A 65,161-nucleotide genomic window follows, 5' to 3' on the forward strand; every position below is an offset into this window, starting at 1 on the left:
CTTTGCACAGATACTAGTCTGTTAGATCTGCAGAGAGAAGGTTGAGAGGGGATTTTGGGGGGCTGACAAACCCTTTCCCCTGCTGCTTTGCCACCTGAGAGATTATTTCAGTACTGATTTCTATTCAGCCCTTCATGCTGATCCACAGTGCCCCGTAATCAACCTTATTTCAGTTCAGAGCAACACAAAGGGAGAAAAAAAAAAAGAAAAAAAAAAAAGAAGAAAGAAAAAAGAAAAGAAGGAGGTGACGTGCTACCAGTGCAAGCAGTTACAGAAATGGGAATGACCTAACAGATTTAATGGGAGGAGCACTGGCTCCTACACGTAGGGATTTTTCCTGTGACGAAGAACTTTGGGATAAGCCATGTGGGGGATTTCCCTCTCTACCTCCAGAAATACCACTCTAGAAGCTGTAGCACTTTCACTTTGCTTTCACAGTCCACCGGGTGCAGAGGCACGTTGTTGCTGCTTTCTGTTTTGAAGCAGTAAAAGCCATGTCTTTGGTATTCTACACTCTACCCATCATTCTGAGCAATGGTAAGTGAGAAGCCCTGCATTTTTGTTTCTGATCTTTCACATTTGTTTTGTGGGGATATGTTTTGGGAAGACAGGAAGGATTACCTAAGCAATCTGTTTTAAAAACAATGTGTACCTGTGCTTTGCAGTTTGGTGCTTAATCTGTGGGGCTTCTGTGCCTGTCTCAGACATTGCTGTGAGATGTGCTGAAGAAGCGCTGCTGCCCTGTGAAGCTCTTCGGGACACCTCAATCACCTACCAGAGAGTGGCTTGGTATAAAGTAAGAAAAAAACATATTAGCATAAGAGCAGTCTGCTTTGCTTTCCTACCTGATGCTGGCATGTCTCATATTAAATGTGTTATTTTATGAAGAGGCATCCTCCTGCCAGTACAGCAGAGATAAGGCAGCAACCAAAGCATTTGAGCTGATCTTGGAGAACATGCATTTTCCGTGTAATTGTAGATAGACTATTCAAGTGTGACCTTTCAATTGCTGTTGGCCTGTTGTGCTAACTATTGCTGGCTTCCAGGGATCAGAATTCAGGTGATGTCCCACACACAGCCTGTCAAATACCATTCCAAAGAGGAGTCTTGCCAACATTTTTCTTCAGAACAAAAATTGGTACTTAAACCCTTGCAACATCAATGATGTTGTTCCATGGTTAATCTCCGCTGAAAACAGGAGCTGATTTTTAATTTGAAATAGAAGAACTAAACAAGTACTTGTTATTTCCTAGGAAGATTTGGCTGGTGGGGGTGAGCATAAAGGCAGGGTATGCAGAAAGCAAGTGGAGAGCTAGAAATTTTGAGTTAGCTTTTAGCAATCCTGAAGTAAAAGTTACACCTTGACTGCCCATTTCCAAAGGAGGGCCCTGCTGATTCTGTTATAGGAGGGACTACAAGGATCAATTGGCTAATAAGCAGAAAAGTCCTGCTCAACATTTTCAAGATAAAATACCTTATAGAGAGAGAGGCACAGTTGCCTACTGGTTGAAGAGGTGGCTGTTGACTTGCTGTATGGCACCATATTGTATCTCAGTGCATAGTTTCAGCTTATGGGATGAGCCAAATTAACAGGAAAAAAAGTAGAGTTTTATTCTCCCCCATTCCTCAGTCCCAGCCATGCACTCCTGTTGCTTACCATGGGCCGATCCTGGTGGTCCTGTGGTTGCCTGTGAAGTCAACTCTGTTGCTTGTTATAATAGTGGAAACTCAATGCACAAATAAAGATTTTGTTACAGAGTTGAATTACTTTCCCATGTGATGGGAGAACAGTGGAAGGGAAAAATACCTATTTTTTCTGGGTGAAAACTGTTCCATTTATCTCCGTCAGAACATAAAGACACAGCCTCTGCTTCCCCAGCAGTTTGGTCAGATATAGTTTTAAAATTATTCCCTACAGTAAACTGACAAACAGTGTTATTAGATAGGGCTTCTGTGGTTGAAACTTGCAATATATCTCAGTTTCAGTGCTGGTACAACAATGGGCATCTGCCTACTGACTAGATAACAACTGCAACCAAAAATATCGAAGTCTGAAAGAGCTGTTTTGAACATCTGGCTACCAGCCCATCATCAAGTGTAGCATCTATAGTCTCCCTTTTCCAAAATGCTGAAATAGGCATGGGAGGGAGATAGAGAGGAGAGGATAATGCATTTGGTTGATCATTACTATGGGAGCTGGGATACATATAGCTTACTCTTTTTTGCTTTTTCTGCTTTAAAAGCTGCATAAGGACATGTGTTTTCCCCACAGACACATGCTAATTATTTAAGGCCCCATGTTCCCCCCAGAGTTTAGGCAAAGCAGGGAGCTCATTGCTGGCAAACCATGTGTCTGGTGAACCTGGAGGAATTGAGCAGAAGTGGTAACGGATGGGGGAGGAATAAACAGTGAGATTGATTTGATCTCTGAAAGTTCTAACCCCAAAGCAATGTCAGAATTCAACAAAAAAGAAGACAGTTCCAGCAGGCTGAAGCTGTAGGGATCCTCCAGAATCATGTCCTTCTCTGAGTTCAGTGGCAGCTGGAATGGCCAGGCAGCTAACAGGAGCCAGAAACCATTGTCTTGATGAAAAAGTGTAAGAAAACCCTGTAAACCCAATTCTGTGTTGTCTCGTAGCTGTTTACCGTTCCACGTGGGCACAAAATGACTGCACATGCAGGAGAGGTGGATGATGCCTTCTGCGTGTGCGCCTTGACAGCTCCTTGCTGCTTCCCTTTGCAGCAGTCAGACTGTCACAGTCCAGACTGTTACTGCGCATTCCCCGCCCCATCCCCTCAATCTCCTCTCTCTCAATGGTCTCCTCAGTTTTCCTACTTCATCCGTTTCACTTAGGAAATGACTGTCACTGCCCAGCGTAACAGGAACTCATGCCTTTTTTCTTTTCCCTCTGATGGCATTGCCAAAAGTACAAGAAGAAAAATCTACCTATATGCAGCTCTTGCCACCATACTCAGGGGATGATGGCACCAACCATAGTACCATAGTTCTCTGGTTACTCATCCCAGGAAAGAGGTGGGAAGTGGGGACAGCCAGAACACCACTTCTGGTCATGCTAGCCCAAGCCACAGCCATATTAGGAAAAGCACAGCACCAAAGCTAAAGAGCCTGACTCTTGACAGGAAAAAGTAATTTAAGTTCACTCTTTTGTGCTGAAGAAGTAGTACTTCTACTTGTGAGGTTATCCAAATAGGCCCCAGCTTGAAGCCTCACCTCCTCTCCTGATTTTGGCTGTGTGCTGCTGTCCCCATCCAACCCTGCAGAGGAAATGTAGGGGAATGGTGCAGCGTGACTGGGCTACCCAACACAGAGAATTAATCTGTTATTTAAAAATCAGCTTCTGAAGGATTAATCAATAAACACCACATATAACCCCAAAGGGCTAATTAAAAGGTAATTCCAACAAATGGTATGAAATTTCAGACTGTAAAGTTCAAGCAGCTGTTAGGCTAAATCTTTTGTATGAGGTCACTTTGAACTATGCAGTAAATGCAAACAATTAACCTTTGCTTCTGATGCTTTAAAAAAATGATGGTGACAATGTTATGGAGCTGCACGTGTAGCTGCTTGTGCAGGGTGAAAGCTTGGTGAACAAACCCCTTCTTTCCACTGGCACCTCTGCATGCTCTGACCAGTTAAGGGGTACTTTTAATAGTTTGTTATAATCCACTTTAAAAAAGAAAGTTACTGTTTAAAAGTACTTGCTTTTTCAGTTCTGTATGGAGAAGTAATTGTTTAAAGGAGCTAATATTCTGGTGTCAAAATCCCACTAGATTGCATTCATCAGTTCCTTCACTTTTGCTAATGTCTTGTACTGCAAAAAGGTGTGCATTTATTTAACCCCTTATCCTTTGATAAAGCACCCATTATCCTTGGAGCTAATTAGATTATTTGCATACATAATGTATGCAAACGCATGAGTTATGAGTGTAAGTAGTTCTGTTCAGAATCATGACCACATTCAGTGAGCTCAGACAAAATAATTTTTACTTAGAAATACTTTTGAAGTAGGCAGGTCTAGCATACTAGGGAGAAGAGAGAGCACAAAGTCCTCTTCCAGCCTGGTTCAGCTATCATCCTATTCACTATATGACCATAAGAAAGTTAAGAAGTTCATAATGTTGATGCCTTTTAAGTGTGATTCATTTTTTAGGAGTTCTGGGCTTCCTTACATGCTATAAAACCATATATGAGCAGTGTGGAAGTTTGGCAACGGAGACCTGAAAACTAGGTAATTTTTGAATGCACCCAGGCACTGGGAATTGCATAGAGAAATGCTGGTTTGAATCAGTACTGCCCACCTAAGAAACAAGAATCAGGGTATTGAAACCTTACTTACCTTTCTGCCTTATAGGGCCACTGAAAACTGAACAGTTTCTATTTGTGTAGCACATTGAAAATGTGGACCACTTCATAAACCCTCATAATTATCACTTTATATTCAGTTTGAAAACCAAGTTTAAACACACACAAATGAAGTGCCAGTGGATATTTCCCTATTTTGTTCATGTGATAGCCAGAAAAGTCTTAACCTAAAACAAATCTTGGGGAAGAGGAAAGAAGGCTGCACTTCAGTGAAGTCCGTTAACTTTATAACACTTCCCTGAAAAATATAGAATTCTGGCAGAATTAGAGGGGGAAGTCATATTACAAAGTAAGAATAAACCTTTTAGGCATTTAATTTTAATCGCACCTTCCTTCAAAGGAAATTACTTTTGCTAAATGTTCATAGCTATTTTCTATTAGCATAGATAAATAGTTGCCGAGTTGCTTCAGTCTAATTTCCAGCATACCTAAAGAAACGCAGTCAAGTTCCTCAGACATGTATTCAGCTCCAAGTAGCTCCAAACATTGATGATTTAGACAGGAAGGGAGCTGTGGAAATGATTTCCTGACCAAAACTATTCTTTTGCCTGACATGCTCTAGCACTGGATGCTCTTAGCTAAAAAAACCCCAACAAAACAGCAGAAGCTGTGTGACTGAGTCAGAGGGCTTTTCCAGCTGGCTCACATGTAATGCAGTTTGCTTGGTGTTGGTTTGGGTTTTGGTTTCTCTTTTCTTCTCCCTGCCCATTTCCTTCCTCCGCCCCCACCAAGAAAAGTCAAAGTTCACGCACATGAGCTCACAATATATGTTGGATTTTTTCAAATTTAACATTGGTATCCCTACATGACACTGTATAGAGACCATATGATGCACCTTCAACACTAATCAAATGTAAAATTGCTTTTGTGCTGAAAAATACACCTCTTAAGTGGTGTCAGCTCAGTTGTAATTCATTATATGTTGGCTGTCAGGCATTGCCAGAATTCTAGATATTTTGCTTCAGGAAATACATTCCTCCTGGCTCTATGTAGTTTTTCAATCTCTAGCAGTCAGAAATTTCAGCTTGGTCATTATTCCTGGTATAATTTTAAACAAAGGACTTCTACAATCATCCCACCCTCAAAAGAAAATTAATCAATGTTAATTCATTCCACTCTTAAACTTACATCAGTTTTGGACTTGAACCATTTCTGTTTTGAAATTAAAATTTGCTTTATGGGAAAAGTGGACTATATTGGTACTTTGGGAACCAACTTATCACCCCGATCTGGGAAAAGTTCGATGAGAAAAGGTATTTAATGGGAGGAGAGAAGTTAACCACTGCTTGCTCTCACATGCATATGATAACATTAAGTTTTAATTGATTAGTTGAGTGTAAGTACTACAGAATGGGTGAATTGCCTTTGCCTAGTGGCACTATCATGTAATGCTGTAGCAGTTTTCAAAACTGCAGCTAAAACCCAGCCAGCTAGGAATGAGAAAAGTGTTCCTCCTCCTTCTTCCACCTTGTTTTTAGTTCTCTGAAGAAGAAATACTTTCTTAAGATCACTTAAATTTTGGAGGCCTAATTATTCTACCTATATCTCGTAATGCATCCAGTCAGAGAACAGAATGTATCAGCTGAGTGGTATTTTCAAACAAACTTACGTAATGTTAATATCCACTCTATCACCACCACTATTCTTACAAAAAAGCTCCAGGCTATAAAAAACTTGACAGGAATTGGTGTGTTGACTAGAGAATACATGTTGGAAAATTGCAACCTCTTTAGATCAAGTGTTTCCAAGCATTCGGGAACTAGAATAACTTTTAGTTAAACCCACAAAAATAAGCCAACTAGAGCTGGTTGCCCAAGGCTGTGTGCAGTTGGGTTTTGAATATCTTCAAGGATATAGACTACTCACCTTCTCTGGGCAGCCCATTCCAGTATTCAATCACCCCTGCAGTAAAAAAGGTTTTTCTTACATTTAAATGGAATTTCCCGAATTTCAGTTTGTGCTCATTATCTCTTATTTTGCCCCTGGAGGTCACTGAGAAGAGTCTGGCTTCAGCTTCTTTATCCCACTGGCAATTGGGCACATATTAAGATGCCATGTCTGGTCTCTTCCAGGCTGAACAGTCCCAGCTCTCTCAGCCCTTCCTCATATGTCAGATGCTTCAAATCTTTAATCATCTCTGTGGCCCATCATTGGATTCTCTCCAGTATGTCTCTGTCTCTCTTGTACTCAGAAGCCCAGTGCTGGATCCAGCACTTCAGGTGTGTTTCACCAGAGCTGAGCAGAGGAGAAGCATCACCTGCTGGAGATGCTCTGTTGAGTGAAGCCCAGGAAGCTTTGCACAGGGGCTCATCACTGGCTCATGGTCCACTTGATGTCCACCAGGACACCAGGGCCTTTCTAACAGGTTGGCCCAACCTATCCTGGTGCATGGATTTGTTCCTCCCTAGGGGCGGGACTTGGCATTTCCATATTCTGAACTTTATGAAGCTCCCCTCAGCCCATTTCCCCAGCCTGTTGAGATCCCTTTGGATAGCAACACAACCCTCTGGTGTAACAGCCACTCCTCCCAGCTTTGTATTACCTGTAAACTTGCTGAACACATGCTCTATGGCAGTGTCCAAGTTGTTAAGGAAGGTGTTGGAACAGTATCAGCCCCTTGGGGTAGCATTTACTCTCATTGCTATGGAGGTGATGGAAAACAACAGACTTAGCCCCATAGCTGATTTCTACAGAAACCTGTCACAGACATTGCTGCTGGCCAACGTATATGTGACAATAAACATACACTCACATTTCTTTTGTTGTTTAATTTTCTTAATGGGTAGCTTTATGTGGATAGGCTGAAGGATTCTGCCAGGCTGCAGGTCCCTGTTTCCCTGTAAAATTCTTGCTTCAGTAACCTCCAGCACCCAGCATGGCAATAAGAGTCTTTTAATGCAGATGGATTCAGTAGCATTTCTACTGGTCCTGCACAGTAATCACTTGCCTTTTGAATTTTGGTAAAACCATTACTGCAAGTATGGGAGCAGGAAAAGACCAACTCCTTTTGGAGGTGGGGAGGAGAGGGAGCCAGCATGCTGCTGCTTGCTCACCAGCAGGGTAAAAGGGAAATGAACACAAAGGAAATGCAGGCAGAAAATATTTTTTTGCTGCTTCAAGATGGTCCCTACACAAGCGCTGCTACTGACAGTGCTCACTTCGATCCCTCTAAGCTTGTGTGGAATTAATTAGGTAAAACCCCTAGCATTTACCTTGGGCTGTGGTATCACCTGGAGGACACTTGGCATGAATTAGTGCTGGATTATCATAGGAGTTTGAGCTGCAAAATGATCTGTCTAGTGAGAGACTGCCAAGTAATTCACAGGAGGTGGCAAACAAAGTGGCATTTTTTGTAATTTTAATTAGGTTTTGGAGGAAAAGAGGTTAGCCTGAATAGAGCAAGAGGCAGGATGATGACCTTATTGAATGTCTCATGGACTTCCTTTTACACAGCTGGGGTATGGGGACATGCTCTGCAAATTTGCTCAGATGATTCCTCACTACTTAGAGAATTTAAAACGGGAGGAGTTTTTTTTTTTAGTAAGATGATAGGAGAGAAAGTTGCAGTGGAAAAAGGCTTGGATCAGGCATCAGAGTTGCTGTCACCTGAGTAGGGATGGATGCACTGCGTGGAGAGGCTGGAAAAATGCCACCAGATGTCTCTGTAGCCTAAAAAAAGGCTACAGCAGCACCGCCATGGACTGCCTTGCCTGCTTTGCTCTTCAGTAAGGGGCAGATTTAATGGAGGAGAGGCATGCAAACCCCGAATTAAACCCACGCTTATGAACCGTTCCTCCACCTTCCCAAATAAAGAGGTTTGACACCCTCCAGACTGCGCTGGTTTCCACACAGGTGATCAGATTACAAAGTAACATTTTCTGCTATTTTGGGGAAAGGCATGTTAGTGCAGCTTTACCCACGCTGCTTTGCCTTACATGGAGCGGGTCTGTGTAAGGCAAAGTTCTGACTTGCAAGCATCTCCAAGGTCACCATCATTATACTTGTGACAGCAATTGAACACCTCCACCTTTGGAGGAAATAACCCTATCCCTCAGTGTCCCCCATAAAATTAGGAAATCATTTACCAAAATTCTCACTGGGAATAAGCACATGGTCAGCCATAGGATGCATGGGCTTAATTGACTTCTCCCTTATACTAGCAGTGTTGATTGCAATTGCATACAGAAAGATCAAAGTGTTTTCTCATTCCCAGGTCTCAGCCACAAGAGTCAGAGCACCATTTACCAACCAAGCCAGCAATTATTATGCTACCAGTGAATTAGAAAAAAATCAACCCAAACAAGGAAACAAATGAAAACGAGTTTTCTATGTATAGCTTGGACATCCTACCTGTAGTTTAGGGAAAACCAAAGGGCAGCCAGGCTGGTTCTCTTTAATGCCCTGTAGGAGTTTTAAATTTCACTGAGAAAGGGGGTGGTAAGGGAAGGGAGAATGGCAAAAATTAGATCTGAGGGAGGTCAACTCTATTCACTTAACTGCTATTGACCCACTTGTAACCAGAGCTGAGCCCAGCCTGGGTACTGGAATTCCTCCTGCCACATCTCTGGCTCATTGCAGGGCCTGAATATATCTAAACCATTGAGCACAGTGAAGTCACTACAGCCTGAAAACCACCTTAGAGGCTCTTTGTTTTATAGCTGCTTGATGATGAGTGTAATAAGGAGAAGCTGGGGCAAATTTACTGGGGAATTAAGAGGAAGAAGGTACTTCCTTCCCTCTTGTTGGGTGAAACGTGGAAAGCCCCAGGAAATTACTGCTCTGTGTTTCAGTTAATACATTAAAAAAACCCAAACCTTTCTGAGAAAAGATCTTTACAATTATGAAAATCTTGTCCTTTAGTCTGATTTCCCAGTTCCTGAAAAGCTCCCCAACTTGCAGCTTGTTTTACACTATGTTAGGTCTGCATAAGTAGTGAAGTATAATGGACCATCAGGCCTGTATTTCTCTGTGGACTCCAAATACGCTTTCCTCATGCAAATACATGACAGGGAAACCAGATACTCCTAGCCTCAGTATGAGAAAATTGTGTTAATGTTAATAGCTTACAGTGTAATTTATACCCTCGGTTCAGTAGCTATACCAATAGAAAGTAAGTACTAACATGCAACCTAAAAATGTGTCTATTAAAATAAAACAATAATAATAAAAAAGCCTTGGCTTACGTTAGTTATAGGTTTGGCTAAAAAGCTGAGCCTTGGACTGTATGAGCTTGCTCTGGCTCTGCTAGTCCACAGAAAGACTGAATTCATTACTTGGGAAACCTTCATGGAGGGCACACTGCCTCAAATCCCAGGGAACAACGTCAACGAATAAGAATGGACATGGCTTAATTCAAACCCTTCTCCCATCTTTCAAATCAAGTTAGTGATTTCTCTCTTCTTTGTGGTTCCCAGTCAATTGTCATTTTCAGCGCATCCTATCACCCTGCAGTACAAACTGTTCTGGGAATACACTTCATTCCTCCAGCAGCCTCTCAGCAATGCCAAGGAATGTAGCTCTTCTGGTTATAATTAAGAAATTCAACATACAAATGCTCCCAAAGTGCACCAGAACCTGCTTGTGACCTTCACGCAACCAAATCTCAAGGAGTTGAAGCAATTTTTTGTTCATTGGTTCCAATAAAGCATGGAGGGGAGGGGAAGGGGGAAAACCTCCATTTCCCCAGAGAGGCACTGTGGTTTCAGGGGTCAGCTATACAGAAACTGGCACAGGGAAGCGCAGTTTCCAGGGCTGCATTCCCACAAGGAACCCAGGGCTGTGGGGTCGCTGGGTGGATGCCAGCCTGTGCTGGCAGAGCTGCTGCACTGCCGCATGCCTGCTGGGTAGTCAGGTTTAGTTCCCACCACCACATGGCAGAAAGTGTGCTGGCAGGGCAAGTGCAGGTATTGTTGGAGTTTACCTGCCTGCTGCCATACTTTCCTGGGGAAACTCTTGTCCCCCAGAGCCAGCGCTAAGCAGCTAGGAAGGGCTGCCTTTTGGTGCCTCAGCTCTGTCCCCATGGACTCTCTGGGGGCCTCTGCATAGACACTTTGAGAGGAAACTCTTCCCCTTCCTTTCATCATGTTATGTCTGTACCAGGATTGTGTCCAGGTGAGACAGATAAAGAAGCTGTAACAGAATAGCTCTATAGTATCTGCCTATAAATGTAGTGTCTAAGCAAACAAGCAAATATATTTTGATTGTAAGCATGAACCTACTGATGCTTTTGAGGTTCCTCCTCTCCCCCACCTCTCCTCAGCCTCTGCATTTTAAGCCATAAGGTGGCTTTAAAATTCCCTTTCCCCTAAACTCAGGATGATACTGTTGCCCAAGAGGAGAAATATATTTGTGTTTTCCAGATGGCTGGAGAAGGTGAAGAAATAGCATGGAAAGTCCTTGATGTGGAATCTCAATATCCAAAAGAACTTGGAAGGTCCCTGGGGCTCTCCAATGACACCTTTTCACTGAGGATCAAAAATGTGACCAGCCAAAACAGCGGGACATATAAGTGCACTTTGAGGGAGCAGAGAGGAGAAAACATTCTCAGCAGCACAGTCACATTAAAAGTAACAGGTACAGTAGAGACTTTTGATTGTCCCATGCTGTGTGTGGCATTTCATGAAGGTAACAGTTAAAAATATTTTATAAACTCCAGAACAATGTAACACTTTGCTTTACATTTTAGGTTGTGCTGGAATAGAAGATGAAAAATTAAAAAAACACAAAGCTGAGCTTTTCATGCTGACTTGCCTTGGGATTTTTTACTTGATGCTCATCTTTTTCACCTGTGTAAGTAATTACCTTTCTTATAAACAATCCAACTAAAAACAGCAAATAAAACCACCATTCATTTTCTCTGCTAACACTGCCTTAGCCAGTCAGAAGTTAGTGTTCATCACTTAAGTTGCGATCAACCCCTTTAAATACTCACACAGTGTTTTCAAAGCCAGAGGAAACTCAGGTGTACAAGTAACACAGCATGGAGTCCCTAAGAGATAACTGCACCCTGATATAACTCAAACCAGACAGTTATTTTCCTACACCCCACTGCACATTTCTGCCTCCAGTTCCTCCGAATGCAGGCTACTCTTCAGTTTAAGGGCACATCAGCAGCTCTTCTGGTTTGGTACTTGGGAACAACATTTGCCTGAGATGGAGGCACAGGCCCCTGGGATCCCTTCCCTACCTACAGCATGTGCTGGCATGGTGGAAAAGTTCAAGTCCACCTACTTTTTGCCTCAGTTTCCATACCCGTAAATTGGTGATAACCTATTTTTGGATGGGAATTTTTGTGAAGATACATCTTCCTTGTTAAACAGACATTTTAAAATTCCTGGAAAAGAACATCTTGGGGTTTTATCCAGGCCCTTAATGTTGGCTGGTAGCTTTGGGAAAGGTGGGGAGCAAAGGTATTCTGGCAGCTAACTTCACAGAAGCAAAACTATGCTTTGTCTGCAGCAGGGGTGAAGTTGCTCCCTTGTGCAGAGGTCTGCACCTCCTGGCTTGAGGCAGCATGAACCTTGGATGTCAATACAATGCAACACCAGCTGCATTTCAAACTAAAACCAAAACAAAACCAGCATTCTGGGAAGTCAGATTTAATTTTTGCTGCCTATTTCATATTTGCCATCTTGTATTGCTCCTCAGCAGATGAATCATAACTGTTGATTGGAGAATATCTAATTAGCTGCAGCTAAATGTAGCTTTTCACGTATCTTCAGGGAGCAATTAAATTTATGCCTGTCTCTTTTTTAGATTGACAATCCTCCCAGTAATCTGTGCTATTCAGACTAAAGTTTGACAAGATAAATCTTGTAGGAATTTGTTAGGATGAAAGTATGAAAGCAAGGATATCACTCAGAAGAGACAGATGCCCCTGTTCTGCTGTGTCCTGAAAGAATTTCAGATCTCTACAGAAATGTCTCCTTCCCATACATAAAAAAAGTTCCAATTTTAGTGGAGTAGTCAAAAAAAAAAGCAGAGTTGTGAACTTAAGTCAACCATTCTGGTGGAATTACGTGTATCTTACACTTGGGTGAGGTCCAGTCTCAGATATCAACCTAGCTTTCAAAAATTTAATATTGCCCTTTTCTCACAAGTGAGCTTCATTATTTAAAATGCCTGTCAAATTCTTACAGGTTGCCTTATTCTCTCCTTTAGTGGAGATTTTGCTTTACCTCCACTAAACTCAACAGCGACTTTAAGACTGCCTGGCAGGATGGGGGCTTTACTTTGACAGCCTGATGAAAGTATTTCAGGCACTGGCCTATATTGAAGGCAGGTGGAAATACTTTCAAGAGCCTGATGCAAGGGCTGTTCATATGAAACTTGAATTAAATATAAATTTCATTTTGTGACTAACCTTTTTGTCTTATAAACCTCCTTAACTGAGCAAGAAGCAGCAGTTTTTCTTTGTACTGGGTGCTTCTGGTAGAAAAAAAAAATTGAAAAGGTGTAGTGAGCTATGGTTAGCAAGGAGAAAAAGCAAAACTTTCAACCTTTTTTTATAAAAAAGGCCTTTCACCATAATTCTCCGTCTTAAGCTTTCCTTTCTGTTTTCTCTTTCAGATGTGTCTAAGAAAAGAGAGCCTATCTTCCAGTAGTCAAAAACCCAGACCAGATATGCAGCACATGCTCACCCTCATCAATGTGCATGAAATGACAACTTTCCAGGCTTTAAACAGCAACAGCACTTGCAAAAATGAGCTTGCTTCAGGTTCTGTCTAAGTTGATGCGGACAGGACCGTGGGCTCATCAGTAAACACAACATAAGCTGGGTGGCTGAGTAGTATGAAGAGGAAATAAATGATAATATACAGCCTCTTCAGAACAGCCTGAAGGTATCAGAAACCTGTCAGTGACTCTGCTTGTGCTGGACAAGCCTTCAACAATGTTATGCACTACAGTAACTTTGGGGAGTTAGGTGGCTAAGAAATACCATTAGAGCTACACAATGCTGTTATAACGCTGTTACGAAGTTGGTACCAACTTTATTTCACTCTGCTGTGCAGCTCTTTTGCTGTGAGCAAGAACAGACCTGTGACATGAAGACTAAGTTGTAGGGAAGCCATGGTAGTACAAAGCTGGCAGATTAAGCTCTCCACTGAACTAATAGCTCACATCTTTCAGAAGTAAACAGAAGAGGTGCTGCAGTATGAAAAGATAAGTGTGCAGGGCTTTTTATTCTCTGAGCCTGATTCTGGATGTAGTACCTTTACTGCAAATGGGATGTAACTTGTCATGTGATGTTCAAGTAAGCTGAAGAGGTTACTTCATGATCTTGTCCTGGGTGGATCAAATGAACATTCACTTTAGAATCTGAGTGACAGGCTGAAATGTAAGAAGGGGGAAAATACTCTGGAAATCTTTCTGGACTGAGAGAAACTTTCTATTTATCTCTGCAAGAGAAACAGGGACACAGTTCCCAGAGGCATCTCTAGATAGGTCAAACCATAGGAAGCTTCAACAAGACTGCTGAAATTGTTGAAAGACCTTGAAACAACAAAGAGAAGAGTGAAGAAGCCTATGATGTTAAGGAAATGTAAAGATGACTCATTTTGTGGTTCGTAAACACGAAGCCAAATGTATGTGACACCTATGTCAGTCAAGTTACACAAGTGATGACCATAGCCATGGCTTGGAAGAAATAAATCATCCATATCTTTAGGTTGTATTAAGTCAGTCATGGAATACAGGATTTGAAGATGGGACATATAAACACTTACTTTTGGTGCTGACAATGTGTATGTATGAGAAATGAGGACATGAGAAAAGCTGAACTCAAGAAGACAATACAAGGCTTGTTCTCTTTGACCAAAGAAAGCAAGAGGAACTCTGGAGTCTGAAATCAAGGCGCCTCCCTTATCAGGCTGTTGGTGCAGAAGGTGAAGCAAGGAGTCTGGAGTGACTGCGACTGATTATGCCACATCAGAATTTGAGCCAAAACATGAGAATTTGCAAGCACTTAAGAACATAATAAATAAATAAAAAAAAAAAATAAAGCCTTCAAGAGCTAAACTGCAGCTTTAGGATTTTTAATACAGTTTGGAATTCCAGATTGTTGACAAGGAGGCTCTTTGTGTAATTCTTTGACTAGTTTTGAGAAGCTGATGGGAAAAAAAGCACTGTGGATCACTCAGTATTACCTCTGTGAGCAGGCCTTAAGGGGGCTCCTGACCAGAAGATTGCTTACAAGGGATATGCAATTAAAGCATGGTAAATGAATGCCACGTTTGCTTTTATATAATCCACTTTTACATATAAATATGTATAACATACTTAAAAATTCAGAAGTAACCTAGCATTTGTTTTTGTGCACCACATATGGCAAATAAACACAGAAATATTCTGTATCAATTGCATTTTATTTTACAACAAATATAATAACATCAAATAATGTAGATGCCTGATCCCACCTCTTCTGCAGGAGAGGGCATGTCTGTGTGTATAATTGACTAAGCAATGGAAAAGGTTATGCATTTCTAAGGACCTAAGATAATTTAAATTTTCCTCAAAATTTCACTTTCTGTCCAAAGTACATTCTAAACCACGTGTTTCCTCCTGACTGGCAAGTCTACCCATGGTCACTTTTAAACATGGTGCACCAGGGTGGATAATGTGTATGTTTAGGTAGCAATAATACAAAATGAATGTACATGTGTAATAGCTGACCTAGGTAGGGTAATCGGGTCTCTCTGGTCAGAAAGGCTTAATACTTGAGAGTCATAAGGTTTTTTGTTTATTTTTAAATTTATTTATTTTTTTTTTTAGGAGAGCAGACAAGAGTAAGGAAGGGAAAAGTCACTTGAAAGGAGTTAATAATTAACCAGTAGCAAAGGCTGAATCACTTTTAAAATTATTTCTTCAGAAATATAAATAGGATCAAATCAGATAGGACAGAATGGGAAAAGAGACTTTCTGTCCATTATTCTTTCCCTGAGCCAAACTGTTTGCAATATAGAAGATTGGGCCTGAGGCAACAGCACTGTAAGTCAAATTTCAGTGTCAGAAGTTTCAGGCTTGTTGATTGTGGGGATTTGGTGTAGGCCCAGCTGTGCAGTAGAAGCGATCATGTTCAAGGCCACTTAAATGTGTTAAATTGTTTAGAAGAAGTAAGCAGTGAGAAAGTCTTATGCCAAGATGCTTGACTGAATCACAGAACTGGAGAGAAAGAGACAATGTCCTAAAGTAATGGAGCTGCCTGTGCAGCCTCTAAAAGATATAAAGGATATAAAGAAAGCATATAAAGATATTTGGCATTGTAGGACAAAAACTAACACTAGCTAGCAATATTATGAATGAGAACCAGACGAGTGATGCATCAACAGGAAAAAAAAATCATCTTGGCTGAAAATCTTGCAGAATGAGGCACACGTGTTTTTCAGCATGGTATGCCAAAAGAGATGATCCTTTTCTTGCAATATGGACCTGTGGATCTAAGTAGCCTATTTCAAAATTATTGCCCCAGTTAGTGGGCATAGAGGGGGTGAGCACATGTGCACATTCTTTAGACTTTAACACCTCATTATGGAAGGGAATGTGTTTGTGAATTGCACAATATAAAGGCTGTTTTGATTATACAGAATAATTGCTTGTTGGACAGGAAAAGTTTTTTCCAACACTGATTATTTATGCTTCAGTTTTGTAAAATAACATGATAACACAAATGTATACTAAAACTGCTCTTTGTAATACTTTTTTACAATATATTTTAGAATCAGGAATTCAGTTAATACCAGTAAATCTATGAGGTGGAAATACCATAATCTTTGTTTTATAAATAAAAGCTGGACACCTGGAAATCAGAAAACTCATGAAGAAGTCTGGATCAGAATCAGGAAGAGACCTGAGGTTTTCTAACTTGTGTGTGGGTGCCTTAAGCACAGGAGCCTCCTTGTTAATATTTCTTGTGGGGTTTGTAACTTTTTAACAGATTCCCTCCCACCCCCAACCCCTCATAATCTGCATTTTCCTACTGTTTAGTACAAAGGTGGACCATCTATGTTCAAAGATAATAATAAGCATTACATATAAAATTACTCATACAGAACAAGTTTGTATGCCTGTGATTAAGGAATATACAGAGAAACACTGAATCACATAGAGAAATTACCCCCAAAAGAAATTGCAACAATCATACACTGGAGCTAAATGAATATCCAAAATGTCAGTGAGGGAAAGCTAAAGGACATAATCCACAAAATGCTGAGTGTATGAATTATAACCCTTAGCTAAGACTGATTTGTGCAGCTAGCCCTTACACAGCAGATAACCCAGGCTGACAGTGACCTTGACAGCATTGCAACAGTAATATTTTCAGCAAAGGCTGAACAGTTTTCAACCTATTTCTCCTGAGCAGGAGATACAAGCACTCTTGTATTCAACAATGTGGACCAAGGTAATCCTCAGTATGTGCCTGTGAATGATGCAAACAGAATATAGCTTTTGGGCATGCCAAATGCCTTCCTTCCCACTTTCTTCTGCCCTTGATAAGATCATTTTGGAGGGCATAAAGTGTGTTAATCCTGGTACACATGTTCCCTTCCTTCTCCCTCTAAGCGATGCAGTGCAGAGGGGATCTGGTTCCAAGTCCATTGAGCAACTGCAAGTGCTTAGTGACCTTCTCAACCAATACATCTGCCCCTTGGGAGCAGCAATTGATTTTCCTCATCTCTGTACGTGGAGACAACGCTTCTACAGTATGTTACAGCTACACAGTTGGGTAAATTGTGTATTTTCCCCTGTATTTTCCCCACAGCTCCTTTTAAAGTACAGATCAGTAAAACCCTAATTCTTAGTCGTTTGTGGAACAAACTGATGGACTGTTCTTGTCCCATTTTGCTGCCAAGCCCTGTGCTTGCAATGCTCTGCTTTTCGCTGACTACAGCCGATCTTAGCTTTTGTGTAAAACTGTGAGAAGAGTGCTCTTGACTCTCTGAAGCAGTGATGTAAATCCTAAAAAATCCACCCAGGGAATGGGTGGTGGCAAGAGTGACACAGGTCACTGCAAGGATTGGTAGGTCCTTTGAAGGCTTAATCTTACACCCAAGCCCCGTGAGTCCTCCACCCTTTGATGGAAAAGCTTGCTGCATTCCTGTGGCTGAGTTACAAGTGCATTTGTTACCCTGGAAATGGACAGCGTGGGCTGATTTTAAGAGTTCGCACTGTTATGAGACAGATGTCACAGCCAGTGTAAAAAAACATACAGAACCCACACAAACCAACCCCATGGACAGACTGGAGATAAGGAGCAACAACGAAGGAACAGGTCCTATGAGAAACATGGCTTGTACAAGCCCAGTGCAAATATAGGCTTTGCTCTTTGCAGAGTCTTTCAGTTGCTTCTGTGACGGGAATAAGAAGAGCCTGTAATAGTTGGTTTGGGGTTTTTTTGTTTGTTTTAAAAGACATTTGTTCTGTGTGCCTCAGTTTCCCTACCTATGAATGGCAGTGAATTAGTTCAGGTGTTGTCTTGCATGAGAGATGGGGAACCTGCCAATGTTTAAAACTTACTGCCTCCTAGGAGGGAACTTTTAACCCACGTTTTCTTTCACAGGAGAGAACAGGAGGCTTGAATTGCTGGACATCAGTGTTAAGGGGCAAGAGAAACTGGATCAACAAGAATTGGTAAGAAGGAAAATACAGGAGTCTCTGCAAATGGTGGGGTCTAGACCAAGCACCTGTAACACAAACGTCTGACAATTTCCACCCACTCCCTTTTGCTATTTTCATCCCATCTGAATTCCAGCTCTGCCAATTCATTCTCACATCTGTTCTCAGACTTGGTATCAATACTGATTTAACCACATTCCTTCCATCTTCTGAGCTGGAAGTGTACAAGCCAGAAGAAATTAACCTCTTCCCTTCATTAGTGCCAGCTAGCACATTGCATTCTTGTGATACAGCTGCTGGAATTTAGGTGGGCAGCAGACCCAATGGGGATCCATCAGCTCCTCTAATGGGGAGCGTGCTGTGCATATTTTTGCTGAAATAAACTTGCAATTGCATACTGAGCACTAGAGGTCCGGAAGGCCAGCAGCATCTCAGGCTCTGTGAACTGGAGTGTAGCCAGCACATCAAGCATATTTCCCTACTCAGCTCAGCATTCCCTAGACCACACCTAGATATGTTGTCCAGTTATGGGCCCCCAGAACTGACCCAAAGGCAGTCAGGTCTGGAATGCTAGTCCTGTGAGGAGAGGTTGAGGGACTGGGGCTTGTTTGGCCTGGAGAAGTGATAGGCTTGGGGAGACCTAAAGCAGTCTCCTCAGTAACTATGAGGAAGTTATCAAGAAGACAGAGCCAAGATCATTACAGTGATACATGGTGGGAAGATGAAAGGCGCTGAGCATAACTTGAAACAAGAGTAACTGAGACAGGAATATTGTTTCCCTGTGAGGACAGCTAATGCGTGGAATAGGATGTTCACAGAGGCCGTGGAGTTTCCATCCTTGAAGGCTTCCAAGTCCTAACCAAACAAAACCCTAAGCAAGTTACTCCGATCCCGTAGCTCACCCTGCTTTGAGCAGGATGTTGGATTAGTGACCTCCAGAGGTCCCTTCGCACCTTAACTATCCTATGATTCTACACTACTCATGGTCAGAGAAAATTTTTTTATTGCTGCTATTCAAGATGTTGATCACAATATGAATGGACCACTCCAAGGTATCTGTCCTCTGCCAGTAATGACCACAGATATGTCATACAGAACTGGTAGACTACAGTATGAAACGTCTAAAAAAATTATGAAAATGGTAAAAAAACCCCCAAACTATAGACAATCTGGGCCTCAAAAACAGGTAACTAACCCTTGTCCATTGGTAAAAGACTAATAAAAATGCAGGTAAAAAATGTAGTAGTTTTTACAACAAACTTAATATTTTAAACTTTACCTCTTTACTCAAGGACAAATGCACAAGGATAGAATGGGGCACTGTCAGATACCTTTATCTGTCTTTTGGCTTTTCTCATTATGAAATACTTCTGCTAGTGCCCCTTGCAGAAATTCATCATCTCCAACACATCCTGCACTTGGATTTTGGAAGTGTTCATAATATGTGACATTTAATAAAGACAGTTCTTGTCAGCATCCCATCCCTGAATCTCAGAACTATATGACAGCAACAGGCAAGTGACTGTACATGCACACACTGACTCACAGAGCCAAACACCCAGTCTCATCATTTTCTGGTCTATGCAGCACTCAGCCACACTGGGATTTATATGTGGATAAAATAAATAAAAAAGATTATAACCTTTGGCACACCGTTGTGAATGAGCCAGTCTCCTGTGTACACGGCATGTATGTTTCTCACACTGGGATGCTTTATGCAACCTTTGTCCTTGCAGACATCAGGACTCAGGAACCGCTGCCTCATGGGGCAGTTCAGTGGGAGGGTCACTGACAATGGAGCCAAACTGCTTTCCTGGCTAGGGGAGGCAGCTCCCCCTTCACCATACCATCTCACACAGCTCCCATCCTTGGGCTTGCCACTGTGCCCTTAACTGGCTAAAAACTGTCATCCCAGATATCAGATACTGGGACATTTCTGCTAGGCTGTGAGACACTGGTCCTGGATGGAGATTGTCCTTCAGCTAAGCCTCATCTAGACCGCATTTCTCAGGATGTAAGGTACTCAGGAGCCCCTTATTGCTGTCTTACTTGCTAGGGATAGAAGGAACCCTGTGTTAAGGGCTAAGAAGTGTCCCTGTATCATGAAAGTGCTCAGGATAATAAAAGATCTGTGTGGGACTTTTTGGAGGCCACCTGGGGCCCAAGCAGAAATGAGAGATTCGCATACTGCAGTAGCTCTTCTGTTAAGTGTACAGAGTATTATCTACACACAAATCAGGTTGCCAGGCCCTCTGTCCTATTTACTATACAAACAACAGTCAAGTGGATTAAGATCCAGACAATTGTGACTGACTCACTGCTCTCTACTTAGAAGAGGGACTAGCTAAAGTGCTCCTTCCCTTGGAAAAACAAAAACCCACTCCCCCACTCTTCTGCCCCTGCCCAAGATCAGTAAAAAAGGACAAATAACACTCCTACAACATTTACTATAGTTCCTAAACAACCAAACTTGGCAGTTTGTAATGACCCTAGAATAAGAGATTCTCCCCTCAGTTCATGCTTCCTGTCACCTAAGCAGGTGTGAAATCTCCTGGGTTTGTCTTCTCACAGCTTCTTTCCATTTCACTTCATCTTACCAGCTGTAAACGTCTCTGGTAAATTGTGCTAGTACATTTCCATTAACATTAGCAAAAGAAAAAAAATGTCAACTCTTCTGAAAACAACTGTCGATGTATGAAGATTAATCTTTATATAGAACTCAGAACACAGATCTGTAATACATCTTCCAGTACAGACCGTACTTTGTTTCTACTCCTCAACAATAGCTTTCATAAAAAAAAAATCACTGTATCTTAGCATTAATATGTTCACAGTGCTATCTCTTAAGCTTAATAATTTATGATGCAGTTGGCAAACTATTTCTCTCTCTGCTAGCAGTACAAGAGGTAAGTGGAGTCACTCACCCCAAATTTCTAGGACAGACAAAATACAGCTTTTTTCCACTTCAAAGAAATATTCACAGGCTTATCGTAGTCACAGCTTGCAGCATGGAAAGAGTTAAGGATTTTTCCACATTAAATGGCAACGCACAACCGAATGCATGGGAGGCCTACCCCGATATAAACATGATGGCATGGCAAGTGTTAAAGCTACGGGCATGGTAAATTAGGGCTTTGAGAAACATCTCAGTTGGGAGCAATTTTGGAAAATTTTGAAACATCAATTACAGACTCTTATCCTCCCCCTCTCTAAAGTGGCCTTTGAGGATTGGTCACTTTGGAGAAAAGAAATTAGAAGAAAGCATCCACACTTGACATACTTGATCCATCCATAAACGTAAACATGCCTGAAATGCAGTTGGGTTTTTCTTTTACTAAAGAGCATGTGGAAGCAATTACCTGAATGTAAATGTGATAAAGAATGGACAAAATGCAAACCAAATGATGCCTTATTACTTAATATAAAGAGACTGTTTCACAAGATCAAAGTTGTGCAGCACAAAATGTAATGGGCTTCGCTGGAGAGAAAGGCTTCAGAGGTTTGTTTAAAACATATCTGCATTTCAATGAGATGCTAAGTAGACAAAATTAGGGTAAGTTTAAAGTGTTTCCCAGAACCTGACCTATGATCTTCAATAAAACCTTTTCTCTCCTCCACCTTCTGCCAGTCTGTACCATTCCCAGATCCTGTGGGGCTGGCAAGAAGTAATTTACCTGGTGTCATCGGCAGGGGATGAGAGCTGCTCTATCCCAAAGCCTGAAAGAAGTGGCACCGATGGCACCCCATGTGGGCACCACAAAGAGAAAGACCTTGTCAATATGTTTTCAAAGCATCTCTTGTGCTGGGGCCTCCATGTGCCCAGCCATCGCTTCATGCCCAGCTGCTACCTCAGCAAACATTTGTCTGTAAAAGAAAGAAAGGCAACAAGACAGTTTCTGCCAGGAACAAAAAAACTGGAGTGGAGGAGAAAACTCAAGAGTAATTTCCAAATGTTTTCCTACCACAGGTTATTTAATAAAATACAATTCCCATCAGAGCCTGCTTTATCCTCCGCCACCTTCTCCAGTGTTAGTTTTACTTCTCTGTCACTTTATAGCAATTTATATTTTTAAGAAGCTGTACACAATGGGCAAGGAGAAGGTGTGCTGGGGAACTGGGGTAGGGGTTTGTCTTCTTGGTGTTACCTTATCTCCCATGTCCCCTTCTACCCCGGAGTCCTTGCTTATTGCTTTTGCCCAGCTGTTGTTTCATGTATGTCTCAAGTCTGCAGAGTATCTAGTGCAATGACTGATGGTCCTGGGTGCCACTATAACATAAATCAATGAGCAATAAAGTTAAGTATCCAAGTCATGTAAAGAAAGCGACTTGGCACGGGACTGTAACCATTAATTAAAAAAGGAAAAAAAACCCACATATAACTGGGAACATTTGGTCTTGACTTATTGAAAGGATTAAAGATAATGCAAGAAAAAAAAGAGCATGCACAGGATTAATGCACCTATCTCCCACAGCATTAGCTCTTTAAAAGAAATTATACATGTTAAGCTCCCAAAGAGACTGTTTTCTTTTGTTTTTCAATTACATGCAATAATGGGGAGGATTTTGTGAGTGAGTCTGATGCTTATGCCTCAAATAACACCCAGGGTACTGTACCTCATTCATGCTTATTTAACAATCTTGTAAAGAAGAAAAAAAGTAAGAAAATTATGATTGAATCAGACATTTTCCCTTCTCAGCAGAGACACATTGTTAACTATTGTTATTGAAAACTCATTGTTATGCATTATTTTTGCAGTGGTCACAGTGTTCAAAGCAGCTTATGGAGCAAATATAAAACACTTGCCACCTCAGAGAACACAGACTTTACAGTGGCTTTGATCATGCAAACATAATTCTTTCATTTTAAAGGAGTTATTCATGGGAATAAATATTAAAATGATACCAAGCATTTGCACTGCCAATTTATAATTAGATGATAACACAGAATCATAGAATCAACTAGCTTGGAAAAGACCTTTACGATCATTGAGCCCAACAGTCAGTCCAGGACTGTCAAGCCCACCGCTAAACGAAGTCACTAAGGGCAAAATTATCTCCCCTCAAGATCTCACTTTACTGACTGCCCTTCATGATCTCCAGTCACAGTCACCCCTCATCTGCCCCCTCATAATGGCCCATGCTACATAGCTGCTGTCCCTACATCCCATGGCCAGGCCATATCCCCCTGCAAGGTCTGTCCTCATGGCCACCCCCCACGGCCCATGGCCACGCCTCACTGCCCATGGCTGCCCCTCATGCCCCATGCCTGCCCCTGCTCTTGCCTCATAAGCTCCCCTCACAACCACCCTATCTCTTGCCTTATGATCTCCCCTCATGGCCACCCCTGCTCTGCCCTCCTGATCTCCACTTACCTGTCATGGCTGCTTTCCTGTCCTTTCATGATCTCCTCTCACAACCGTCCCTGCTCTCCCCTCACGATCTTCCCTCATGGCTGCCCCTCCTCTTCCCTCGCAATCAATCCTCATCCCTTGTGGCTGCCCATCATACCTTCTCAGGATATCCGCTCATGACCATCCCTGCTCTTCCCTTATAATCTTCCTGCATGGCCACACCTGCTCTCCTCTCACAAACTCCCCTCATGGCTGCCCCTCTTCTCCCCTCATGATCAGTCCTCACCCCTCATGGCTTCCCCTCTTATCAGGATCTCCCCTCATGATCGTCCTTAATGGCTGCCCCTGCTCTGCCCTCATGATCTCCCTGTCCCTTCACAATCTCCTCTCATGACCACCACTGCTCTCCCGTCGTGATCTTCCCTCATGGCGGCCCCTTCTCTCCTTGCACAATCAATCCTCACCCTTTGTGGCTGCCCATCATATCTGCTCAGGATCTCCCCTCATGACCGCCCCTGCTCTTCCCTCTTGATCTCCCCTCACAGCTGCCACTCCTGTCCCTTCATGATCTCCCCATGACACATTGCAAGACAAAAGATGGGAAAATGTAATGATCGAGTACAGCTCACGTGGATGAGCTATACCCTTATGCTGGTGATGTAGCAGCTTTTTCTGGCTTCCCTTCTCCTCTCTAGCTTACTTGGAGTTTCTGCTGGCCCAGCAACAGCCAGGAAGAGTGGTATGGGGAGTGAGGTTAGTGTTAAACTGGCAGCACTGGCAGTGCAATTCAGAGCAATGGCAATGTGGCAATGACAACCATCAGCTGAGAGATTTATTTTCTTACAGCAGTAATTCAAACACAACTTTAAACTCGTGTTTAATCATTCCTTTCCACCACTATTCATACCCCCACAAAATTTAACTCCAAATCAGACAAATGAAGGATTTGAGGCTGCTTCTGTGCTAGCAGCTGAGCAACTTGTCATTTGCTGCAATGGGAATAGATTCAGGCCAGTATCTCCCACTTGAGACCAACACTGGGTTGGCAGCTCCTCATTAACTCATTAGCTTCATTACCTGTGGGTGACGGTCAAGTCAGAATAATTTGCTGTTATGTGGGTCGTATGCTTTGGAGCTCATATTGTGCCCCGCAGAGCATCAGCAGTCCATCATTTCACTGACTGCTTGGCTTTAAAAAGAAAACCTACTACCATCAGCACACAGGCTCACTCTGCGAGACATGGCTTGCTCAAAACACACTGCGTGGTCACTCTTATACTAGCATGGCCTGGTCTTGTCCTTGCTATGGAGCCGTATAAAAGTGGATGTCCCTAAGGACTTTTTCTACATTCAATTTATTTTGGCATTTCCAAAAGCTTCAGGATTTTTATGAGTTAATACTTAGGCTGTGAGGTTTTTGTTACTCTTCCAGGATTGAGGTGGCAGTGGTTTTACTGAAAGGATAAGATATTAGTTGTGGAGATGGACTTTAGGATGCTGGTTACAAGCTTAGTGGTTTTGAACCAATAGATACTGTAAGGCAGGACACAACCATAACTAAGCAAGCCCAAATACACAGAGACTGTTTTGTTATGTTATGCCCTGTAAATTCTCAGTGATGTAAATACACCTTCCTGTGGGATTAATTCACAGCTTCAAATCCATATTGCTAGAGCCTGCTCCGTGCATGCAGCACCTAGTAATTGCCTTGACTTCACACAGATGTAACAGTGAGTAGAATCTGGCCTCAACCTTGGAATTTCTTGAGAAAATAAAAAGCTTAATTAGGAAGATGAGAAAGTGAAAAGCTCCTAATGACAGGAGCTGAAAGACCCTACATTTGCAAAATGTACCAGCAATCCTGAATACATCCGTTTTAGCTGCCTAAATTCATTGACCCAAGAGACAGATTCCAGGTGTTTTCTTCTGACAACACCTGGCACTTCCTGACAAGGGGAAGCCATGTCACCTGATGGATGGTTTCCATGTTATCAGTTAATGGTTGTGCTGACAGTCCAGGAGCCAAACCAAGGTCTGCCTGTCCTAGCGAGGAGCAATCTGCTGCCAGCAGACCCACTCCTCCAGCTTGCATCAATCAGAACTCCCAGTGCCCACCATGCCCTCTATTGACTGACAGTGCTTCAAGGACCCAAAGAGTGGCCTGGGCAGACTTGCTGACACCTACATTTAGTTGCTGAGCCTGGATCCCAAGAGCATGCTGACAGGGCTGTGTGTGGATGGGAGGGGACTAGGACTGGGCACCACCTGGGGGACAGGATTTGGAGCCTCTGCTCTCAGCTAGAGAAAAATCAGCATGTCGTTGAAAAAGCTGGAGGAGGTTCTCTGTCATTCCCTGACATGGGATGTTTCTTTCTGCCCTTAAAAAACTCCTGTGCCTGGCAACTGAAGCCAAGTTATATATTAGACCTACTTCTGCAACCGTTTGTCAATCCCACATGTGCCAAGGGGAGCTGCAGTATCTGTCCTCCACAGCTGTGGAAATACAGTTGTATTGTGAAAAGGCAATCTTTAGTCACTTGGAAATTCACTAATTTGCTTCCTTTTAAAAGCATTTTCAGGATTCTCTCTCTCTTTTTTTTTTTTCCCTGGATGGTGAGAGCTTTCTTTTAAATAAAATGAAACAGGCTCATCTCCAAGGAGATTTGGGAAGCAGTTTTGGGGAAAACTAGAGCTGAAAAGAAGTCTCAGCTAACAACATGAACACAAGACAGAAGCCTGTGATGGTGCACGTGATGTCTTGACAGTGTGTGGGGTGCCCAGGGGTACCCCAGACTCCAGAACAGCTCCAGGTGTCCTTTTGGGCCACTTCACTCTTCTCATCTGCTTTTTATGGCCACATCACAGCTTCAGAAAGCAGGCTTCACTCACTTTCAGACTTAACCTGCCCTACCTAATTGCATAAGGACATAGCCCAGTGTCTGCAACATCACAGCCACTTCCATGATGAATTGGATTTGTCAGTCTCTGGGCTGCAGCCTTATAATGTGCTATATTATTAAGTTTCTTTGCCTTAAGTTGCCAGCTAATGGAATAACCTCTTTGTCTTTATTAGAAAGAGTCCCCAGCTTTATTAAGTTACATAATTTACAACCAATAGTGTAATCAATAAAACATTAACAAACATGTAACCTCACATATTGATTTTTTTAAGCATTCTCACAAAGCCTGCCCTTGGTTAAAAAACCCCGTTCAATCCCAGTGGCAACCCCAAAAACACTTAATGCATTAAGGTGTGGGCACTGGAGGACAAATTGAATTGGCTTCCTTAGAAATAAAGCTGGTTCTTCACTGGTCTCTGTGGATCCACCTCAGAGCAGTTATTCCTGCATTTTGGAAGGAAGCTCTAATTTTCTATTTTGCCTCATTTTTGCAAGGAAAATAGTGTTGCAAAGTACAGTAGTTACACACAGTTAAAAAATGAGCGTAAATAATCTCTTATCATGGACAAAAATGGATGCTGCAAAATCTGCATTAGCTGATGATGATTAGCCCTAAGGCTTCTTAGGTCAGTTTTAACTAACTGTGGTAGTGTCAAGCTTGACCTAGCCCTGTGTCTGCATTAGGTAGGAAGTTTTATCAGATAAGCAACTAATTTTTCTAACACACCACCTCTTGTAAATATATTTTCCAATCATAAAAAAAGCTTCTGATGTCTCTTGAGTGTGATTTAGTGCATGATACCAGTATACCTGCAGCTATGATTTTGATGCAATCAGGAGAGCTAGCATTTTACTATCCCTACCTCTCTATTTTCAAGAATGTGTAAAAAACCCCAAAACTGTCAGACACTGTCTGCCAGAGAATCTATGTGCATTATCACATGACTGAATCACACCAATGATAATTTCAAGGTAATTTAGAACTAGATTGGAAGAAGTAACAGAAAAAGCACTGCAGAGAATGTTCCCACACAAGCAAGGAAGTAGAGCAGATGTCGGCTTCATCTTCAGTTTCAGTGATTTGGTGAAGGCATACATACAGTTTCTGGAACAATTAAGTGCTTAATCTTTTTGTAACCTATATCCTCAAGCAGTACATTTATGTTAAGAAATTTTATGGACTTTCCTTTTCTTTATAAACAGAATCATCTGTTCATTCTGCAAGACTTTGTAAGGTTTCCTTTTCAAAAGGGATGTGGGCAAGAGGAAGGAATAAAGCTTCCCAGCAAATGTTGGGGACTAGCGTGCAGAGTTCCCATGTCCCCTTTGGAGACTTTATCATTTAACAGCCACAACTCCGCTTTATTAGATCACTATAAAACAAGTGCCTGGAGGGAGTCAGAAATGAATTGAATTTTGTAGATTTAAATGATTGTGTGGGACCTTTTGGGTTTAATATACCCTGGAGAGGTTTGCAACTGGAACTTGGGAACTTTATAATAAGAATAATTCCTTAGCTAGAGATCTTTATCTTCTTACATTAATGATTCACTGGGGGGTTATACTGGAAAATGAAGGGAAATTTTAAAAAGGCTATTAGATCAATTGTTCTTATGGAGACACATAGAGATGGTCAACAAAGATATATAGGTTGGTGAGATACAGAGGTTACTGCCTTTGTGCTGTATGTACAGGGCATCTGGCCATTTCAAAATGAGGTCCTCTCTGTGCTGTTCCTCAGTATTGTCTCCGGCTCACAATCAGCATGCAACAAGGTAAGGTTTTGAAGGCTGCTTCTCACTTATGCATTGCAAAATACGCATGCAGCAAGTGAATTCACATAGTAGTGGCTGTAACTACCTTAGCTTCAATAGTCTGGGCCAAAGTCAGCATCCAGACCTATTTTTTACATCTCTGCCTGTGTTCCAGAGTTTTTACAGCACAATTGCTCAGCTCTGGAGCTTCCATGTCAGTCCCAGCATGTACTGTTTATAGTGCCATGGTTCCTGCTGGATTTGGTGACTGCTCAAGGTCTCTAAATAGCAACTGTGTGGTCTCCAAGGATGTGCCATTTGGGGAGTGCAGATTCTGCTCATACTTTGCCTGTGCAAACATTTACCAAATTTCTGCCATTTATAGTTGGCTCTGTAAAGAGCTTTGAAAGCCAGTTTCCTATATCACATGTTTTTACCTGTGATCATGACCTACCAGTTTTAGTGATAATATCAGGGAATTGAAGGATCAACTACAATCCCCACAGCTGAAGCTAAGCATCCAAAAATAACAAGGCAATTAGGAACACACAGAGTTGCATTTTAGGCCTGAGGAAGGTGATTTTTTTCATCCAGCTAGGTTGAATTCCCATTGACAGTCAATAGAAACTAAAATTTAACAACCTTGTAGCCTTTGCAAATTCAGGCAAAAATGGAAAGAAATGAGGAATACAGGAACATGCATTTGTACTTTGCTATCGAGTCTCCATCAGAATATAAGAAGAAATTGCTGGTAATAGATGTATTTATGGTCATGGCTAGTGCCTGGAGCTAAAATGAGACAGTGGAGAAAGAGGAAACATGCTGGGTTTTGCCTGACAGGGGCTGCAGAGAGTGGAAGTCACCAGAGATGTCCAAGAAGCCCAGTTTGGCTGATCCACTAACAGCATCTGCTCCTACTTTTGTGAAAGTGTAGGTGTTGTCCCAGGTGCCATACGCCAAGCACCCTTTGGTCCCTTCTTTGCTTTTGTTACCTTCTCCCACGTCCATGTCAAGTGAAAGGTAATTCTCTTGGCCACTTCCTCTCTCCTGTGCATGAATGTCCCATGATAGCTGTAAATTTGGATGCAAGAAACTGAGGGACACTTCTGGAGGAGAAGAGCCCAAGGCTAAACTTCACTGCAACAAATACGAGAAGAAAACCTGCTGTTCTGTAGCTCAGTGGGAGCTGGGGAAATCCCATACCTCTTGGGATCAAGTCTCCCGAGAATGATTTTGGGACAATCCTGGACAAAGAGCCCTCCATACTTAATGCTTTTATGAAGACAGAATGAGAGCATTGTGAAGAGCGTAACATGCACTTTCCTCAGTACAGATTGGAAAAAATGTTGAAGTGAATTGAAATTCCTCCAAATGCAATTAGAGGTGACAAGATTTCTCATGGTGAAAGACTGTGTTACAGCAAAAGCTAAAAGTTCCATCCAGTTCATAAAGCCTTAGGTAGCTATTGGTAATATGAATTAAATTAATCAAAATGGGTAAAAGCTAATGATCCTCTTGGGAACAAAATTAGCTCCTTAATGAAAGAAATGGAGTTCAGAAATTGTAATAGAATATTAGCAGATATACCCTTTGGAAATTATAAATTTGCAAAATCCCCTTATGTAGATATTAGTTTGAGTCAAATTATCACTAAATCTGACCCTGGAGATGTGCTGTGAATACATGTACTACGTATGATCTATTCAGGAGGACCTGGAATCCTCTGTCAGCAGTTCTGCTGAGCTGGGTTGGATGCCACAGAGCACTTTCCCAAGTTAGCAACAGGGCACAGTCAAAGCCCAAATGTACTCGTAATCTGCCAAACTCTTGCTAAGGAGTCCTGCTGCCTCTTGTGGCATCTGGGTTGCTGAGAATAACTATCCTACAGGAGATTTTTAGAAAGACTTACATTTCAGCAGGAAATATGTGGTCCTTGTCCTTGTGGCCACTCCATGCAATGGATATTCTGTTCTGGATGTGGGTCAGTACCTTGAAACCAAAGGATAAAGGACAGTTTATCATTGTGGATCAGCATGGAGTAAGGAACAAGAGACTTATCAGAGATCCAGGACATGTCAAAGTCACAGAAAGCAAACAAAGTCCCAGAAAACAAACAAATAAAAATACGATTAATTGCTCATGTTGAGGCTACAAAGAATTTATTACATGTTTTTATGGCTCTTTCCAGCCAAGAACTTTTCTCAGCCATTTATGGAAAACATAAAAGCCACTGGGAGTTCAATAGGATAAAAACTAAATTTAAATCGTCCTTACACATGCTGCTCACATCAGCATACAGCTGTTTTTCAGCATTTGGAGTCCTTGAAACTTTTAAGCCGTTTAGAACAGCATGTGATTGGTATGAAAAATAGCACAAGCTTTCTTTTTATAAAAAGAAATCACGCTCCGGGGTGCTGGATGCAGAGACTCGAGAAGCCAAGAAAGATGTTTGAAGTGCTTATTGGCATTCCAGGACCCAGAAAACTCTTCCTGCCTCACGCTATCTCAAAATATCCTGATGCCTCCATCCTGGGAACAAAACAAGGAAGACATTCCCTCTGGTGCAGATGGCTAATGTACAGCACAAAACATGTCCCCAGTTTGAGAACGTAATGCGCATAGTTTAGGGAATGAGGTCTTCCTTTTATTTTTGTATTTATATCATAAGCTGTGGCACTGTAAGCTTCTTCATAGTGTCTTGTCAAAGTTGATTCATCTCTGCTCGGGCTGTCAGGAGTTTACATACTCAGTAAGTCGGTAACCATAAAAAGATCTTGGACAAGGGAAAATCTAATAGCCCTCAGGAAAGTAACTCCTCTCCCTATCTCCTATCCCAGAAGGAAACAATTCCCAGTTTGTACAAATAAAAAGGCAAACTAAAAACATTAGACAGGGACAAGAAGAAAAAGAGAAAGGAAAAATAAAGGTCCAAAGCATGTCATGGGAAGTTCTCATGCTGTACATTGTACCATTGAAATTTCTGAACAAATTACTAGGGGAAATAAGGCATAGCTGACAGCAGTGGAATTGGGGCAGTGCTTGATATCATTCAGTGTTAGCATCAGACAGAAACGTGATTCTTTGGTGATCATTCTTTGCAAATATGGGTCTGCAATATTACCGCTTTTCAGATAAGCAAATGGAAAGAGAGAGAAAATAGAGTGACTTTGCCCAAATTTTAAAGGAGTCCTGTTTTTTAAAGGTCTTTCAGGTTCTGAAAGTTGACTTTATTCTAAACTGAAATGAAACACCCAAAATCTAAAATTCTCAGCAAAGGGGAATTAAAAAATCCCCGCTATGTATTTCAAGTTGATTGACAGGTTTTGTTGTAATGGCAACTGAAACATTCTGTTTTGACTTTGACTTTTTAAAGTTAATATTATGTTGTAGCTAAAAAAGGCAATACAAAGTAAAAAAAAGAAAAAAAGTAAAAGAAATCAAGGCAGAAAGTTGTTTCAAAATAAAAAACAGAATTAGATGTTTCAGCACTACATTTCAAGGCAGAAAGTTGTTTCAAAATGAAAAATTGAATGGGATGTTTCAACAGTACGTTGTCAGTACTTTTTCCACTGATTTTCTTCCAGGAGTCTGCTGAAAGCAACCCTCTTTTACAAAGTGTTTTGTTTTCTGATGGCAATATAGTTCTTTTGCAATTTTTCTGACCAACTGTGCCAAGAACAAAACTCTTGACAGCTCAATTCACCATCTAAGGACCCATTTTAAATAAAGAATGCTTAAATACAGGAAGTACAGTTTTGTACCACCAGCAACATGACTTTTTCCACAGGGTATTGAAGCTGCCATACTGAGTCTGACCTGAAATTCATTCAGGCCTGTGTGTCACAATTTCTGATAGCCGTCAGCTGCTTAATCACTTTTTGAACCTGGTTTTAGTTGACATGTGCAACATTCTTTGGCACTGAATGTAAGAGTTTATATATATTACGGAAAAAGAAAAAAAAAGCAGCTTTTATTTATTTCAATCGTGCTGCTTCATAGTTTTTGTCGAGTACCTCATGGGTCTTGTACTGACAGAAAAATGAATGATTTGTAGACTTCTTTGATATTTTCCCTCGAAAGTTGTCTCATGCTTTATTATCCTGAGTAATTTTATCTTTTCTGCAGAATCTGTAACTTCATGATACACTGGCTTTGCTGGAAAGCACACAAATCCATAGAGCAAGAGCCAGAACCTTTCTGCCTGGTAACTCCCTGCCCTGTCATGTCTCTTGCCCTGTAGACTCCACAAGAGCCTCCCTTCCTTAAAAACTTGTGGTGAGAGATCTTGTCAAAATAATTATGAAATATAAGTTCATTACTTATTAGCTGGATCTCTTAGTAGTTGTTAGCTCTTTCAAGTCTCTTTGATAAGTTTTAAAATGAAGACTTCAAAAAAATCCACTAAGTTCTATCACAGTAACATCTGTGCATTTTTGTGTCTAAGAATTCTGTTTATGATTGTTTCTACAAGTTTGACTCATTTTTAACAGAGATTTACCAATCCGTAGTTCCCAGCGATGCCTACAGTCACTAATAAAAACTGCTGACACATTTACCACTGTACCTTATTCTGGGGAAAAAACCTGATAGGTTACATACCACAATTAGATGTTGAATAATTTCATACCTGAATTCCCTTATAACTCTTCAATGACCTCCGTCTTGTTGTTGTGATTTGTCCAGCAGTCTTTTCTATCAATGCTTCTGGTTTAGATAGCTTCTCAGCATCAAATACAGTTCTGGTGTGAGACCCTGTCTCACAGGTAATGAGTAGTAAGACCAACTATTAATATCCTTTTCTATAATGACTTTTGCTTCTTGATCATCTACTGGATCCATTGACTCTTTTAGTGTGGTTGCATTTGTTACTGTTATTATTATATCTACCATCATTACCATCACCGTTACCTTTTATGATTGTGGCAAAGGTGTCCTGAAAATCTTTCTTTTCCTGCTTCATTTAGTTTTACATTTAGCATGCAGGAATTTATCTTTTCTAGTCTTCTCACTTTAATGCTTATTTAATTTCTAATAGTTTTCTTTTACTAATAACCAGACTGGTTTTCTAAAGGTTTTTTTTTGTATTTAGCATAATAGCTCTAATTTTCTTGCTGCCTGCAAACATTACTTGCTCCTTCTATTTTACTGTGTATGGGTAGCTTCGGTATTAAAGCACAAATACTGCAACTTACTGTTGATACTAGCACATGTATTACTCAAGGGTTATTTTGTGATTACTGACACCTAAGGAGTATAAGATGTTAATAGCTATTGGATCAGTTTAATTTCTTTGTCAATTGTTGGCATTTTTCTTTCCCCACTGTAAGCTGAGAAAGAGTAAATGCAATGAATCCCTGATAAAGTATACTCTGATCGCCTAGTCTGGTGATTTATTCTCTAATGATAACACTTTTTAACCACCTAACCTGCTTTGCCTAGTCCAGAACTCACGAAATGTAGATTATTTTCTATCTTTCTTAACAGATTCCCCATCTGTCCATCATCAAACAACTATATGTATCCAGTGAGAATGTCAGCACTTCCTCACTTCAGAGACATAATTAGTGTGAGAAGAGTTATGGTAACATAAGCCATCAAGATAGATACCAGCTCAGTGATTCTATATGTGAGGAAGCTTTTCATCTCCCCATCTTCATCATGTGATACTTATTCTCTTTGAAGGTTTCCAAACTTCAGCCCCTTTATCTACTTGTTTGGTGAAAATGGAGTCTACTTGCTGAGATGCAAGACCCGTTACCTGTGAAAATGGATTCATTTTCACAGGTAACAATTTGCTGCGTTTGGGAAGAGAAGTAGTTTTTGTTGAAATGAACAAACTTGCCCTGGAGCCCAATGAAACCCTGAAGATAAGTTCATACATAAGAATGGTTGAGCTTCCTGCAGTTCAAGGCTTTATGGTTCCTATAAACTGCCTTAGGGGGAACTGGAAAGTCTGTAAGCCTGGACTGAACCCATGAACCATGTCTTCCCACCTCTGAAACACAAGCGGCCACACATGAGGAATCGCCCAGCTGATTCCAGAAGAACCAGCCACATACAGGGCAGAGGTGCTGCCGTGGAGCTTAAGAGTAGCCTATAGAAAACTTTCATCTATGGCCTCCTGCCAGTACCTAAGGGGCTTTCTGGCAGCAAATGACCACTGGTCAGAGAGGGTTTCTCCTCCTGCAGTGTGCCCCTGCTGTTACACCAAATAGCCCAGTGGGCTCCTACACTTTGCCTGCCTCACAATACAAGTAGGCAAGGAGATGCCACCTCAGTGCCTCACTGCTGTGGAGGCAACATGTGGGATTCAAACTCTTTGGAGGACAGTCTGAAATGGTTGTTATTGAGCCCTTGTCTTTACATGCCTGAAACCTTTCAGAAGTTTTATTTAGTGCTCACCATAACAGCAGTACTTAAAGCAGTGACTCCAAGGAACTACAGGTTCCTACAACAGGCTTGGAGTCCCTTAGAAGTTATCTAGTAACACTCAGGCCTGGTGACAAGGGCTGAAAAGTGTAGCTAGAAAGAGCAATTTGTACTTGGAAAAGCTTGTTGTCTATTCCCATTAGAAACAATACTGTATTACTTTATATGTATATATAAATTTTAGCAGAAAGTGTTTTTAAAAGGGTCAATAACTCACAAATACGGAGAGAATAATTTACTGAATTATGTGCTGCTTTGTTCATCTGGAGACCCTCTGGGCAGAAAACCATCAAGGATAACAAGCATGCAAAATACTAATAGTCACAATCCTAAAAAATTACATGCATGATTAAAATATCTGTTTCAAGGCACTCTTACCTTTGCCAATAAAAGTCTCCTTATGAATATCAAAATACAGTTTTCCACATGAAAAGGACAAGCAAAAACCAAATTACCTAGCTTCATTTGCAGTGACCTTGCAAGACTTCTAAAAATCTGACCTCCTATCTTTTAAATGCATTGAATGTACATAAGTGATTTAGATAAGAATGTCAGATATGAAATACCAACATTGGTTGATATCTCCAGAACAGAAGAGAGAAAAAGTGAATAATGAACAACAATGTAACCAGATTCAGGGTTAAGCCGATCTTTCAGGCAACTGGACCAGTAAACAGAAAACCAATTTAAATTAGACAAACACTGCCTAATAAATCTAGAAGCAGTGAGCCAGGACAGTGAGAGTACATTTTAAGCAGAGAAGTAATTCAGGGTGAGCTGACCAGGAAAGGAATATTCTCCAGGGGTTACTTTAGCGAAGCCCTCCTACCCATCCAGACGGAGTTCAACTCCAGCACAAAGGGCAAGGGGAAACTGGATGAATCAGAGAAAAGGCTATAAATCAGAAGGATAACATTTCTGCACAAGGGAGGGCACTTATTCTCTTGAAGCACTGTGCTTTGGTCACCTTTTCACACAACAAAGAGCAATACTGCCCTACAGCAGGTACAGCTTCATCCAGCCAGGCTGACAGCAGGGTTTTGGAAGATGACTTATGAAGGGCACCCAGAATAGAGGACCTTCCCAGGGGAGAAGTAAGCCCTTAACAACAACCAAATGAAATCACCCAGATAATGAAAAAGTGGTGCTGTTCTAGCTACCCCATGATGAGCTAAGGACCTTCCACTCCAGGCACCATGCAGCTTTCTGTGAAGCAGCTCTCCGAGCAATTTGCAGCCTCTGACTTCCAGGGTCTGGTGTCTCACCAGGCTGGAAATCCCCCAGAGGGCAGCACTGGTGTCGTCTGAAATCCGTACAAACTATGACCCTTAAATACCTTAGCTCGTAGTTTCACCAGCCAATCCCAAAGCAGATGGTTGAGAACAAGGAGAGACCAGACACCCAGACCACTCTCAGTCTTTGCTTTTCTCTCAAGTCTCTGTCACAACACTCTCAATTTGAGTCAGTCCGTAAATACAGGCACTACCATCCTCCTCTGGATGTGCAACTGGACATTTTAACATATGTATGACTTTAGCACAGTTTAATGTTGGGATGTAAGGGGGAATACAAACTCCTAGCTGCTATGAGCTAATTGCTCATCCCCTTTAGCACAGACAACAGAGACCTCTATGAAGCAACCAGTGTGCAGCCGAGCATTATACTTTCAGCATATGGATCATTTAAATTCCTAGCAAAAAGAGCAGCCTAAACTGCTTGGTGCTTGGGTAGGATTCCTGCCATCTGGTACCCCATATCTTCTGCTGGCAGAAGCCAAGGTTGGATGCAGCTCTAGGATAGTAATTGTAATATCATTTCCATACACATGGCTTGTAACTAGTGAGTTTGGGGCAGGGCCATCAGAAAGCATTTGCAGTGTGGACCTGGAAGGAATAAGCCAAAGATTTTGATGCTTATTTTGTTCATTCTTGCTGAAGACTGAATCAGGGATGCTGAAAATATCCTTCCTCTCTGATGCGAGGAGCAGCCAGTGAGACCTGAGAGAAGTTTACTTACTGATCTGGTCACTGGTGGGATTTAGGGCTCAGAAGTAGACTTGGACTCCAGCTCATTTCATAACAACCACCAAGAAACAGGCCTTTATGATGACCATGATATCACAAATGAAGCACCACAGCTGACGCACTTTAACAAGCAGAAGAAACCCCTACTCAATAACAGCAGCCCCTGCCTTCTTTAGAGTAAAGCCTCTAAATTGTGGGTCAAAGCCACCCTCAGACAGAAAGTCCTGCTTGACATAAACCTGAGGTATAGTACACATGCTCAGTAGACACACACATTCATGCTTTGGGGTCTTTCTTGAACATGGGTGCTTTACTTCTTTGGGGCTATAGGAAAAAATATTCTTCCCCCCCTGATGTCAGTGAGACTACTTACGTAATCTGGTTCTCAAATAATTTGCACAAGTAAAACAGAGCTCATATATTTTCCTGATTTTAGGCTGAAAAATGCATACATAATTTCTTCCTCCCCACTCTAGAGAGGATGTCTGTATAAAACTGATGCTACTAGCTGTGTAACAGCAGCATTTATCAGGAATTATGCTGAGGATGCCAGGCAAGCATGAGAGATGTCATCTTACACATAACGAGGGCAGTATTATGCTCTGCTTTACTTTACAAGGACTCTGCATCCTCCTTCAGACACATCTAGTGTCTCAACAAGACATGTCCTCAGGTGATGCTGTCTAAAATATACCATAGCTACATATAAAAAATATACTATATATGGCTACATATACCACTAAGGGCAATTCTGATCAGCTGAAAGAAGTATATCACTTCTTACAGGTTATTCACATTTATGCCACAACTAAATGCATTCTGTTCAAGTTGCAGATTGTTCCAATATCTAACTTTAACTTAGTAGGTGCTGAACCCAACTGCCAAGATTTAAGAAAAGCTCATTTTGCATTGGTATCTATTTCTGGAGGTCCAGCGCTAACTGCTGAATGACATGATACACTATGCTTTTCATCAGAGACTGAGAAAAGCTAATTCCTGGAGTCTGCTTTGACCACAGGACTTACTAGAAAGCCGGCATGACAAAACACTCATTATTTGACAACTGATTGTTGCTTTGGCTGTTCAGAAACCAGAGATGGGATTCAATCTGCTGTCTAAACTTTATCCACCCTAAAATTAAACAAATAGCTAGGTCCAGCTGGTTAAGCGGGCACAATGTCCATGGTGACTGCACCTACAGGGGGTGAGTCACGTCACCCTAAGGTGGATATTTAATGCAAGTGGAATCCATTTCCATGTTAGGATGAGCAGCTTCTCTCCACAGGCCAGCTGGAGCCAGGTCACTGGTTTGGTTTCAATGCCTAACTCATGGACCAAAGTGGTTGCAATGAATGCCATTCCCAACTACTACTGCCTTTTCTGGTCCACCTCTGCTTTTGGTTACAGAGGTGGGCTATAAGGAAGCTACTGGCCAAGTGCATCTCCACATTACAACCCAAGGAACCTCAGCCTGCTCCATTGCCAAAGGCTTTTTGGTGTAGGTGGACAAAGTAGACTGCTGGGTGAGATGGCTATAGCATTCTCACAGCAAAAGTTGCATCAAGAAGCATCTCCCCTGTTCTGTCAAAATTTTCCACCTATTCTAATATCTATACAGTTATTAAAAGCTCCAGGGTTTTGTGAAGTATTTTTTATTAACAGATATGAGAGAAAGAAGCCTTTGTACAAGAACTAAAACATCCAAGTAGAACCTGCAGGACCTTTACTGTTGATGCCTGCAAGACATTCTCCACCAGAGACAGCTGAACAACAAAATTGACACAAATAATATTGCTAACGGTAGGGAGAAGAAAACAGGGCCCTGAAAACAAAGCCTTCCATGATTCTTTACACCTAAACCCCAAACAGATCACAAAAAGCACAGAAATTACTCCCCCTGCTCCTTTTCTTTTATGTCCCATACAATGCTAGATGGTAACCTGGCACCTGAACAACCACAGTTGAATATGCATGCCAAATAATTGTCACAAGCATTTCACCTCTAAAAAGGTATCAGTGGATCTACATTAAGAAAACAGAAAGGGATGACACTTTTATAAATCCATCTTCCAGACTTTTCTGTTTACTTTTTCAACTTCTGCTGCCTTTCCACTGAGGTACAGCAATGTCACTTTTATAATTCTCTGAGGATATGTTAGATAAACACACAGCTTGTTTAAGCAGCCCTACCATCCATTTGGAGCAGACGAAAGTTTCCTACCAGCTGGAAGGTGCTTGTTGTAACCTGCTATCCACCTTCTCTTTCTCTCCCTTTTGGAGGCTGCTGGCATGAGAGAGGGAGGTGTCAGGAGGGTTTTTGCAAGGCATCTGGTGTGGCCCTTGTGTGACAGACTGGCTCAGGGAAAGACTCATACCTTGGGTGGCAGTCACAATAAGAGCAGCTGTGGCTCTGTACTCCCCTAATGTGTACTTTAAACCAACGGTTTGTCTATTCTCTTCCAACAAATTTCTTGATTTGTGGAGTTTGGAGACGTAAAAAAAAACAAACCAAACCATTAATGGTCCCTAGATGCTTCTCTTGTTCTGTGGTAAGTCTAAATAAAAGAAATAAAATGATTTTCAAGCCTCCCCACCTCAAGTCCTTTCATTCAAAGGACCTTAGAGATCTTCCCTCATATTCAAGTGTCTTGGAATAATGTGTTTCCCTGACCTAAATCTTGCTTTATTTGGTGTTTTTCCCTTAGAATTCAAGCTACTGGAGAATCTCAGGTTCCATTAAAAATATTTTGAAGTAGATAAGTAGTTTTGGAGAGCAGCTTGAAAGCACAAGCCACGGGATCACCAGCCAGGTCTCAACGTGAAGTTGCACACAGCTTCTAGCTATCAAGATGTACTCTGCAGCAGTCTCCTCGCTGCTGAATACTCACTGTTGGACCAGCTGCAAATCCCTTCATGCTTTGTGAAGCTGCTGTACCCCCTTGCTCCCAACCACAGCATTCATAAGGCACACAGTGACCCTCCCCTGTTCTCCCTGTCTTTGCTGGGGGATCCACCAGCTCCAATCTCAAGCCATGGAGGCCAAGAAGACATTTGCAGCCATTCGTGGTGCAAGAAGGAAGGACATTTTTGCTTTGTGCTGATGACGCTCAGCTAATTCACTGGTGCTGAACAAGCCCATGAATGCTGTGCAGTGTAACCTGTAGCGTTGTTAATAGTAAAAGGTTTTTTGCAGCCTGGATAATGACATGGGTCTGAAATCCTTCATGCAAGGTGTGGGGCAGAGAGCAACCCCTTGATTTTTCAGAATAATTTGAGGAAGGAAATTCTTATTTGTGGGAGCTAACAGCCTTCTCCAGAAGATGAAGCTTAAGGGAGGAACTGGTGAAACTCCTGGCCTAAGGAGTTCAGGAGATTTAACCCAAGTCCATGGCAGTTTTGGTAAACTGGCTATTGCAATCCCCCTCATATAAGAACTTCTATAGGTATAAACAAAGGTGTTTTCAAAGCATTTCTGACTATGAATTTTTATTTTCTAGAAATCAATATGTTTCTTCCACCTGGATTTAACAGGAACAAAACATAAATCTCAGCCCTAGTCTTGGTTTGCCCATGGCTAGACTGTATGAGCTCAGGTTCCCCATTAAATACCATTCATTCAGAGCCATTTCTGTGGAGCTCTGCTGGCTTTACCCTCTGAGGCCTTTAGTCTGGCCTTGATTTATTCTGCAGAAGCACACAACGGGCTCACTACCTTTCCACCAGAGCTCATTCTCAAAAAATACTGCTGCTCAGCCTGGGCTTGACAGCAAGCTTGTTACTGGGCTGGGTAGGGTTTAGTGGTTTGGTGGTTTGGGGTTTTTTTACCCACCTTTTCTGTCTTTTCTTCTCCTCTCTCCTTCTGTCAGAGTGACAGTCACCATCTCAGAGATCTGGCACAAAAGGCTGGAGCAGCATGATGTGGCTGATACAGGCAAGAAGCCAGAACATTTTGTGTAGGTTAACTGTCCTAGGCAGAGAGCATCCCTCAGCTCAGACATATGCCAGCAGCCAGCCATTCCTTCACTCTTTCTCCCCTCCCCAGCCTTCCTCCCACTCTGACTTTCATGCTCAGCCCAAGTTGATTAAAACATTGCTGTCATTAAGAAAAAAAGGAAAAGGTGGAGAGGGGGTGGGGAAATTTCCTTGCAGCTGCTGCTTCTGTCAGCCAGAAAGTTGCTTTTCAACCCTCCTTGATAGAAAGCAGCAATACACTCTGGCTTTCCTTTCCTCACCACTGAAGGGGTCCTGCATGCAGACATTACCGTGCCAGAGCCTTTCAGAGGAGCCTGCTCTTGACGGCGAGCAGGATGTCTGCCAGCATCTTTCCTTCTGCCTCCTGCCAGTTGTCCGTGGCTGGGTGTGCAGGGTGCAAGGCTCTAGTCCCACAGTTGAGCCCAGCCTGGGGAGACCACAGGAAAATTGTGGTGGGACACAGCTAAGACATCGCAGGCTGTCTAGCAGGGAAAACTGAGGTGGTGGAGCCCTACCTGTTTGTACTATCACCATGGCAAAACTGTGTGTGGAAGGCTGTCATCCCTCTCCCACACCATTTTCTGATACACTGAGATGGGCATGAGCTCTGAGCAGGGTTTTTTGGGGAAGGCGGACTTGTGTCCAGATGTGGAGCACACAACTGGCATGTGTCCTTGGAGCAGGCCAAGCCCAAACCACAGATCTGTACCTCACATTCCTGGGGCTCTCAGAACTCAATTTGATCCTTGCAGCCACATCTGCTCTTGGGTTGATATAATGGACACAAGAAAGCAATTTGGATTATCATCTCTACTTGGGAGCAAACCTCCACTCTCTAGTCTGTATGAGCAGCTAACGGCCTCCAAAGGACTGGAACAAGGGAAAAGGTTTGCCGGAAGGGTACCATTGCTTTGACAGTAAAATAAACAACAAACTATTGCCCACAAGAAAAAGGAAAGCAGAACACAAGCATGTTAGGCCACCTTCCCAATTCTGCAAATGCTTTCACCCTTTTTAGTTCTTCTTCTATTTCTCACAAAGCTCTTCTTACTTTTGTGCTGTCTCCATGGCTCTGGTTCCCTTCACACTAAAGAGCTGGTAAGATTTGGTTTCATAAAGCATAATTGTGCTCCAAAATCCATTTGTTAAATGGTCTATCAGCCATCTACAATTTAAAAGGCTCAAAAAAGATCATAAGAAGAGCAACAGCAGTCTGAAAAACCATGTGCTAACCTTTAAATATTCCATTATGTTTATACTTCAATGGTTCAAGGTACAGAAACCTCACATTTAAGTAATTACAAGATTTAAGCTTGGTACCTTATGTATGCTGGCCCACATTTTCAAAAGTCAGTGAGAGAATGATGGTTCTCCCTTCAGATATCTCAAACAGCACCTCATTTTCATAGACCCAGCAGCTGATCTTCCTAAAAAGGAGAAAACTTCATTTATTAAGAGATAACTGGCCAGTTAGTAAGGCAAGCTGATCAGTTTTCCCATGATTAGTCACTGCAGCATTTAAGACCAGAAATTTTATAGGATACAGCAGACAAGAAAAGGAATGAGCCATTAGTTGTTAGAACAAGGCTAAAAAAACCTTTCTGCTATTTCTTCATTAATCTGCTAATAAAACATGGGTTCCAACATATCTCTCACACAATTTGATACCTTAAAGCTGAATGTCTGAACTTTTTCTATCATAGAAATTCCTCTTATTTCAGTATTAATTTATCTTCCATCAAAATGATGATCTATTCAAAATTTCTCCTAAGAAAAATTTCCAGGGGAAAAAAGAGTTCAAATCAAATGACAAATTTCTTCTGCTAAAAGTATGTTTAATTTTACTTTCAACTTTAAAAACAAAATAAAAATACCTGCAAAGGACAAGAAAATGAGAACAAGGAGTACTTTATTCTATAAAATCTTTGAAATAAAGTGTTCTTACATCTCGAAGGCAATTTTTCTTCAATTATTTTTCAAAGCGAAGTATTGCCAACCTGTGATGACAAAATTTCAGAGTACATTTTTGCTTTTTTGATATAGCAGCACTTTACAGGTTAGAAAGGTTACTTTAGGCTAGCAGTTTCAGCCAGGATAGCCGAAACCTCACATATAAGGGTAAGAATGGGCAGATGCCTCTTGACTAACAGGTCACAGGCCAAACTTTGCCCTTGTAGGATATAAAAGTACAGACACATGACCACTGGAGAAACGGTTAATGCAATTACTAGCTGACCAATTCCAGCAGCAAGCATGTTGACGCTGGAATTATCCAAGCGACTGCCTGATGAAAGGATGCATTTGTTCAAAGCACATTTGCCTAGCTCACTAATCTCTGCAGATATCCTGTTGGGAAATCCTTTGAATCCAATACCTGATAAACGAACCTGGCAAGTGAATAAACATCCCACAAGCCTATTACTGAAATATTGTGCACCTGTTACAATAACGCTGCCGTGCATTAATTTTCACGCAGCACCGTTGCTCTTTAAAGGTGTTTTTGATGATGGAGTTAGAAAAGCTGTTACCGAAACTAACATTACCTTGAGAGCAGAGTTGCAACCCATGCACTCAGATGCACTTCAAGAAAAGCCTGCCTACCTTGGGTCAGGCTCACCATGTGTCCCTCTTCTCAGGGCTGCAGAAGTCCACTAGAGGCAATGAGCCTGCCCTAAGCCTAGACAGACAAATATGTGAATTCAGTTGCCCATACTTAATGTCTGTGTGAATTTAATTTACCTCGGGTGTGGAAGTCAGACAAAGGCAAATGCTGCAAGACTAGGGAGCAGGGCTGTTTGCTGCTTGGTGGTGGAGGGGCATTACAGGTACAATTTAGGATTTTCTGCTGCTTGTGAAGCATTCTGTAATCAAGTATCATGAATGTTTCTTGGTGAATAAATATCCACCTTGCTGACAAGGACTCCAGCAACTAGGCATCAGATTACTGCCAATGAATTTTATGACTTTGACTTTAACAACTGTGCTTCATGGCTGCTTTGATCAGACAATTGATATTCTGGAGAGGTTGCCTCAACATGGAGATAAGCTTAAACAAAGGACTTTGCACAGGTCTGGTGAAGGAGAAAGCGTGAAAATTCCCTTAGCACCCCAGAGGGGAAGGCTCCCAAACACACACTCATGTCGGACACAGGAGGGGAAGTGCCAGGCTTTCCAGATCATTGTTCTAGCAAATGGGTTCAATGGCAGAACTATTTCTATGCCACGGTTAATAATATTCATGGGAGGTCACCTCTACATTTGTTACAATGAACATCAGTTTCTCAGGGCACATATTAAAGGCCAGTTGTTTAGTCAAGGAAGAACTCCAGAATCACTGCCCAGTAAAAAATGCAGTCAGAGCTTACATTTCAAACTGCATGGGGGTCAACTACATGCAGAAAAATCATTCTCTGTCAAGAAGCTTAATGCAATAAAATTGAAAACTTTTCATAGATAATTTGCAAAAGAAAGAGAGGCTAAATTAATTGAATAAATTATTTCCTATGAATCATTCACTCTGCTCTAATTAACAGGAGCTTGTGTACTCAGCTTCTTCTGCAGTATCTCCATGTCTGTCCCCAAGGGTCAGAGTCCCTAAGAAATCCATCATTTTACTTTAAAATGTATTTTCATTAAGTTATAGTTGGAAATAACAACAAAGAGATAGTGTGAAGGAAAAAAAAAGAGGAGAAATTTTCAAGGAGATTTACTAATGGTTGAACTTCAGTTAGGGATGGCATTCCAGTTCTCCATATAAATAGGTGCTTATCTGAACTCTTGCTCACAGCACCTAGATGAAGGGCTTCTCAAGAGCTCCCCCCTTCCAGTTGCCAGAATTCCCCTAATTAATTCTCCTTTGGACCCTGTAACCCCATAGCTAGCCTATGCATTGACGTCTCCCAGGATTGCTGCAAACATTATTAGCCTGTACTTTAGAACAGTTGCCAGGAAATTAGAAGGGCAGGCACAGATTAGATGGTGGTGGAGAGATGGGGGAGTAAGGGAACATTAATTCCCTCTTGGGTATCATCAGATGAATACCTGCTTACGCTGCATGTAATGCAGTCATTGCAATGCAGCACCTTCCCTGTCCTCACTTCCATTTAGGTTAGTCTGCCTTGGTGCTGTCATTGTAAAGGTTTTAGCTACAGGAGGTGTTGTTTGTTGTGTTGGGTTTTTTTCAATGGTTGCATCTTATATGGGAATCACTGACATGACAAAATGTGTTTGCTCCACTGTAATCCTCTGGGCTGGTGGATCAGAGGATTACAGTGGACAAGTGGACAGCCTAGTTCCCTTGCTGGAGATGAGACTCTCCCCCCAAAGCAAAAACCCTGTCCCATCCAGAGGATTTGTCAGTGTATAAAGATAGAAGGGGGAAGCAGAGGGGTTGGCCAAAACCACTGATCCTCACTCAGGTAAAAGCAACATCAAAGAGTTACGCCAATATCTTAGGTTTCAAAGAACAGTTTGCTTTGAGCTCAGGCCAGTAAACATTTGGGAATTTTCAGGGTTTTGCTCACTCTCTACCCTTACTGACTACTTATTTTTTTTTCTTGACCTATTAATGATATCCATCGCATTTAGTGCCCAAGGGCCTTAACACACATCAGAGCCCCTCTATGCTGGGCACATGGCAGCAGGGACTGCCCTGAGGAGCTCTCACAGTAATTAGGCAAAGCAGAATGAAATGGGAAGGGGAACAGCAACAAAGAGAAAGCCTGTAGTTTCAGCAAGGGGACTGCCTCTGACCTGCTGTAGAAGCAGCAGAAAGAGATTCTCCTGGTCTGCCTCATCTACAGTCACACTTACATGTGGATGATGCTCCATGTTAAATATTGACACATTGCAAGCTAATAGAAGTTAAATCCTCTGCAGAAACAGGCACCATGCAACCTCCTTCCCCTGCCTACCCCAAGGTAAAGCCAGGCAGCTATGTTGCTCAGTGGCTGACAGCAGCTTGCCACGGTACTTGCAAGAACCTGGGGTTTTGCTGTTTTCCCAGCAAAATCAGAGTTTCTTTTAGATCTGTTGACAGAGAGGAAGTCTGAGGGGAAATTTTAAAAGGGGAATAAAAAAGCTCACATGGAAAGATCATTTCCTCCCACAAAAAGACCCTGGGAACAAGAGAAGTGTTACATTGACTGGAGACAAACAAAATTAAAACAAAATTCATTTCTCTGGAAAAATTAGAAGAATTGTGTTCCTGGTAAAGCCTCTGTCTCTTTACCCTGTTGTCAAACGGAGGTCAAAGTAATTAATGATAAAAAGTAATCACGTAATAGCATGTGTAGAATCCAGTTAATACAGATTGCATTATAAAAGCATCTTCTGACAAGAGATAAAATTATATGTACAGGATTCAGAACTACTTTTCCAGAGAGTATAAACAATTATGTACAATCCAGGCAAGCTGCTGGAGTATATTGGTAGCAGAGCAATTATAAGTAGACCAGTTTGTTTCCTCACTTCCTCTGATATTGTTCTGTTTACTATGGAGACTTTTTATACCCTTATGTCAGAATCAGGCCATGTGCTTTGTGACAAACAGGTGAGCATACAGATAAAGTAGATGTAACTTTGCTCATCAACTCTTTTCTGGCTGTAGTCTGTGTTGGTCTGACCTCATTCTGAATCATGACTCCATCATGCTCAGTGCCGCATAAACACATGGGATGACCCACTTCCTTATTTAGTTTAAAAGTTTGTTGTTTGGTGGTTTTTTTACCAAAAAGGCACAGAATGAGTCTGTAGTATACCCAAAAATTTCCCTTTCAAGGAGACTCAAAAGATATGAAGACTCAAAAGATATGAAGACAGGCTGAGAAAACTGGGGCTGTTCAGCCTGGAGAAGGCTGCATGGAGACCTCATAGCAGCCTTCCAGTATCTGAAGGGGGCCTGCAAGGATGCTGGGGAGGGACTCTTCATTAGGGACTGTAATGATAGGACAAAGGGTAACAGGTTAAAATTTAAACAGGGGAAGTTTAGATTGGATATAAGGAAGGAGTTCTTTACTGTAAGGGTGGTGAGGCACTGGAATGGGTTGCCCAAGGAGGTTGCGAATGCTCCATCCCTGGCGGTGTTCAAGGCCAGGTTGGACGAAGCCTTGGGTGACATGGTTTAGTGTGAGGTGCCCCTGCCCATGGCAGGGGGCTGGAACTAATGATCTTGAGGTCCTTTCCAACCCTAACTATTCTATGATTCTATGATACATGTATACACACGTATTTCCAAAGTTGGAAAATTATTTAGGGGCAGCTAAGAAAGCTTGGGCCAATTGCCCCAGATGGTGGTTTTATAGTAAGGGCAGCCTGAGCTCTCTGACTTGTAAATAAGATCAAATCCATACACTTGTCTTTTCTTAGCTCCCTATACTCTCAAGTCTCTTATTTCCTCCAAGCTGGTTGTTGCTGACACTGAAGTTCATATTCTTTAGAATAACACCATAACAAGTATTATTCTGCCAGATTCAAAGGATGTAGGAGAAACTTGTCATGCACCAGTCAAAGGGCATCATTTTACACGAATGTTTTCTCTTGAAAACTGAAGTGAAAGCCACAAAGATCAAAATCGAGGAGTATGTAGAATTGTCTTGGCTCGCATTACAAATAACACTCACTAGGTTGTTACTCAAGATGGAGAGCTGCTCAAGGGGGAAGGGGTATGAGTGCCAGGCTTAGTGATCCTTTATATTCTAAAGGATACTGCTACACTCTACATATTCCTTCAAGCTGCACAAACACACATTGAAGATCGGACGTAAGCCTGATTTAAGACATTTTTTTCAGATATCTAACTGGATAACCCACTCAATCTTTGCATGAAAAAGGTTTAAAATCCCCCCCATTTTTCTCTTTCATATTGGTTTTCCATTTGTTGATGTAATAAGTTCATCAGACTGTCCTGTTCTATTTATTGCCCATAATCTCCTTTTCTGGGCTCAAATGCTAACAGTATGCTACAGGAGACTGTTTTATTCTCTTTCCAACTGTGCTTTCTTTCTCTATCATGCAATTAAATACAAGTCATGGAAATATCTCTAGTTCACATTTAGTTTTAGAGAAATCAAGCTGTGTGTATATGAAAGTGGCTTTTCATACAATTTACTAATAAATACTGAGTTTGATTCAGTAAATGCTCTAGAGACCCAAGATGGTTTTAATAGCTGCATAAAGTTATATAATGTGCATAAGTGCTTTCCTTATTGCAAATGACCTAAAGTTATTTCAGTACTTTGTACAGTACTAATTTAAATGCACAATACAAAAATAACAACATCCATTCTGCTAATGTTCTTCCTAACTTAATAAAAGAAGTTTTTGTGCAAACTTCACAGCTATGGAACAATCTATTTCAACTGAAGTGCTGGTTATTAGTTTCTTTTCAGAGCCAAAACATCTTTCTAGGCTTTGTAGTTAAACCTATGTTTAAAAAGCTTATGTGGTTGTCCACATTTGATGCTTATTCTTCACACCCAGAGATGAAGCTCAGACTGCTAGATGCAGATGATTGAGGAGATATCCAAGTCAAAACTTCTGTGACTGTATTAACATGTTCCTCCTTACTTTTTATCTCATCAGCTTGGTGAAACTGTGGCTATTGTTATCCTGCTTTTGACACCAAACAAACCCAAACCAACCAAACAAGAGCTTACCACATCAGTAAGAAAGTCTGGAAAAGATTTTTCAGATTCATATTATAAAATTTTTCATCTTTACTTCATAGGCTGAGGCCAGGGCAAATCTGCCCCTCCCACTTGGAAAGGATGCAGAAAGAGTAGCCAGGAGTCAGGACTGCTCAACATTTCCTTGCCTTCTTTACTAACCTGATTCTTGCTATACCTGAAGGTGCATTCATCCTGTGGTTTCTTTGGCATGCAGAGCCAGGACAAGACATTATTCACTATACACACACACACAAAAAAAACCAACCACCCCCCCCCCCCCCCCCCCCCCCCCAAAAAAAAAAAATAAATCATTGCTTAGTTAGGAAAAGCATTTTCTAGGCAGAATAATCTATCCACAATAAAAAAGTAATACCAAACGCCACATACATATTTGAGTTCTGGCAGCTATGTCACAGTTTTCATGTTGTGTGATAACCAGCTTCAGGCTTCATGAGGTGGAGACCACCACGTTTCTGGGCCAAAGTCCTTGCTGACCTCACAGAACCTCCAGCCACGCAACTTGCACTGCAGCAATTTGGCAGGATTCCCAGCTGCAGCCCTTCCCCTCCTTTTCAGTCCCAGTTTCCCTTAACTTTGTATTTTTCCTGTCTTTCCAGGAGCCTTTGTCTGCCTTCCCATTTCTGTTGCTCCAGGGCACAAAGTTGATGCTCCTACCAGACCCCTGCTAACAGCAGCCTCCCCAGTCTTGATCTTTTGCCCACCCCTCTCCAACTCATCCCCTAACTAATCCCACCAAAACTCCTTCTTAATTGGAACTCCTCCCAGATCAGAAACTACTGTAAATAACGGAGATGGCAGAAGAGCAATCTAGAAGTTGCCTTAAGGTGGCATCATTAGCTACAACCTGCAAGTATCAGGTTGCTAGAGCGTAATATGCACTGTGTCAAACCTAGCAGGGATGGCTATGGGTTGGCATTCAGAACCACCATGCGGCTGAGCCAGGCCAAAAGATATTGCCTTTCATACTGCTGGTTGTACAGAATCAGCAGAGTACAAGTGGTGGCTTATTTTCCACTCATACAAAATATGCTACATGTAAATTCTCCAGTTAGTTTATGCAAGATTTAGTGGAGCAGAAAAGTTGCCCAAAAGACCTTAGACAATACTTAGGAATTGTACCAAGTATTGCATAGAAATTATAGACTCCCCCATGTTAATGTTTAATGAAAATTTTTTGTACCACCATCAGCTGCTTCCAGAACAATAATTACACAGCACAAGCAAATAATCATAGGAAAACATCCACTTTTTTCAGCTGTCCTCAACTAAGCAAGTAAACCAGCAGTTATATATCTACCAGTATCATCTACCTTGACAAAATGTTTGGAATAAGGTACCAAAGTGTAGAACTGCCTCTTAAAGCGTCAAGGGGCAACTGCAAGATTTTGTAGAGCTCATCCCTAGTATAAGGAATATGAGTAAGTAGGCAGCTGGAGAAGTAGTGGCTCCAGCTGTAAGTCTTAATGCTTGAGAAAAATATATCTAGAGCCTTACAAAAGAAGAGAAGCTTTATAAATGTAAAAAACTAGGAATGCCCTTAATAAGTCATGAATCCCAGTTCAGAACAAAAACATGAATTCCGATACATAATTTGATGTGAAATCAGGATGCACTGCTACTTTTGTAAAGCCCAAAGTTTACATATAAACTTGTTGTGATGTAAACTGATAGAAGAAGAATCAGCACTGACATTCCTCACCCTACGCAAAGCTGATCCCTTCAGGCACAAAAACAGAACAAAAGGGTCTTCTAGTTGAACATACAAGGTGACAGAAGAGTCTCAGCCTTACTGCAACCAGCCTCAGGAGCACCTTGCTTTCTGCTGGACCGCTCTGTGCAAAGCCAGCTGCAGAGAGAAGCCTTACTTAGCAACATCAGTGTTACAGAAAGCTCTAACCCAAATTATCCTCACAAAAATGAAACTCATTCTTTTCTAATGAGTAAGGTCTTTTACACTGACAAAGTTTGTTCATTGCAGCTGCTCTGCATCCTTGTAATGGAGCTCTGAGGGTTGGGTTTTTTCCCCATTTACCTGCAAAGTACAATTTCTGGCCCCTTTGTGGAATATTTGCATTCAAAATTTAGCAGGGCTAAAGTCATTATTTCTCAGCCTTGATGTGGAAACAAATGCAGTGACCATCTTCTATCGCTAGTCACCTTTTCCTCACAAAACCAGAGCTGAGTCACTTCCATAGATCTGCTCTCTCTTCCTTTAGCCACACTCAGCACCTTTTGCTCACTTTCATTTAATGTCTGCCCAGCTAATGTGATTCTGCAAAACCCTGAAAGATAAACTTACTGAAACAGAAATGCTTGACAAATAGCCAAAAACCACCACTGATACCCAAACATGGAGACAAACAAACCATATTAATATACTTGCTAGATAGTGTAGAAAACATCTTTTTGACAGGCACACATGATGTGCTAAGAAGATTAAAATGAGAGATGAAAATAAATGACAAGGAGCAGGGAAAACAAAGTAGAGGGGGCCTGGGTGTCTCAAGGGGTATATTATGGGATAGAGAGAATTTCACCTTGAGGTTAACTGCCTGAATCCTACGCAGGCTAGCAGCAGCAGAGCTCTCACAGCTTCTCAGACACTGCAAATGATTGGCACTAACTGATATGAAATAAGTTGTTAGCCTGGGTTTATCCCTGAAGGAATAATGATCAGACCTCTTCATCCAGAAACACAGCCTCTTTCTTTGTCTTCCAGGGGTGAGAACAGCCTGGCTGTGCCAGCTGCTCAGACTGGTCTAGCCCGTGTCGCTGTCACTGTATTTGATTTGTGTATCATCACAAAGGATAAGCACCACCCAGGCAGTTTAGGAGATGTGAGTGCAGAGCCAGCCAGTAACCAGGCAGAATGGACAGTGGATCCTTCATTTGGCAATATGAGGACGATGCTTTGCAGGCACGAGAAAGAGATGGCTGAAAACCATAAATTCTGATTTTTAGGGGAAGAAAGTGAAAAATGTATGATTTGGAATATGGTTGTCTCCAGTTGGGAACACAGAAATGATGAGAATTTCTTGCAGTGCAGGAGTTCTGAATGATACGATTTTGGATGTAGTGACGTTGCATATTTCATGTTGAAAAGCTGAGGTGACATATTTTTGTTTTGACGTTTTCAACTCAATAGTCCTCACATTTACACAGGAAAGCAAGAGGAAGTTCAGGTGTTTCTCACAATAACAATGTAGCACAGATTTCAGAAAAAGAGATTACAGCAAAAAAAAAAAAACAAAGCCAAAAACAACAATCTCATGGCAAAATGTAACAAATTGCCCACTTTAGTCTGAGTTGTTCTTGAAGAAATATGCTGGCAAAGTACCACCAAAATTAGGGTGAGACCGAAAAGTTTGTTATTTCTCCAAAGTGTGTAGTTTTTCAAAAAAGTCAAATGTTTTAAACAGGCTCTTTTCCCCAAACCAGTGTTTAATCCCATAATACGCCACATCCTTTCTGCATGATACATCACACAAGTCATTTCAGGTGAAATCCCAGCCATGCCAAGGTCAGGCCTGGGAGTTCATCTGTGGTTTTCAGTGTAGCCTGGATTCCTCTCTAAATCTGTTCAGTGCAAATCTCTGACTGTGAAGAAAGGGTAATGGTACCTTTTCTAATGGAGAGGAAGCTGTTATACAGCAATTAAGGAAAACAACAAAGGAAAACAGCAAACAAATGAGAAACTAAGGTTTTAACTTATGTGGCCTGTATGGCCTGGTATTGCCCATAATGTTACAGGGAAAAACAGGCCCATCCTTGCCAACGTGTATCTTTCCAGTCTAGGTATGGTTCAGTTGTAGAGTAATTCCATCTCCATTCTGCTGAAGTGCTCCCCCCTACTGACAAGAGGGACAGAGAAGGCATTTCATTCAGTGCAGATTTAGGTGTTTGACAGCAACTAGGAGCAGTCCCACTGGCATGCCAGCAGCTGGCAGGCAGCAGATGTTGCCAGATTTTGGTCTAGAAGCAGCCAGGTGTTGCTGCATGCTGCCTGGCTGCCTGGTCAGTTATGACATGGTGAACCCTGAGTTATTAGCTGACAGTTAAAGCAGCCAGAGCTGAAAGACAGGTAACAAAGCAGAGACCTGAAATGTGTGGTGGCTGCAGGAACTGTGCCTTGCAGTACTGGCAATGAGTACTGGGAACAGTAAGTGAACTGCTGTCCTTCTGGAGAGCTCGGCTGTGGGCTGCTTGCTGTAATTGTGGGCATTGAAGCTGAAGTAACCAGGGTACCCCTGGAGCACTTAACAGTGCCCAGCTAACCTAACACAGAAGCAAACCTCCCCTTGCTATGGGGAACCTCCAAAAGTGGAGTACTAGTTATTGCAGTAGAGAAAAAAAGCAGCTAGCACTCTCCTCTCCAGATTTTACTCACATATGCTATTGAGGAATGGCTTAGACTGACATTTTAACAGCCACCACTGTAAATTACAGCATGGCTAGTTTTGTATGTGGTTTGGGTTTTGGTTTACTGAGGCAGGTAAGAAACGAGAAGGTCAAAAAAGCAGGGTTGTTTTTTTGTGTAATCTGCAAGCTACGTTACCCTGGAATGGTTTTCAAAGTGATCTATATATACATGATATAAATCAGAGAAAAAGTCATATTAATGTTAAGGAACTGTGGTGACGTTAATAAAATGTGGCTGGGTGTGCTCATGCATGCATGCATATACTTGACTTTATGCATTTATATGTGCATGCGAGACTGAGCTGTGATACTGCTTCTCTTCATCCTCATTTGTTGAGATACTGTAAATCAGTTCAACATAAACTAACTTTGTGTGTTGGAATTTTCCAATATTTCAGGAAGTAAATGTACTGGCACTGAGATCATGGTGCCTGAACTACCAGGAGCTGTGCATGGGAATCACGTAGAGGAAACTGCTACTTGTTGGAAAGACAGCAGGAGCCCCATAACAAAAAGCATCACTTGTTACACCACTGATGTTATCCAAGATGGAAAATTATGGAAGGCAGAGCTCTCAGAGACTTTCAGTGGGGTTTGAAAAACCTGTATTTTGCATCTGGAATATTTGCAAAGTGTGGGTTTTTTTTATAGAAAATTCCTTTGCTCTTTTCAGGATTTTTATCCAAAATGGCATTAAAAGGACTCAAGTCATTGGTATAAAACAAATCAAGTTTTCAACAGATAGCACAGTTTGATGATACAAATGAGAAATGAAGCTGAAACCAGGCCTGATTTGTGTAATTTAAGACAAGACACTTAGTATAAAACCAGTTCAGAATTTACCAAATGGCAAATCTATGCCATGTTTAGTATCCACATAAGCCTTCCTGTGTCACACGCAATTTTAGCAGGGTGGTAGAAGCAACTGCTTGCTTCACTTAAAGTATTTTTCAGGACCTGGCTGTAAGTGATTTTAACCAAGAGTCAGTGTTTCTGAGTAGAGCACAGTCCCACATAAGGAGGGACAAGGATGGTATCCGTGGCTGAGTGCCCCCATCTCAGTTCACAGATCATGATCTAAAGCTGGTTGGAGATTGACAGCTCCCTTCCCTAGTAGCTTTCAAGGCCTAGAAATTGATTTTCACCCTTCCTGGGAGCAAAATTTAACAGGTTTAAACTTTTTTTATGGAAATCTAACAGCACCAGAACAGCCATTTAGGAGTCAAAATTTTTGTCTTCTCTTTCAGAAAAGGAGGAGGTCAGGACAAAGAGAAAGGTCATGAGAAACTGGGTTCTTGCACTTGAGCTTCTGTGTTCAGAGCAACAAATTTTGCCTCTAATGTAGTGGGGAACCTGGTTTCCAACATCCACAGCTCCAGGTTAGCAAGAAAATTACTCGCTGTCTTTGGTAGGTTCCTTTTCCTCCAGCCACTAAATGAGAAATTTAATCAAATCCAATTAATTGCAGGAAAATTTCACTCAGCTGTGTGTGTTTGGAGCTGCCTTTGCCATCAGCCTAGCTCCAGATGATGGGATTATCTTTGCTTATTAATATGATTCCATTTAATTCTGCCACTGCTTGATATTCTGAGGCACAAAAATCTGTGCAGCAAAGTCTGTTTCTGGGTGAAAAAATGCTTATCTTGCATAAAGTCTTTTGCATACTGTAAGCTTTATTACCCTTCCTCCATGCATCTTAAGTGCAGGCTTAAGCCCTCGCAGGACTGGAGCCAAAATGCACTGAATTCCTGTGCCACCTGTCGATGTTACTGACACACAACATGCTGCAGGCCCATGGAGTCTCAGCTGCTGTTCTCCATGTCCCCACTTGCCCTGTTGCTAAGATCCCATGGACTCAGAGTCTCAATTCCTCTGGGGCATTGCCAGTTAGGAGTTGTATCTCCAGGTCATCACCAGAGGGGTAATTTTTTTCCTTATTTGTGTGATAATTTTAATCTGGTTGATTTCTTACCCAGAGACAGAATGCAATAAATTTTGCCTAGGAAATTAAATACTTTTGAAAAGATAATCAGGTGTATTAGAAAAAAAGAGGAGTTTTAAACCACTAAGTCTAGAGCCCAAACTTTCATATGTCTACATCATTTAACTCTCCCCTCCCACGATGTCATTGTCACATGCATCATTGCAAGCCACAGCACTTGCACTTTGCGTTGAGCCTGAACTACGCTGCAAATGCCATCATTTCCTTTGGAGGCACCCTTCTCAAATGGCAGTAACACAGCCCAGCTCCTATTCAAGATGTGCTAGGAAAAGATGGTATCTAGCATGGGATTATTCTACACTAACTACGTGGTGATACACGAAGCTTAAGGTATTTCCTGAAGATCTGGGACCAGCTGATGTCCCATGCAGACTCTCGATTCCCCAGGAGAAGATCTGTGTGAGTGTTTTTCCCCTCTCTTTTCTGTCACACTCTGCTCTTTACCACACTGGGTACAGTATGTGGTTTAGCTGCCACTAGCCCTGCCAAATCTGTGCCCATTAATGCCTGTAACTGAGTTCCTACAAACTCTATTTCATGTCTTATTTAATAGAATCTGCTTCTGATACAGTAAAAACTCAAATTAGCCCAGGTATTTTAGGGAAGGAAATGGACAGGAAGGATGCTTGTAAGAGCTGAAGACCAGCCTTAGTGGGAATATAACTGGTAGGATTCTAGATTTAGTAAAGGATTGCCCTGATCAGTTATAGCCTATAGCTAAATAAGAAACTATGGAGACATGTCAATGCAACAGATGGGACAGAGGAGTTGAGAAGCTTGAGATCTGAAAAATTCTCATGCCCCCTGCTCTCTGACCAGGAAAAAGTCACATTTAGTATCTCAGTCTTCCTATTTATATAATAGAGTAACGCAGTCTCATGTTTGCTAAACCCTGAAATTAGAAAGGAATGGTAGTAAATATGGGCAATCTACTTTGACTTAAATCGAGCTTTTAAAAGAAAAGCTTTTAAATAACAATCTAATGTGCATTATATGTCCATATATATCTCATAATAGATTTTAGAAATACACATCATGGCCTTTATGATTTAATTGTGCTCGTGTCACTGTGATGTGATTTCATTTGAATTACAACTCCAATGGGAAATTGGCATGTCACCTCAAAGACAGGCAAAGTCTTCAGGGGATAGTACTAGAGAGAGAAGCAATTTGGGCAGAACATTTCAGAGCTGTGATAAGATTCATGTGATTTGGTATAGTGGCTGGAGCGTAGTGACACATTTGACTTCCTGCAATGGTCAATAATGATCTATAGTAGCCCAGTTTGAAGCTTGGTTTTTTTCTTGTCTTCTCATATGATGTGGCTTGACCTCCAACTGCCTCATTCTTTATCCCAAGGGAATCTCCAATATAATTTTCAATACTAGTCCTTTTATTATACAGTTCACTAACCTCTTACCTGAAAAACTGGGCTTACACAAAGTAAGTTAAATATTTTACTGTATCTATCACTGAGAAAGAGTAAAAAAGGGGCAGAAAGAGGCAGAGTCAGCCTACTTTTACTCAACCAACTAACAGCCACTCAGGAGTAGGCAGTGAAAATTAGGTATCTTTTATACCACAGCAAGATTTTCAATAAGTACAGAAATTTGTCTTTTACCCCCATACACTGGTAGGTATCCACCTAACACTTCAGGAAAAGAAAAAAATAAATTAGAGAGAGCTTAAAGATATCAAATAGGCAAAAATTTTGGTAGCACTGTATTGCCCAGTATAGCTACTCTATTACTCTCCCTCTTACTGCTGTTGCTTTGTCTAGAAATTCTGTAACAATTGGAACTACCAGAAAGAGGCTTGGCCTAAACAAGAGCTAAATTGCTGAAAGACTAGAAGTGAACCCAAGCAAAGGAGTCTTTGCTTCATTTCTCCTTGAATGGGTCACTTAAGACAAAGGTTGGCAAACCACACAGCTGTGACACGCAATGCTTTTTTTGTTTGCAATTCCATTATTTATTCTAGCATTTATAAAATGTATTCTTTACAGCGTATCTGGGGACATATAAAAAATGTAGATCTACAAGTAGTCTTTAGACTACTTCCTTGGGAGAAAACTCTTTACATTCCTCACAATGGCTGCTCTGTAAGGCAGAAATGGAGGAAGCAGACAGGCTTTGTATCATGGGCTCACACTTTTTTTTAGACCAATGGAAAACGGAAATTCTAACAATTGGGGCCAACACACCCTAGCAATGCCTCTTTTATAGACACAGATTTTAAGCGTAAGCTGCAGTACTCACGGTTATAATAATTGCTCTGGGCACTTCCAAGCCTTGCCATCATGCACTGCCAAAGTATCACCATCCACAAACTGAACTGCTCCCATAAAGATAAGGAGCCCAGTGCAGACACTGGTGTTCTCATTTAGAAGATTTTCTTTAGCAGTTAACAGTGCTAAGCAGAAGAGTGTGCTTCAAGGCTTGTGCTGCCCCAAATGAGTTATAGGCATCACAAGTAGTAAGTAGCAAAGAAAGGACAAAGCAAGAAGAAACAACACTCATACTGGACATCAATTCTACCTGGGGGACCAGGAGCAGGCATGAAACCAGCAAACTCACTCTTCCCCCAGCTTTAATGTTTTAATTCCATGACTAGGGGTTATCCCTGCACAAATTCTTGATGATTCCTCTGGCTCAGCAGCACTCTAAAGAAAAGGTAGACAGAACCAAACAAGCAAAGTTGTTGCAATCATCTCTTTCGACGTGCATCTGTTAGCACAGCTACTTGTTCCAATTATTATCAGTTCTAACAATGTGATAAATCATTGCAAGTGTAGGTCATATTTATATTTGTAAAAATCTTAGGAAGATGTTGGAATAAAAAATCCATTGTTAGAAAATAGTACAGTATACCAAAAACTGACAGAGTTATTGACACAGATGTTAACATCTTTGAATGACAATGATTTTTTAACAATCTGTAACATGCTTCTTATCCCTGTAATGTCCTGACATTTGTTAATCATCCATTAAACTTTTTAAACATCAACTTGTTTAAAAATCTGAGCTAAATAAATCCAAGGGAATCATAAAGAGTAGAGAGAAAGGGAAGAGGAAATTCACTGATCACATGAAAAAGTATTCTTAATGTTTCCAGCAATTTCTCACAATAATAAAGGTATTAAAAGAAGAACTAAGGCTAGCATTTGCTGGCTGACTGTTTAAACAGGGTAACATGGCAGAGATTGTGTTCTGCTTAATACTGGAAAGTTTGAAGATATGTTTGTTTTCTGAAGAGCAAAAGTTTTTGACAGATATTTGTTGCCTGGAAAACAGCACTGGTTAATCAGCCAGACAAGGTGCTGGTGGATGAAGCACAATGTGCTCTTCCTGCAGAAAACAGGAGACGTGTTACCAAATCAAACTCAGATCCCTCACACTGTAGCACAAGAACATGACTAATAGGTCAGATCAAAATATTTACATTTAAAAATATTAATTTGCTTCTTCCCAAGAGGTTCTCTAAGCCTTAATGCATTGCTGTTTCTATTTCTTTGATTCATATCCTGGTAACTCTAAACAAACACATGCTTGCACATTTACAACCAATCTAAACATCCAACAAATCCACATATCATGTAACTCCCTGCTTCCTTTTCCTATCCACTTTATCATTTGGATCCATGAGCTGGGGAGACATCTGACCTACTTGATGGTGAAGCACCTAATTCCACTCTGGACCATTCAAACCCAAGGAATAACACAGTACTTCTCTTACATATATTTTCTGTGAACTACCTCAACCAGAGAAAGATGGCACATGGTTAGACTTGGAGACACAGGTTGATGTTTTCAAGTAGCTAATGGTGAAAGAGACAATATGGAGAAGGGTAGGAAACATGAGCCCCCCTTTTATGACTATTCTCTGGCCATGCTGGGTTTCTGATGATCCCAAAATAAAATGCCAGAAAGAAGAGACTACTGAATTTGTAGACTTCTTAGTGGGTTATCTGGATAGAGCTGCGAGCAAACTCCTGAGGCTGGCTGCTTCAGAGAAAGGCCGACTGCAGATTGAATTTAGGTTCTTTCAATGCATTCATTTATTTTCAATCACTGTGTCTCCCCTCTTTTCAGCCAGCTAAAGTTTGGCGTCTCTGTGTGCCAGATCAGTTCATCCAATAGACAAGAGCTGTCCCACCAGTGACCTGGCCTCTGATACCACTCTGAATGATGTCCTTGGGAAATGGACCAAACCCAGAGGGCAATAGTGTAAAATGTACTTAGAGATTTTTAAATCCCCCTCATTCAAATTAAAAGTGGATTAAGTACTATCCTGGGCAGTTACTAATCTGATGGATATTCATTCCAACATTATTCATAGAATTATCACAAAATAAATGCAATTAGATCATATAAAAGATATTGGTTCCAAATCAAGTGGCATGTTAAAATTAAATCAGTTCAAAGCCTAACTCTAAACATTTTTACAGCTGGGAATCCTCTTATGAAAAACCAGCTCACCTTTGTACCAGTTTATGAGCTGTTTTGTGAAAGATTCTTCACAGCAAATTGTCACCAAGAGACCCCAGAAAAAAGCTGGAAGCTCAGAAAAGGTTTCTGATCCTATGCCTATGGGACCAAACCCATCCCATCAATATCAAGGTGACAGAGCTGTGCAACAAGCCTGAGAACACAACAAAATGATTTCCATGCCAGTTTTGAGAGCTGGTTTCTATTCACTGAATGCTTATAGTTTGCACGTGGCAATTTTTTTTTTTTACTCAATCCATAATCTATCTGCTACTAAGAGAAAAAAATGTTTTAATGCATTAAGTCAGCTCTTCGCTGCATCCCCAGATAGTCATTGGAGATTTACATGAATGTAAATTTACATTCACATGCTTGTTTTATATTCCGTTTTTGGTAACTGCTCCTAACAGGGTTACTCTGGAAAACAGCAGCTTCTTCCTACGGGCTCCACTTCCCAGGGCAATAAGAACAGTCTCTCTGCAGTTGTTTCCAAGTTTTCCACAACACTGGCATGGCCAGGCTTGCTAGCAGGGTTTCAGAGCAGTGGTGTACAACGCAGCTTAACAAACAATACACAAACCAGGTTTCATGGATGAAGGCTTGCAGAGGCTTTTTTTAACCCCCTCCTGAAGCTGAGTGGCAGAATGATGGAAAGGCATGACGACCCTGCTCTGCATCACACATCACTCACTGAGCTGGGGGACAACCGATGGCAAAGGCTTTAAAAACTGCTTTTTCCCCTCAAATTTCTTCCTTCCCCTGCTTTAGAGCCTGCCCCAAGCCCTCTTGGAGGCCTTCACCACCAAATGCAGAGGAGTGCTGTGCCTCTGCCTGCCTCCCTTGCTCCCAGAGGAGACCTAAAAGGAATAATAAATTGCATGTGTGAGATCCTTATGCATCTTTATAAGGTATAAAGATACACAAAAGGATGTGTTCCTGATCTGCTAGATTGTGAGGACTTAACAAATATATTTTGAATCAGTGTCTCTTGCTATCTGAGAGGGTGTGTTGGGTTTTTTTGTTAGAGGATTAGTGGGGCTAATGATACCACAAATGCAGTTAACTCTCTACTGTCAGAGGACATGACAGCTTGCAAAGGACCCTGTGAACATATATGCTTGATTTCCTAGGTAAGAGCTGTACTGTTGATATTATCAGAGGTTTTCCATTACCTGGGTTATTTCCTGGAGGACCACAGAGCCTCCTGAAATGAAGATATAAAATGGGAAAGCAATTCTACTCAAGCTGTTACAAGTTTTGGGGTCTACTATTATGCTAAAGCACCCGGTAGAATCATGCGAGTCAGCAGCAGGCAGGAGAGTCAGCTTCCCCTGCTTGGCCACCCTGCTGCATGCGCTGCCTCTCCAGCATGGAGGGAGGGACCTGTCCATGGCTTAAGGTGTATTAAAAAGGAACAGAAATGAAACAAATCACTTCACCTAGTCTGATAAAAACATATCGACCTAGCTTTGCTGCCCAGGTTATGAAAGGTGCAGAGTCACTAACTGGCATTAATTTCACTGATGTGTGGGCTGTAAGTGTCAAGGTCTTCAAGCAGAAAAGCCTCTGGAACTGTAGGGTGTTAACAGTCTACTTAGAAATTGCAGTAGAGATTAAGTTAACTATGAAAATACTTAAAGCTGTCTCCACCTTGCAAAAATTTAGTCCTTATTTTTATGACAACAGACTTCCTCAGCTGCAACTGTCAGCAATGCGTTCCTCGGTCCAGGTATTTATCTAGCATAATTAAGTGTGGAGTAGGGGATAACATTGCTGAAATACAATATAAATTAATTGTACATTCATAAAATGTATAGTCACAAGAGTGTATATTCATTACTCCTCAGGGTTTTAAACATATTTTGGAACTTTTCTGCAACAATCTCTTATTTCCCTGGTTCTTTGCCTGAAAAGTAACATCCAGCTAGCCATTTTTATAAATGTTTTCTATCTATAGCATTGTTATACCCCTATATATCTTCTCCATTTCCATGATGCATAGAGTATGCATTTTCCACTTGGTGGAAATCAGATGAGCAATGCTTTTGCTCCTGCAGCTGTTAATTATGCAGAATGAAGGCTGCTGCAATCTTCCCAAAGGGAGCTTAGCAAGGTTTCTTTTCATTTCTTTTTTTGTGGCCTGCCTCTTCAGCCAGCAATTCACTCAGCACCTTGACCATGAATCCCTTGTAAATTGGCATTTGCTCAGCCTGTTTTTAGGCACAGTACTTAACACTGGTCTTAGGACGTTTCTAATTACTGAACGAGGCGCACCATGTGACAGGTTTATAGTTCATTATACTGGGGTGGGCCAAGTTGTAACAACATTTTGGGTCAGGCCAGGGTCTCAAGAGATCATTAAAATCTGAAGTAGGCCACTTGACAGTAAATACCAGCACAGAACTGAATTTGATTCCCATAGTTCTGAAAGAAAAGAAAGCCAACTCATTAGCTAGCTGCCCGGGCTGAATTCATATGGTATTATTATTTTGTTCTTTTATCTGGCACAACCATGTGTTCAGATATTTACTGGTTGTTAGAAAAGACCAAGGCAAAGAAACCTTCATGTGCTAGTGGAAATCATGCTATGGCTGATGATAAAGCATTTATTTTCTGTTTCACATTTTTAACAACAATGACCAAAGAAAAAGAAGAAAGAAGGGGAAAAAAATGTAGATCTGCTTCATGAAAGATAAGGATTGACGAGCTGGCTTCCATAAAAACAGTACCTTTGATCCGTTGCCCAAATTTGTGCCAAATTTGCTGAGATCAGCATTTTTACTTCCCCTTTCCACACAGCTTCTCTGAAATACAGGAGACGCTTCTAGTCATGGATTTACAGCACCTCCAAAGACATTAAGTAAACACACCTTGTGGCTCATCGTTCTTGCTTTTGTGATTCTCTAATGTCACTGGGTTAAAAATCTGGGCAATTAAAAATTATACCTCTTCTGGGTACAAAGAGACTGTTTTAGAGGTTTGTGGAGAAATATGGCTTATTTTCGTTAATGTATTAATGTTTGCTAACTTATTTCTGTAGCTTCCTAAACCAAAATAAGTACGTACAAACATGGATTTCAAGAACATTCTACAGGAAGAAAGCTAAAATGAGCCTAAGCTAACAAAACAACTTTGCCTTATCCTTGCCCACATCTGAAAGCTCTAAATTGGAAACTAAACAAATGGATAGAAAATCAAAAATGATTGGACCAAGCCATGAGGTTTGCATCTAGATAGGAATTCTGTCCAAGTTGCTGAAAGCAAATCAAGAATGGATTTTTAAATTCTATTTAGAGAAATAAGGCTAGGATGTCTTGCTAAAGTAATATACTTGAAAGCTACTTACTCAAAATAAAAGTGCCCCTTCTAATACAACTTGGTTGGTGTTAAGGTAATTAACTCATCCTTTCCTCATGAATTTTCCCTTTCCTCATAGGCATTTCTGCATTTTCTTTTGATCTGTGCCTTCACCTCCCAGCTGCTCTGGCCATGTTACAATGCACCTCCTGGCAGCTGCTTCTCCCATGGATGATTTCCCGCAGCCAACTCTCACCTCCTGATGTCAGCTCTCTGGGGCAAGGACCTTCTCCATCACCCTGCAGAACAGTGCTTTCATTCATGAGTAGGTTCAGTGAACTCAATTATTCGGTGGTAAATCATTAATGTCGCAGGGGATGGCTCCAATGGCATGACCCAACACCACACCTCACTACATGAGGAAGCCCATCTCCCTCTCTCACCTCTCCTCTCCAATCCTGCTCCCACTGCCCAACTGATGCCTCCAGCATCCGCTTTTCCTGTGTTTCAGCTGAGAAGGTGAATGGAAGCAGGCTGGAGGCACGAGGGAGAGGAAGGGAGAAGAGGGGAGAGCAAGCCAGCAGCGGGCAGCACTGACCCATGAGATGTGTGGAACTGTAACCTTGCAGAGGAAAACAGACACTGGGAAATCAGATAGTTGTTTGTTGTTTGGTTTGTTTTTTTTTTCCTCAGAAGCCTAAAATTAAAGGATCCAGAAACACACAAAGCTATGCCTAAGTGACAAACCAAGTAATGGAACAAAGCCAATTTAAAATAACTAAGTAGGTTTGGTCCCTAAAGCTCACACGTTGTAGGCACAATGTCTCCCTTTCCATCCCTTTGATGTTTCTGAGGATCACTTCCACTGCCTTGTTCTGTACCACTTTTGCACTGGTGCACTCTAAAGGTCCCTTTGCAGTGCAAGACCTGACAGACATTGAAGCAGAGAAATGTGCTTTTTTTTTGCTCTCATGGTTTATCTTCCAAGCAGGGCAACAGGCTCTTTTGGTGGCAAAAGGGAATATCAAATTAATTCAGGAATGCTCTGCAGCGCTCAGCATGTCTACTGCAAACCTAGCTGAGCTTAGTCACAAATCACAGACCTGCCATTTTTTGCCTGTCCACAAGAACCATACAGTGATTTAGAGACTATTTTTCTGTTACGGCTGACAAAGTAGCCAACCTTTCCTGAGCCTACAAAGAGTTAACCTGGGCTAGCAGTAGAAGGAGAGTGAGAAAGCAAAAGACAGCTCACCGAGTGGAATTAAACCCCTGTGATAGTAAAGCTAGTAAGGTCAGTATCACTGCTCGCTGAGCTCATAACAAGCCCTAGGTTTTCCAAGTGTTTTCCATGACCTTGTCTAATCCAAGCAAGGTGCTCCTTGCTCACTTGCACAGAAAGAGACTGGGAGTGAATGGGTGGAGACGGAGGGAGGAGCGGGAGTAAGAGCTTGAGCCTCACCCTGAAAAGGATTACAGCACGTGCAGTTTTATTTCATGGTCTGCCAAATGCCCCTTGCTGTGTCTGTGAATGGAAAATAGGATAGAAGAGTGAGCTGGAATTTACAGAGCCTTTGAAAAGCAACTGGTGTCAGCATGTGCTTGAAATATGCCAAGTACTTCTTTCACTAGAGAGAAGGCCTCTTTTGGCTTTTATGGGGCACATGACAGTAGGCAGAAGACAACAAACATTACACTGCTGTGACCCAGCAGAGAGAGAAATCTTCCCACATCTCCCCACCTACAAGGCAAACAGGAGGAAATACTATCACAGCTATTTTTGTCCTCTGTGATCTCATGGCAGTGCTGTGGCTGACATCTGCTAAGTTCAGCTTAAAAACCACACCTTTCTCAGCAATGTGACGTAGCTTGCTGGGTTCTTGCTGGGTGCTCAGCTCCTCTGAGGCAGTGGGTCCCAGTTGTGTCTCCATTTTTTTTCCCACAACCGGGAGGGATAGAAGCATTTTTGTTTCTTAAAGTGAACCATTTGTCTTATAACCCTCCACCTGGGGTTTCCAGTACCGACCCCAAGAGGTGAGGGCTGACATCAGGAATACCACATCCATTGTATGGACATGCTACATGGCATGGCTGAGACCTTAGCAGGACTGCAGGGGTAGAAAGTGTCTCAATGGTTTTAAAAATGCTTTCAGCTGAACAAAGCTTTGTACAGGGTAGTACAGAACAGCATGTATAAGCACCCACTGGTTCCTACTTGAAGGCAAAGCCCAATCCAATGGAAGAGCCACAAGCTGTGAGAACTCTAGTGTGGCTGCTAGGCAGGAGAAGAATTCAGGCGGAATGATACCCATGTGTTTATAGGGAGGTTGTATGTTATTATTCCTTCTCCTCGTGAGCTTTGTTTATTGGTTTTGGACTGGGATAAAGAGAAGAAAATCTGGACTTAAAAATAACTTAAATAACTGATGTACAAAGATAATATACATGACAACCTAAAACACAGATTACGGGAACACACAAATATATACTTCATTATGTATTATTTTTAGACACATAGGAAGTATGGAGAGCCTGTTCCACCAAGCAGGGAAGTAACTGTGCTCAGGAATTTACCCAACTGCAATAAAAATAAAGTGATGTTCATGAGGACCCTTCACACAGGGCCTTGAGCACTCCCTTTTTTCTTGAAGGAGAATCAAGCAGAAGCTTACAGTACTTGGCTGGATAGTGGCCTAACTCGTTTCAAAACCTAGCCCTGAGCAAAGCCTGTGCTTCTTCCTACAGGTCTAAAAGGCACACAGTCAAAAACTGGTAGCAGCTCCCTGTTTCAATGGCAGTTGCTGAGCTGTTAAGGTCTTTAAAGAATGTCACTTCAGATGATT

At 41.5% G+C, this 65,161-nt stretch overlaps 1 protein-coding gene across 1 annotated transcript; it reads left to right on the forward strand.

Annotated features, from left to right (window-relative positions):
* The first annotated feature begins 291 nt into the window (after positions 1 to 291).
* CD83 (CD83 molecule) lies at positions 292 to 14,707 on the forward strand. The gene is made up of 5 exons (XM_061346435.1): positions 292 to 537; positions 666 to 796; positions 10,744 to 10,957; positions 11,070 to 11,173; positions 12,953 to 14,707. The coding sequence occupies exons 1-5, from the start codon at positions 495 to 497 to the stop codon at positions 13,109 to 13,111; spliced, it is 651 nt and encodes a 216-aa protein (XP_061202419.1). The 5' UTR covers positions 292 to 494; the 3' UTR covers positions 13,112 to 14,707.
* Positions 14,708 to 65,161: the final 50,454 nt, after the last annotated feature.

This window comes from Neopsephotus bourkii, unplaced genomic scaffold (genome assembly GCF_033783945.1).
Source record: "Neopsephotus bourkii isolate Nb327-2 ecotype Australia unplaced genomic scaffold, CSIRO-AGI_Nbou_v1 NB_272, whole genome shotgun sequence".
NCBI classification, from domain to species: Eukaryota; Metazoa; Chordata; class Aves; order Psittaciformes; family Psittacidae; genus Neopsephotus; species Neopsephotus bourkii.

Excerpts from the sequence above, each read along its gene's own strand:
- CD83 (XM_061346435.1), top strand. The coding sequence starts at position 495 with ATGTCTTTGGTATTCTACACTCTACCCATCATTCTGAGCAATG. Across the intron at positions 538-665 it reads ACCCATCATTCTGAGCAATG|TTTGGTGCTTAATCTGTGGG; the intron begins GTAAGTGAGAAG and ends TGTGCTTTGCAG. Across the intron at positions 797-10,743 it reads AGAGAGTGGCTTGGTATAAA|ATGGCTGGAGAAGGTGAAGA; the intron begins GTAAGAAAAAAA and ends TGTGTTTTCCAG.